Source organism: Zea mays, chromosome 8 (genome assembly GCF_902167145.1).
Source record: "Zea mays cultivar B73 chromosome 8, Zm-B73-REFERENCE-NAM-5.0, whole genome shotgun sequence".
NCBI lineage: Eukaryota > Viridiplantae > Streptophyta > Magnoliopsida > Poales > Poaceae > Zea > Zea mays.
In genome coordinates, this window is record NC_050103.1 from 167,056,164 (window position 1) to 167,127,705 (window position 71,542).

General features: G+C 51.8%; 1 protein-coding gene and 1 long non-coding RNA gene across 5 annotated transcripts; one reads left to right on the forward strand and one right to left on the reverse strand.

Annotated features, from left to right (window-relative positions):
• Positions 1 to 6,462: 6,462 nt before the first annotated feature.
• On the forward strand, positions 6,463 to 13,595 carry LOC103636339 (GYF domain-containing protein). Of its 4 annotated transcripts, none has more exons than XM_008658691.3 (9): positions 6,463 to 6,835; positions 6,975 to 7,043; positions 7,305 to 7,375; positions 7,477 to 8,337; positions 8,429 to 8,522; positions 8,614 to 9,465; positions 9,572 to 11,729; positions 12,142 to 12,281; positions 12,845 to 13,595. In XM_008658691.3, exons 1-9 carry the CDS (start codon positions 6,793 to 6,795, stop codon positions 13,162 to 13,164), a joined length of 4,608 nt encoding a protein of 1,535 aa, XP_008656913.1. In that variant the 5' UTR covers positions 6,463 to 6,792; the 3' UTR covers positions 13,165 to 13,595. The 4 variants fall into 4 exon arrangements, 2 of the variants coding, with proteins under 2 accessions (XP_008656913.1, XP_008656914.1); XR_002264080.3 differs by having other exon boundaries at positions 6,506 to 6,835; positions 12,128 to 12,281; XR_004852201.1 differs by having other exon boundaries at positions 6,522 to 6,835; positions 9,575 to 11,729; positions 12,128 to 12,281.
• Positions 13,596 to 38,709: 25,114 nt separating this feature from the next.
• Positions 38,710 to 58,525, reverse strand: LOC109941414 (uncharacterized). Its single transcript, XR_002263966.1, has 5 exons — positions 58,455 to 58,525; positions 58,158 to 58,208; positions 56,813 to 56,816; positions 40,840 to 40,843; positions 38,710 to 38,720 (listed from the first exon to the last, which is right to left on the reverse strand). It is a non-coding gene; the product is annotated as an uncharacterized lncRNA (long non-coding RNA).
• Between the last annotated feature and the right edge of the window lie 13,017 nt (positions 58,526 to 71,542).

Here is a 71,542-nt window from a genome sequence, read left to right on the forward strand (position 1 = left end):
CGGATCAGGCTCAGTGGGCACGTGTGAAGAGACACTTTCGGAAGTGCGCTGATAAGGTCATCAAGGATGCCATGTACAATGCTCGCATCGCGGCCGTCAACTACTACTACAAGAAGATAAAGGGGCAGAAAATGAGCAAAGCATTAGGGGCCAATGAGATCTACCTCACAGAGGAGCAGTACTTGGAGAGCGTTGTGGATTGGCTGGCGAAGGACATGGAAGCCTGGAGGTGGTTGGCTAAGAGATGGGCGTCGCCTGAGTGGATTGCAGAGTCCAACAAGCACCGTGCCAACCGTGGCACTGAAGGACCGGGGCATAGGTACGGCGCCGATGGACACCTTGGTACCGCACGCCGCATGGTAAGTGTATAAATCAAACTTGTATGTTACATCTATTACAATTCTATGGTTTAACTCTTCTTTTTCATGCAGGAAGCTGAAAGTGGAGTTGCTCCAAGTTTTATGGAGGTTTACGTCCGTGGTCACCGTGGGCCTGATCCAGCGAACCCTGATGAGCTATGCAGCGAGGCGGCAAGGGAGAAAATGGTAAACAAGTTTGTATTTACGAATTAAATTGCATGATTTGTGTCTAACTCCAACTCTAACTTTCTTTGCAGAATGCATATGGGGAGGAAATGACTCAACGCCATGGGCCTGATTTCGACTGGATGCATTCAGACTTAGATGCCTCGGCGTTGTACCACAGTGGTGGGGGTAGAAAGCATGGCAGGTGAGGTGGTTGTCTTTGATTCGACAATTTCATTAACAAGAATGTGTCCACTTAATGGCTCAACTATGTGTATCATGCAGGTTTGCCTTTGGCACCGGCGTTGTGGAGTACAACAGGACCATAGGTCAAGGGAAGGCATCGTCTTCGGCAGGGAGTTCTCGCTCCAAGTCTGCTCGAGAGGCTCAGCTGGAGGAGGAGACTCGGGCAGCACAGGAGCAGGCTCGACTCGCACAGGAGCAGGCTCGAGCAGCGCAGGAGCAGGTCGGACAGCTGACGCAGTATATGACTTCTTATTTTCAGGTAATTCGTCTATCTCATCACGTGTCATTGAATTCAATGTATAGTGTTGCGATTCTAACGTTTCATCCATTTGCAGGAAATGACTACTCGACTCGGCCCTGATATGAACTTGCCCGCTTTTCGCCCTCCCCAGGTAACACTATCTGAACACTTCAATTCCATAGCAACTCTTTTTTTATTATCAAAAATGGATCGCAGGCACAAGGATGGGGACAATGGCCAGGACAAGCTCCAGCGTCGCAGCCACAGTGGACCGGTGTTGGGTGGACGCAGGCACCTCCAGGCACTTGGACGCCTCCACCACCCCAAGGATCGCAGCCATTTCAAGCGTGGATGGCACCGCCACCGACGGGGTGGGTGCCACCACCTCAGGGGTGGCCAGCACAACAGTACCCGTGGATGCATGCACAGCCTCCTTATCACCATGGATCACAGGTGACGTTCCATGTTTAGTTTTATGCAAATAGTGACCAAACATAGCCAGTATAGGTATAGGGATAGCAAAACACAGCCTTATTTGAATGATTGATGAATTGCAGGGTTCAGCGTCACATGCTCAGGAGGGTGCTGTCAACGTCCACGACTTCCTCGTCCATGGTTCTAGAGAGAGTGGCCACCTTCCTGGTGGTGGAGGAGGGAGTGGCCAAAACTCTCATAGCCCGCAGGAGTGATTAGTGAGTAGTGAGTTTGTTTGAAACTATGGACTTATGGTATTGAAACTATGTATGGACTATGGACTATGGACTATTTGTATATGTGAATGTGTTTTGTGATATGTATATGTCAATGTGTTTTGTGATATGTATATGTGAATGTGTTTTGTGAATTATGTATTTTGATTGTGAATCTGTATATATGTGAATTGTGATATTGTGTATTTTGCTGTGAATTATTAATAGGTGCAGAAAAATCTGTTTTGGGGGGGGAACCATCAATTTTCGTCGGCCTCGGTGGTGGCCGACGAAAATATCCTGGGAACATATTTTCGTCGGCCATCAGCGGGCCGACGAAAATAGCCTGGGCGTATTTTCGTCGGCTTTCCCAAGGCCGACGAAAATAGTCAGTCCGACCAATTATTTTCGTCGGTCTCGGGAAAGCCGACGAAAATAGGTATTTTTCGTCGGTACCGACGAAAATAGGTGCCTGTTTTCGTCGAACTTATTTTCGGCGGCTATTTTCGTCGGTCTGCCGACGAAAATAGTCTATTTTCGTCGGTTTAGGCTTATTTTCGTGGGCTTTTGGCCCACGAAAATTTAGGTGTTTCCTGTAGTGGCACCGGTAAGATCCCCACTCAAGTCCTCACAGACAGACCGGCGCCAGCCTCCGCGCGGAGGCGTCGTGCCGGAGTGAGGACAAGACAATCCAAGGACACGAACGCCACCCGCGCGACGTACGACATCTTGGACGATCCCCCGGTGCGCATGGCGCAACAGTCGCCTGCGCGGTGGACGGACGGCCACGCCCGAACCAAGCGGCAGGAGGCAGCGCCGGAGGCCGCGCCAGAGCCAGCTGAGCCAGCGAGCCAGGCACGCTGCAGCTGACAACGCTTGCGGCCGACCGGTCCCGCGTTGTCGAAGTTCGCCCCCACCGCAAGGCCGGTGAGCGCCCTCTCCCCTGAATGCTGAAGGAAGAGGCGGCTTGTCGGCCCATGCGGGAGGTAGAACCCCGGCTCAGCTCGCCCTCCGCCATAGCGAGGATGATAAACATCCTTGAAGCTGAGGGTGGGGCAGAGGCCGCAGCCCGGCTTGCTTCTCCCCACCACGAGGCCTACGGTCATCATCCTGAGTGACCGCCGGCGGGGGACTGCAACCGGGCTGCGTGATGAAAATCCTTGAAGCCGAGCGATGTCTGGAGAGCGCCAACCCCCGCGGGGTCGCGCTCCTCCAACAACAGCAAGAAGAAGGCAACACGGGTGCTCCCCATCCGGGGGCTCGGAAGGTGGAAGGGCGCAATGCATGAGGGGAGTGTGGAGGCATGTCCATTGCCCGGGGGATCGATCCCTTTTTAAAGGCGGCTCTCCCCACTCGCATTCCAAGCGTCACAGGCAAAGTCTCCACCGACGAGCTCCAGGGTTCCCACCCTCCGACGCGGGGGCTGGGTCCCACATGTCATGCGAGCGGACTGGAAACAGAAGAAGCCAAACCGCTGCACGCGAAGCAGGTAACCGCCCTGCGGTTGTAAGCGTTCCCCCATCCTCGCCGAAACCAGCGGGCGAAAGGGCGGACCGCCATGCAGGAGGCGTGCAACCGCACCATGGTTGTGCACCCTTTCGGCTTCATCGCATCCGGTGGGTCAGCGTGAAGGCCCAGGCCCGCATGTCATGCAACTGGCGCAACGGTTACTGCGTGCAAGGAAACCGCACCGCCACTCGCGCTAATGCCGCGTCTTCTCGACTGCGGAACCAGTGCCGTGACTCGAGGTAGCCCTGCGCGTGACCCAACAGTGCCAATGGAGTGCAACGATCACGGGTCAGCCAGCCGCGGGGAAAGGCGCGACGGTCGACATGGCCAAAAGTGGACCGATAGTAATTGCAGTAGCTGACGGGCGGAAGCAGCGGTCAAATCGCCTGCAGGCTCGCGTCCCCTCCTGAAGCGGCAGGAGAGCCCTCTCCCACGGCATGAAGACGACGCGCCCGTGTTCCGTTCCTCGAACGACTCGCGCACGCGCAACGGCCGCCCCGCGAATCGCCCGTCCCGTCGCATTAACTCCTCGGCAGGGCAAGCAACACCTTTGGCAGGCGAAGCGGGCGTCGTTTCACCTCTGCCATGATGACCGCGTCAGAAAAGATGCGCCACGCTATTTAAATTCATATCCTTTTCCTCTTCCTCTTTCTCTCTCTTGCTACAGGGACCGGGAAAGGGGATATTTCGAAAAGGATCCTTCTCAGCGAAGGAAACGGCCCCCCGAGCCCTCCTACTGATCAGGGGTTCGAAGGCTGGCCCCTTGGAAGGGTTCGACAGCCGCCCCAGAGCGCTCGGGCTCCGAGCCCATTACTGATCAGGGGTTCGAAGGCTGGCCCCTCGAAAGGGTTCGACAGCCGCCCCAGAGCACTCGAGCTCCGCGCCCTTTACTGATCCGGGGTTCGAAGGCTGGCCCCTCGGAAGGGTTCGACAGCCGCCCCAGAGCACGCAGAGTGAGGGATGACTCTGGGTACGCCCGTTATATGGCCGAGGCTCGGGCTACGCTCCCGAGGTACCCTAGGACATTTCTGAGACCAGCAGGAGCGATTTTGTAACGAAATCCCACCGGAGGGAGGCATCGATCCCTCGGACCCTATCAAATGGGTCTGGGTCCGGCAAATCACCTGCAGGTACTTTTAGAGCGCGCCTCTAGGCCACTAGCCGAACCTTATCGAACGGGGCATAGGCGTCCACTCGGATCACCCGTTAGCAACTCACTGGAAACACCATGTTCGGTGCCCTCCAAGGGCAACATGGCGCTTTCCCCCCTTCCTCCTTGCGGAAAGGCGACGAAGGGGCGTATAATGAAAGTCGAGACAGTCCTTGATCGTCCTCTCGCTCCGTGCAGAGGCTTGGGGGCTGCTCTCGCAACCCGGCTACGGCCAAACTGTTGACAGCGTCAACAAACCAGCCTAAAAACTCGGAACCTGACCATGCACCCGGGCTACGGCTAGGCCGCATGAGGGAACAACAAGGCCGACCGAAGCATCACGAAAAGCATTAAGACCTCAGAGGAGTCAAACCACTCCTCCGAGGCCTCGGGGGCTACACCCGGCGGGTGCGGTCGCGCGCACCCACCGGAACAAAGTATAACCGAGAAAGGCCGATCCTCTCGCAAAAAAGTGCGACAAAGCCTCCAAGTGAGTACCAACACTCCCTTCGAGGCTCGGGGGCTACCGTCAGGTACCGTAATTAGGGGTACCCCCAACACTCCTAAACACGGCTGGTAACCACCCTCAGCACAAACTGCAAAGACTGATGGGCACGGTTCAGGTCAAGACCTCGTCTACCAAGGGACGCAATCTCGCCTCGCCCGAGCCTGGCCTTGGGCGGGAACAGTAGTCCCGGACGAATTCACGCCTCGCCCGAGGGCCTCCTCAGGCGGTGGGCGCACCCTCGGCTCGCCCGAAGCCCAGCTCGGGCAGGCTTCGTCGAGAAGCAACCTTGGCCAAATCGCCTTACCAACCGACCGTATCGCAGGCGCATTCAATACGAAGATCGCCTAACACCTTATCCTGACACGCGCGTCTCAGTCGGCAAGGTCGAAGTGACCGCAGTCACTTTGCCCTTTCACTGACCGACCTGACAGGAAAACAGCGTCGCTCGCCCCGCTCCGACTGCTGTGCCAACCACCCGGGCAAGGCTGACAACAGCCAAGTTCAGCTTCGGGCGCAACAGGAAGCTCCGCCTCGCCCGACCTTAGGCCTCGACCTCGGGAGGAGGTCTTCGCCTCGCCCGACCCCAAGACTCGGCCTCAGCCTCGGCCTCAGGAGGAATCACATCCTCGCCCGACCCCGGACTCGGCCTCAGGAGAAGTCTTCGCCTCGCCCGACCTTGGGCTCGGACCGACCGCGCCACAGGGGATACATCATTACCCTACACCTAGCTAGCTCAGGCTACGAGGGAACAAGACCGGCGTCCCATCTGGCTCACCCCGGTAACAGGTAATGATGGTTCCCTGCGTGCGTCCATGACGCCGGTGGTTCTCAGCCCCCTACGGAAGCAAGGAGACGTCAGTAGGATCCCAGCCGCACTGCCAGCTGTGCTTCTACAGGGCTTAGGCACTTCTCCGACGACCACGTTATCGCGTACGCAGGGCTCAAGCATTTCTCCGACAGCCACGTTGGCATGTACACAGGGCTCAGGCACTTCTCTGCCAGACACGTTAGCGCATAACTACACCCCCACTGTACATCTGGACCCTCTCCTTGCATCTATAAAAGGGAGGTCCAGGGTCTTCCTGCGGGAGGGTCGCGCGGGGGACGAGCAAACAAACATGCTCTCTCTCTCGCGACACTTGTAACCCCTACTACGAGCATCCCTCGGTGCGAGATAACACGAGCCGCGTTTCCCTCTTGTGTTCCATCTTGCGCCAACCCATCTGGGCAGGGGCACGCAGCGATAAAATTCACTGGTCGGCTCGGTTGAGGGTCCCCGGGGTCCGAAACGCCGACAACAGCAGTACACTTATTTGTTTATTTGAGGTGAAAAAATAAGGATGACATGTATTGTAATTTCTATTTACATATCCATGGGTAACGAGTTTTTTGCCAACAATAATCTCAAATAAGCTACTCTTGAGAAGATTATGAGATTATTATAATCTAAGCTTTAGATTATATAATCTGAACCCATAATCTAGGTGTTTGTTTACCTGCTGGATTATTTGTGCTGGATTATATAATTTAGAGAGATGATAATCCGAAACAAACATACTATTTTGCTACAAACAAAGAAAAAAAACGATAGAAACAAACAAATCGCGCGATAAGCTACTGTATGATTTATCTTTTGCTTGGCGCTCGTCATCTCGCCCCGCTCCACGCCCCCATCGAAACACAGCCAAAAAGCCACCCCGTGCAAAACACATAGAGCTCCCAGTCCCAACCCGGTCACCCTCCCTCTCCTGCTCCTCGCATCGCCGGTGTCCTCGACGGCTCGCGCCGTCGCGCTCTCGCAAAACCCTAGCTCTGCTTCCCTCCGTCGTCTCGCCCGTTCGATTGAATCGCGCCGCAGAAGCTGTTGCCTCTCATCTCTCTCCCCGCCCTCCTCCGGAAACCCTAGCCCACTCCGCGAGGCCGCGATGGCGGAGAGGAAGCTGGATCGACCCTCGGCGCTCGGCAAAGGTGAGACGCCCGACCTAGGCGCCCTGGCCCGCGGGAGATCCGATCTGCCTCCGACGCCTCCGCCCTATTGGCCTTGGGGTAGATCTGTGATTGATTGGTGGGTGTCCCCGATTTGACGTCTGGTTGTTGCGTCGCACAGGTGGGCTGTCGCTTGGGATCGAGGAGGACAGGGTTGCCGCCGCCATGGGGTTCGTCGACCACTCGAAAGGTGTGGATTTCTTCACCCGAAATCACTTGACTTTTATTCCTTCCTGGTTCATCTTGAACTGCCTGCTTAGCAGTTGATGAATTTCTATAACGGACGCCATTGCCTACGGTTCGGTCGGGTATCCCAGTTCGCGCTGCGTGGGTGCATGTGTTCCTGTGCGGTTGCTCTCCTCGTTCTCTGTCTGCGTGCGTAGGAGCGCGAGCTTGTGCGTCAGTAGTGGATCGGCCATGTTTTGCTGAGCGTTGACCCTGTGCTATGCAGATCAGCACCACCTGGATAACAGCATTCCCCTCTCTCCTCAGTGGCTCTACGCCAAACCTGCTGATGGAAAGGTTTGTGTTCACTGCACTTCCCTCAGTGATTGCTTCATACCATAATGTTGATTGACTGCTGGTAGAATTGATCTTTAACGATGCTGGATGCTCATATGCAGATCTCGCTGCCTCATGGGTCCTCCCTTGAACTTGCTGAAAAGGAAGTGAGGATGTTGGAAGGAACTGTTGACAGGAAAGAACGAAGGAGAAATGCATTTGATGCTGACAGTGGTCTTCGTTGGCTTGAAGAGGAGAGGGAGACAAGCCTGCTTGGGAGAAGGGAGCGCAAGAAGGATGTGGACCGGGATGTGGATAATCGCAAGATTGATCGCCGATCTGACAATGTTTCTGCAAGGGATATCACTGATCCGCGTGCAGCTCCTGCATCTGAAAGGTGGCATGATGGTTCCACCCGTGGCCTGGGGAACGAGGGTCGCCGGGATGGAAAATGGTCATCAAGATGGGGACCCGATGACAAGGAGAAGGACTCTAGGTCAGACAAGAAGGTTGATGCAGAGAAGGATGAAACCCATGCTGATAAACTGACATTCACAGGAAGGCTGCTGTCTGAGTCTGATTCCCGTGATAAATGGAGGCCTCGTCACCGGCAGGAAAGTCATTCTGTCGGAACAGCTACGCACCGTGCTGCTCCAGGCTTTGGATCCGAGAAAGGACGTGTTAAGGACTCAACAAATGTTGGTTTTGCCGCTGGAAGAGGAAGGGGAAACCCGAACTCAGTTGCATCCTTCAACCGGCCATCATCTGCAGGATCAATCGGTGCTCCAGCTGTGCATGGGAAATTTGCAAAAACTGCTGTTAGTTTCTGCTACCCAAGAGGGAAGCTTCTTGATATATACAGGCAGAAAAATATGATGTCGTCGTTTGATGATGTCCACATGAAACTGGACGAAATTCCTTCTGTGACACTCTCTACTGCTGCAAAACCTCTAGCATTTGTTGCACCAGATACTGTTGAAGAGGTAATACTTAGGTTATATTCTTCCTACTAGCTTTAACCTCTAATCTCTCTCTTTTTTTTCTGTTTATCTACCTTCTTGATTACTTGTTCAGGCTCTCCTGGAAGATATTAGAAAGGGTAAAGTCATTAGCAGTGAAGGAATCAATGGGATTGGAAACAAAAAGGAGAGGGCAAAAGAGCTCGAAGGTATATCTACACTGGGTGTTAGTTGTGCTGTTACTGTTTATCCATGGCTTCCTATTCATTAGGTAGAGTCTAAATGTTATAATTGTTTCAGAACCTGCTTCTGGCATTGATGATGACATGGGCAAAGCCAGTTTTGCAATTGCTGGGTTGGGTCAAGAAGGGTCGTCAGGTTTAATCTCAGTGAATGATGCCTCCTATGTTGAAGGGACACTTCCTAGTGGTGTCAGTACATCTCTGCTGAAGATAAGTCTGGAGGAAAATGCCATCAGCAATCAACATGGGATTACTGACACCCAGGAAGGTTTGAAAACTGCTGAAATCAAGGAAAATGCTGATCATGCTCTTGGCACTAAGTTACCTGATGATTCGAACACCCTGTTTGAGGTACCATCCTTTGAGCATCTTCAAGAACCCACTAGGCCATACCAAAGCAACAACATGGATATAAAAGTGGGTGGCCATGCTAATTATCCAGAAGAGTTGACATTATATTATCTGGATCCCCAAGGAGGTGTGCAGGGTCCATTTCTGGGTGCTGACATAATCTCTTGGTATGAAGATGGATACTTCGGTTTGGAGTTACCAGTACGTCTGTCTCAGTTTCCAGATGATGTTCCTTTCCGTCCACTTGTCGAAGTCATGCCCCACCTTGCGCAAAAGACGCAATCGCGTATACCTCTGCCTTGTGATGGAAATTCTGAGTCTCTGGAATCATCTCAAAGTAAATTTGAATCCAGTGTCCCTTCTACTTCCTCTGGGAGGACTGACCAATTTTCTATTTGGGATTCTGAAAGCAATGCTGTTGATCCTAAAAGAGGTGATCATGAAGCATCAATACCTTCTCGTAGTGGTTGGCTGTCTTCACCGGAAACAGGAAAGGATATATCAAATACTAGTAATCGCCAGCAACACATTCCTGAATCAGTGAATCAGGATGCTGAAGGTTAGTTTTTTAAATTTTAAACTCATCTGCTCTATTTATGTCTTTGCTGAGGTAATGTTTATTTGTTTTCATGTTTAATGTACACTTTTTTTCATGTTTATGACAGAAGTGTTGTACACTGGTAGGCCTAACAGCAGCATGGGTCAATCCCTACGAGACCTTGAGAATGACCGTGCAGATTTCCAATCGACACCACATGACCCTCATTCTGTGGCTGGAGAAGCTAATTTGCTGCAACATAATGTCCCAAGGGACAGTGATCTGAGTCCTCTTGGCTTACTTTGGTCTGAGCTGGAAGGACGTCCAAAACAACCTCTCTCATCTAATGTACTTAGTGTAAATGAACGTAGAAATCCCAAGCCTACAACACCCAAGGACATTCCACCTGTAAACATGAGACAAGGGCCACTTAGCAGAATGAATGAAGTTTCTAGTGTGCGCGATGAGTGGCCTGCAAACTTTGGTCGGCTGGACAACATGAATGATGCAAACATTTCTGGCAGAATCCATCAGGTTGAAGCGGAGCATCATTTGAATTTTGATGGGCACCTGCTGCTTCAACAGATCCGACGGGAGCAACAGCAACAGCGGCAGGAGCAATTGATGGCCCATAATAATTTAGAGTTTTCTGGTGCATTTCCCGGGCAGGTGTTTGATCCTTTGAACCAACACCGACAGCCTATGAATCAACAGATTCCTGATGTGGAGCATCTTTTGAGAATCCAGTTTGAACTTGAGCAACAGCAGCAACGCCAACTCCAACAAGAGCAGCACCAACGGCAGCTACAGCAGCAACGGCAAGCCCAGCTTTTGCAACGGCAGCAGCAGCAGCAGCAGCAACAGCAACAACAAATGATCCTTGAGCAATTGTTGCAGCAACAGCTGCAGGGTTCAAATTTTGGCCCAACAAGTATGGTTGATCAAGTCTTACTTCGTGAACATGTATTAAATGAACTGCACCAGCAGCCTCACCATTTGCAAAGGCAGCATGATGCAGCTATTGAACAGCTCATTCAAGCAAAATTTGGTCATGGGCTTCATAGGGAGCACCATAATGATATGTTGGATGTTCTCTCGCGTTCAAATCAGAGACAGATGCTTCCTTTAGAGCAGCAACTTCTTTTAGGCCTTCAACACGAGCAGCAACTTAAGTCTCAACAATTGGCAAATGCTCTGCGGCAACATTCAGGCCAGGAAGAAGAAAGGCACTTAAGTGGGGTCTGGCCAATGGATGCTGCTGCCCAGTTTATCCGCTCAGGAACCAGTCCAAATCAGATACACAGTCGTTTCGATCTCCTTGAGAACCTTCAGAGATCGTCATCGTTTGATCATCATGAACATCTAGACCGCAGCTTATCCTTACACGAACAGTTGCATATGGGAGGTCAAGGTATTCGCTCCCTAGAGCGGACTGGTTCTTTGCCTGGTGGTGGTCCTGGACCAAACCCAGATGTCATAAATGCCCTAACACGTCATCATGGACTTAGTCAGTTGGAAACACATGGTGATGTATACCCTTTAGTTCAAATGCCTATGCTTCCTTCAGGTGTTCATCCCCAGCAACTTAGGCATCAGGATCAGCTTCCTGGTTCTCACATAGGAAGGCTTGAAAGGCACTGGTCGGATGCCAATGGACAGTTACAAAACAGTCTAATGGAATCTTCACACATCAACCAGTTGCAGATTGAAGCGGAGAAGGAGAGGAGGAATGTGGAAATGAACCTTTCTGTTGACAATCCACATGCATGGGGAGCCCTTATGAATAAAGATAGGAATACAGAGCAAGATTTGACTGATATGATTCATAAAAAACTTGTCCTTCAATCACAGCAGTCCCGGGGTTTTCCTGATGTTTCTGTTCCGGCATCATTTCGACGTAAAGATCACTTTGTGCAACCTGTTGTGGAGAGCCCTCTGAGATCAGTGGACATGTCGTTTGAGGAGTCTCTTTCTGAAAGGTCACTTTATGCAAAATCAGGGCAGTTGGCACAAGAAGGATCATCTAATCTTGGTACTTTACCCAACAGTATTGAGAACACTGGAAAATTTAACCTTAGATCAGGATCTGGATCAATGCTTGAGCAGAAGCATTTTCTTGGAATTGACGATGTTCAAAGTGACTTTCTAGAGACCACAGGTGGTAGAACATCAGCTAATCAACTGGTTGGGAGTGTCAATGAATTAACAAGGGGTAAAAGGCAGGGTTCTAGTGCGAGTTTGGCTGGGGATGATCCTAATTTGGCTGATGAAGGTGTTAGTAAATGGTATTCTTCTAAACTTGTAGATGTGTTGCTCCATTATTTGCTATCTTTCTCAAGGAAATTCACTGATCTCCCCATCCCACCAAATTACCGTTATAATATTTTTTTTGCATGTTACTCAGTTTATTCTGATTATCTCACAATAGGACACTGTATAATTCTAACATGTCTTTGATCCTTAGAGACCTTCTGTTGCTCATAATCATATCTTAATGCGAAGTCTCGTTTCTGGACAAGAGTGTGACTACATTATATTTGTTTTTAAGGCATATACATCTATATGGTTCTAACTCGCTTTTCTATAGTGTTCATCGTGTTGTTTTACATGCATAAACTATTTTTCTTGAATGCCCACTTAGGTGAGCGCAAAGTTAGCTTCATATTGTATTTATAATATATAGATGTCCATGTGCAGGTCTGATTCTGGCATGTCCAAAGGAAGCTCTCACTCCTTACTAAAGCGCTCTACAAACCAACATACTACTACATCTCAGTCTGTTCCCACAGATCTGTCAGCAATCAGGCTGAAGAAAGCAGGACTTGCGTCCTCTGATGGTATGTTTTTGCAAACTGTGGTTAATGTTACTTTGAAGTTTTATGTAAAAGTCAGCTGAATTTGCTTCACTTAAAACAAAGCTGTCAATTGCTAAAGTAATACTGTCTAGATCACAAACCTGAAGTGTGAGTGGCTTATAGGTATGTCCTGTGGTAGTTTGAACGAGCACAATGTTAGTGCGCAACTTGTTGCACAATAACAGGCAACCTGAAGTATTTTTTTTGTTACTCCCTCTGCCTCTGGATAAATCAATTTCTAGAGTTGTGTGCAGTCAGACTTTGTTAAGTTTGACCATATTTATAGAAAATAGCGTTAAGATTTAAGACATCAATTTAGTATCATTAGACTAGGTACAGTATAAACAATATTTTAGAATGTGTTCTTTTGGTGTCATATTTGTAATTTTTTCTATAAATTTGGCCAAACATTGAAGAAGTTCGACTTATGGCAACTGTATGAACTGATTTATTCAGAAACGGAGGGAGTACCTTGCTATTTTATCTACGAAATGCTATGTCTGCTTTACACCAATATGTTTAATTTCGATGATCTTACTGTACAGAGAATAAGATGGAAGCAGGATTTGCCTCAGTAGCCCAGGGTATGGAAGGCTGCGTTCCTAGCAACAAAGAGACGGGGGCGTATGGCATGCCATCAGCCACCAACAATCCAGATGCCTCTGGTCAGTCCTTCAGCGAAGCGTTGAAGAGCTCGAGGAAGCCTCCGTTGCAGTACGATGCCTCCGAATCTGCAGACTGTGGCCCAGGTGGTAAGGGCGCGAAAAAGAAAACGAAGAAAGGAAAGCAGATTGACCCTTCTCTTCTTGGGTTCAAGGTCCACAGTAACCGGATCATGATGGGCGAGATTGTTCGAGATGATTAGAGTGTACATACGCGGTAGGAGGTGGCCTTAGAAGAATCAAGATTGGCTCCAAGCCAAACCCTAACCTCTGTACATGCCCAGCCCTGGTGCCCGCTCACCTCGGCAGAAATTTTGTGACTGCATCTTCTCTTAGCCTCTTGCTAGCTGTAGTATTGCCCGATTTCTCAGATTTAGAAAAAGGAGCCTTTCTTATCGGTGCCCCACAGAAGTGTCATAGTTTTGTTGATCTGTGAAGATATCGTAGCACTGGAGCATGGAACGTTTGGTGTGCTGTTGTTTCGCTCTGTTTTAATAGGGGTAAGGGTCTCACATGTAGGAGAGGCCTCCTGCTGCTTTGGTTGGCATTGGACATTGTTCAACTATCAGATGTAGAATGTCATCGCGATGTACAAACGTAATAAACAAACTTAGGACGATCAGTATCAACTATATACAGGCAAAGAGAAAAAAAACAGTATCAACTCTTGTTCTTCAGAGAATGGGTGTGCAGTGGTCTCGACGAGGCGCAAAACCTGTGTTGCCAATAAACCAGGGCACAGCATGTACTTCAGCCCCGTGGTCCAAGTTTCATTCGTACTAGATACGAGCCCGTGCGTTGCCACGGAAGTTAAGAATTGATATAAAACATAGATATGGAATAACAAACATAGTTATGACATGCAAAATTCGTGTGACAAAATATCATCATAATACTAATACTATATTACTATATTGACGATATAAATATGCAATATTATTATAAATACATAGTTTATTAGAAACAGAAAAAATGACATCGTCAACCAATACTAATCGCAAAAAGAAAAAACTAATACAATTCATTAGAAATAGAAAAAAATGAATTATACCATTGAGCGGACCAATCGCAAAGCGCTACAATAACCTGCATTTGACAAAAGATCACACTATTAGCCAAGGAAGTTTGTAGGAAAAAAAAGAGAAGGCTCCCAGAAATATGGTAGAGAAAGTAACATATGCATATATATAGATTCTGAGTAATATAGCTTCAGAGCATGAGCATATGTAACATAGATGGCAGATTGACTGTAAAGCTCATCTAGGGAGACATCTGGCTTCCCAGATCTTGTGGTATCCTCAGCTAAACCATATTGAATCATTATAAAAGAAAATATGAGTTTCATTGTCATGGAACTTAAACTATAGAAGACATACATTCTATTAGAGTTATGAGGCACACCAAGACAGTTCTGAGGTTGTATATTGCCCGACGGAAATCAAATTGCAGTTGTATTGTAGCACGAAACTACAATAGAAATGAGTGTCAGTGGTTCATCAAAGAGAATAATTTTTACTAAGCAACACCATAAAAATAATTCATAGGCACAATGAGATAGTGTATCTACCTATCGGGGACCATAATTAGGGGTACCCTCAAGGCTCCTAAATCTCAGCTGGTAACCCCCATCAGCACAAAGCTGCAAAGGCCTGATGAGTGCGACTAAGTCAAGGATCGGTCCATTCGAGGGACTCGATCACGCCTCGCCCGAGCCCAGCCTCGGGCAAGGACAACCGACCCCGGAGGATCTACGTCTCACCCGAGGCCCCCTCCAGCAACGGACATACTTTCGGCTCGCCCGAGGCCCGGCCTTCACCAAGAAGCAACCTTGGCCAAATCGCCACGCTAACCGACCAAATCGTAGGGGCATTTAATGCAAAGGTGGCCTGACACCTTTATCCTGACGCGCGCCCTCCAGTCGACAGAGCCAAAGTGACCGTAGTCACTTCGCCGCTCCACTGACCGGTCTGACAAGAGGACAGCGCCGCCTGCGCCGCTCTGACTGCTGTGCCACTCGACCGAGTGAGGCTGACAAGCAGCCAGGCCCGGCCTCAGGCGCCATAGGAAACTCCGCTTCGCCCGACCCCAGGGCTCGGACTCGGGCTCAGCCCCTGAAGACGACGAACTCCGCTTCGCCCGACCCCAGTGCTCGGACTCGGGCTCAGCCCCTGACGACGACGAACTCCGCTCCGCCCGACCCCAGGGCTCGGACTCGAGCTCAGCCCCTGAAGACGACGAACTCCGCTCCGCCCGACCCTAGGGCTCGGACTCGGGCTCAGCCCCTGAAGACGACGAACTCCGCTCCGCCCGACCCCAGGGCTCGGACTCGGGCTCAACCCCTGAAGACGACGAACTCCGCTCCGCCCGACCCCAGGGCTCGGACTCGGGCTCAGCCCCGGAAGACGACGAACTCCGCTTCGCCCGACCCCAGGGCTCGGACTCAGCCCTGGCCTCAGCCGACGGTCTCTGCCTCGCCCGACCCAGGGGCTCGGACTCGACCTCGGCCTCGGAAGACAGACTCGACCTCGATCTCGGAGGAGCCTCCACATCGCCCAACCCAGGGCACGGACCGACCACGTCAACAGGAGGCGCCATCATTATCCTACCCCAAGCTGACTCAGGCTACGGGGAACAAGACCGGCGTCCCATCTGGCTCGCTCCGCCAGAAAAGTAATGATGGCGCCCCGCACGCTCCATGACAACGGCAGCTCTCAGCCCCCTTACGGAAGCAAGAGGACGTCAGCAAGGACTCGAAAACCCCGACAGTTGTCCTTCCGCCAGGCTCCAGCGCTCCTCCGACGGCCACGACATCACACGAACCGGGTGCCAAAACCTCTCCGGCTGCCACGATGGCATGTACTTAGGGCGCTAGCTCTCCTCCGCTAGACACGTTAGCACACTGCTACACCCCCCATTGTACACCTGGATCCTCTCCTTGCGCTTATAAAAGGAAGGACCAGGGCCCTCTTGAAGAGGGTTGTCCGCGCGGGGAAAGGACGGGACAGGCGCTCGCGTGAGGCCGCTCGCTCCCTCCCACGTGGACGCTTGTAACCCCCTACTGCAAGCGCACCCGACCTGGGCGCGGGACAAACACGAAGACCGCGAGATTTCCACCTCTCACGCCCGTCTCCCTCCGGCTGCCTTCCCCCCTTCGCGCTCCGTCTCGCGCCGACCCATCTGGGCTGGGGCACGCGACGACAGTTTACTCGTCGTCCAGAGACCCCCCGGTCTCGAAACGCCGACAGTTGGCACGCCAGGTAGGGGCCTGCTGCGTGTTGACGAACAGCTTCCCGTCAAGCTCCAGATGGGCAGTCTCCAGCAACCTTTCCAGCCCGGGACGGTGCTCCGTTTCGGGAGCCTTGAATTCATGTCCCTCGACGGCAGCTACGACATGATACTTCTTCCCCCGCCGTGCGACAACGACAATGGCGGCCGACAGCCCGCCCACCGGCGGCGGAATCGACGACGTCTTCCCCGCGTGGTGGAAGAACAACATTCGAGCCACCCCGTCCCCTCCCCCGTCGACGGAGGAGGAGGCGGGGCAACCAAGGCCAAGCAGGAGGCGGCACCTCGTCGGCTGTCGAGCGAGTCGACGGCGCCGGCGCCCCAACAGGGGGCACGTCGAGCATCGACCTCGCGTCTGAGACGAAGACGAGCGCCGTCTCCCCGCAACGCGCCAATCCCAAGCAAACGGACGACGCCAGCACGCTCACGAAGGACTTGCTGGGCGTCACCCTCGTACCTGAGACGACGGTGCAGTCAGTCCCTGACGTGACTTCGTCACCGCCCGTCGACCAAGAGGTACCAATCGATTCCCATCTCACACCTTTTGGATTCAGCCTCGATCCGCCAAGCGACTTCGCTTTGGTGGACGCTCTCGTAGAGGCGAGTCCAAACCCTCTGGGGTATCGTATGCGGTCACCCTGGGACCGGCTGACAGACGTCTCGACCTACGGGCCCTCGGGGTCCGAGGAAGATGATGAGCCCGACTTCTGTTGGGATTTCTCCGGACTTGGTAACCCCAGTGCCATGCGGGACTTCATGACCGCATGCGACTACTGCCTTTCCGACTGTTCTGAAGGTAGCCGCAGCCTCGGCGACGAGGACTGCGGCCCAAGTCGTGAATGTTTCCACGTCGATCTAGGGGGTCCCTCCGAAGGCAACCATCTTGGTATGCCGGAGAACAGTGATCTCCCTAGGCCTGTGCCTCGCGTTGACATCCTACGGGAGCTAGATGTGGTCCCCATTCCGGCGGGGGGTCATGACCCACAGCTCGAGCAAATCCGCGGGGTGCAGGCCAGGCTCGACGAGGGAGCAGGAACACTTGAGCCGATCCGCCGGGACGTCGGGCAGGAATGGGCGGGCCAACCTCCGGCCGGGGAAGTGCGTCATCTACCCCAGGGCTTCCAGCACCGCATCGCCGACGATGTCAGGATGAGGCCACCACCCGCTTCCAGTGGAGTCGGCCAGAACCTGGCTGCAGCGGCAATGCTTCTCCGCGCGATGCCGGAGCCATCAACCACCAATGGGCGGCAAATCCAGGGAGAGCTCAAGAATCTCCTGGAGGACGCCGCGGTCCGACGGGCCGAAAGCTCCGCCTCCCGAAGGCAGGGGTACCCCTCGGAACATCGCGCCGCGACTTCCCGATTCACGCGGGAAGCCTCGGTCCACACCGGGCGCACGCGCAACACAGCGCCTGCGGCCCCGGGTCGCCTCGGCAATGAGCACCATCACCACAACCGTCGGGCCCACCTCGATGAGAGGGTGCGCCGAGGCTACCACCCCAGGCGTGGGGGACGCTACGACAGCGGGGAGGTGAAAGGGAAATGTGCCCTTGGGCCATTTCTAAGTATTTTGGTGATTGAGTGCCAACACAAGTGCTTAAATGTGAATCTATGCCCATGGATGAACAAAGTGCAAATCAAGAGTAAAGGTATGTTTCTAAGCCTTAGTACATTGGTTTTGTGTACTAATATACTTGTCTAAGTGTTAGAAACAGAAAGAAGAAGAAAAGAAAAGAGGTGAAAAAGGCTTGGCTGTGTACAGCCAAAACTCAGCTCTGTCTGGCACACCGGACTGTCCGGTGGTGCACCGGACAGTGTCCGGTGCGCCAGGCTGACTCGGCGTGAAGTGGCCGCTCTCGGGAATTTGCCGACGGCGTACGGCTAAAATTCACCGGACTGTCCGGTGTGCACCGGACTGTCCGGTGAGCCAACGGTCGGCCGGGCCAACGGTCGGCCGCGCGATCTGCGCGGGACACGTGGCCGAGCCAACGGTCGGAAGGGGGCACCGGACTGTCCGGTGTGCACCGGACATGTCCGGTGCGCCAACGGCTCCCGCATCTGCAACGGTCGGCTTCACCATTTAAGGAAGGAAATCGGGCACCGGACAGTGTCCGGTGTGCACCGGACTGTCCGGTGCGCCCGACGACAGAAGGCAAGGATGGCCTTCCAGATTTGTTCTCAACGGCTCCTAGCTGCCTTGGGGCTATAAAAGGGACCCCTAGGCGCATGGAGGAGTACACCAAGCATTCCTACAACATTCCTAAGCACCAAGACATCGATCTCGCGCATTCGTTTCATTGTGATAGCATATAGAGCTCTTGTGGAGTTGTGAACTCTTTGAGTTGTGTTGCGAGCTCTTATTGCGACTTGTGTGCGTGTTGTTGCTCTGATCTTTTGAAGTCTTGTGTGCGTTGCTCATTCCCCCTTGCTCTGTGTTTCTTTGTGAACTTCAATTGTAAGGGCGAGAGGCTCCAAGTTGTGGAGATTCCTCGCAAACGGGATTGAGAAAAAGCAAGCAAAACACTGTGGTATTCAAGTGGGTCTTTGGACCGCTTGAGAGGGGTTGATTGCAACCCTCGTCCGTTGGGACGCCACAACGTGGAGTAGGCAAGCGTTGGTCTTGGCCGAACCACGGGATAAACCACTGTGTCATCTCTGTGATTGATCTCTTGTGGTATTGTGTTTTGTTGAGACTCCTTTCTAGCCACTTGGCAATCATTGTGCTAACACTTAACAAGTTTTTGTGGCTATAAGTTTAAGTTTTTACAGGATCACCTATTCACCCCCCCTCTAGGTGCTCTCAATTGGTATCAGAGCCGTTCTCTTCAAGAAAGGGACTAACCGCCCGAAGAGATGGATCCTAAGGGGAAGGGAATCGTGATCAACGATAAGGAGAAGGAGTCCTTCGTCAACGAGCCCAAAGATGACAAGCCTACCGACACCGGCTCGGGCCATAGACGGAAGGAAGGGAAGAAGAAGAAGACAAGGCGCATCAAGGAGATCATCTACTACGACGACAGCGACGAATCTTCCTCTTCCCAAAAGGACAACGACGACTATTGTCGGGGACCATAATTAGGGGTACCCTCAAGACGCCTAATTCTCAGCTGGTAACCCTCATCAGCATAAAGCTGCAAAGGCCTGATGGGTACGATTAAGTCAGGGATCAGTCCACATGAGTGACTCGATCACGCTTCACCCGAGCCTAGCCTCGGCCAAGGGCAGCCGACCTCGAGAGACTTCCGTCTCGCCCGAGGCCCCCCTTTTTACGGCGGACACATCACCGGCTCGCCCGAGGCCTTGGCTTCGCTCAGAAGCGACCCTGACTAAATCGCCACACCGACTGACCGAGTTGCAGGAGCATTTAACGCAAAGAGTGAGTCAGACAGACAGTCAGGCCTTGCCAAAGGCGCCACGGCGAACTCCGCTCCGCCCGACCCCAGGGCTCGGCCTCGGGCTAAGACCCGGAAGACGGCGAACTCCGCTCCGCCCGACCCCAGGGCTCGGACTCGGGCTAAGACCCGGAAGACGGCGAACTCCGCTCCGCCCGACCCCAGGGCTCGGACTCGGGCTAAGACCCGGAAGACAGCGAACTCCGCTCCACCCGACCCCAGGGCTCGGACTCGGGCTAAGACCCGGAAGACGGCGAACTCCGCTCCGCCCGACCCCAGGGCTCGGACTCGGGCTAAGACCCGGAAGACGACGAAACTCCGCCTCGCCCGACCCCAGGGCTCGGACTCCGCCCTGGCCTCGGCCAAACGACCTCCGCCTCGCCCGACCCCATGGCTCGGACTCGGCCTCGGCAACAGAAGACAGACTCAACCTCGGCTTCGGAGGAGCCCCCACGTCACCCCGCCTAGGGCACAGACCCGCCACGTCAACAGGAAGCGTCATCATCGTCCTACCCCGAATCGACTCGGGTCACGGAGAACAAGACCGGCGTCCCATCCGGCCAGCTCCGCCGGATGGGCAATGATGGCGCTCCACAAACTCTGTGACGACGGCGGCCCCCAGCTCTCTTACGGAAGCAGGGCGACGTCAGCAAGGACTCGACCGCTCCAACAGCTGTCCCTCCGCCAGGCTCCGTCGCACCTCCGACAGCCACGACATCACGCCAGCAAGGTGCCAAGACCTCTCCGGCTGCCACATTGGCATGTACCTAGGGCGCTAGCTCTCTCTCCGCTAGACACGTAGCACTCTGCTACACCCCCCATTGTACACCTGGATCCTCTCCTTACGACTATAAAAGGGAGGACCAGGGCCTTCTTAGAGAAGGTTGGCCGCGCGGGACCGAGGACGGGACAGGCGCTCTCTTGGGGCCGCTCGCTTCCCTCACCCGCGTGGACGCTTGTAACCCCCCTACTGCAAGCGCACCCGACCTAGGCGCGGGACGAACACGAAGGCCGCGGGACTTCCACCTCTCTCACGCTCGACTCCGGCCACCTCGCCTCTCCCCCCTTCGCGCTCGCCCACGCGCTCGACCCATCTGGGCTGGGGCACGCAGCACACTCACTCGTCGGCTTTGGGACCCCCCTGTCTCGAAACGCCGACAGTTGGCGCGCCGGGTAGGGGCCTGCTGCGTGCTGACGAACAGCTCCCCGTCAAGCTCCAGATGGGCAATCTCCAGCAACCTCTCCGGCCCGGGGCGGTGCTTCGTTTCGGGACTCTTGAGTTCATGTCCTTCGACGGCAGCTACGACATGATACTTCTTCCACCGCCGCGCGACAACGACAATGGCGGCCGACAACCCGCTCGCCGGCGACGGAATCGACGACACCTTCCCCGCGTGGTGGAAGAACAACATTCGAGCTTGCTCCGTTCTCTCCCCCGCCAACGGAGGAGGAGGCGGGGCCATCAAGGCCAAGCGGGAGGCCGCGCTTCGTTGGCCGTCGAGCGAATCGACGCTCCCGACGCCCCGACGGAAGGCACGCCGGACGTCGACCTCGCGTTCAAGACGAAGGCAAGCGCCGTCCCCCCGCGACACGCTGACCCCGAGCAAGAAGACGACGCCGGCGCGCTCGCGGAAAGCCTGCAGGACGTCGCCCTCGTACCTGAGATGACGGTGCAACCAGTCCCCGATGTGACTACGTCGCTCCTCGTCGACCAAAAGGTACCGACTAACTCCCATCTTACGTCATTTCGACTCGGCCTCCACCCGCCAAACGACCTCGCTTTGGCGGGCGCTCTCATTGAGGCGAGTGCAACCCCACTGGGGTTTCGTATACGGTCGCCTTGGGACCGGCTGACGGATGTCTCGACCTACGGGCCCTCTAGGTCCGAGGAAGATGACGACCCCAGCGTCTGTTGGGATTTCTCCGGACTTGGCAACCCCAGTGCCATGCGGGACTTCATGACCGCATGTGACTACTGCCTATCCGACTGTTCCGACGGAAGCCGCAGCCTTGGCGACGAGAGCTGCGGCCCAAGCCGCGAATGTTTCCACATCGAGCTAGGGGATCCCTCCGAAGGCAACCGTCTCGGCATGCCGGAGGACGGTGATCTTCCTAGGCCGGTGCCTCGCGCCGACATCCCACGGGAGCTAGCTGTGGTCCCCGCTCCGGCAGGGGGTTACGACCCACAACTCGAGCAAGTCCGCGAGGCACAGGCCAGGCTCAACGAGGGAACATGAGCGCTTGAGCCGATCCGTCGGGACGTCAGGCAGGTATGGGCGGACCAACCCCTGGCCGGAGAAATACGTCACCTGCCCCAAGGTCTCCAGCACCGCGTCGCCAACGATGTCAGGGTCAGGCCGCCGCCCGCATCCAGCGGGGTTGGTCAGAACCTGGCATCCGCAGCGATGCTCCTCCGCGCGATGCCGGAGCCATCAACCACCGAGGGTCGGCGAATCCAGGGAGAGCTCAAGAGTCTCCTGGAAGGCGCTGCGGCCCGACGGGCCGAGAGCACTGCCTCCCGAAGGCAAGGATATCCCTCGGAACCTCATGCCGCGACTTCCCGATTCATGCGGGAAGCCTCGGTCTACACCGGGCGCACGCGCAACACCGCGCCTGCGGCCCCGGGCCACCTCGGCAACGAGCACCATCGACGCGACCGTCGGGCCCACCTCGACGAAAGGGTGCGCCGAGGCTACCACCCCAGGCGTGGGGGGCGCTACGACAGCGGGGAGGATCGGAGTCCCTCGCCCGAACCACCCGGTCCGCAGGCCTTCAGTCGGGCCATCCGACGGGCGCCATTCCCGACCCGGTTCCGACCCCCGACTACTATCACGAAGCACTCGGGGGAAACGAGACCGGAACTGTGGCTCGCGGACTACCGCCTTGCCTGCCAACTGGGTGGGACGGACGACGACAACCTCATCGTCCGTAACCTCCCCCTGTTCCTCTCCGACACTGCTCGCGCCTGGTTGGAGCACCTGCCTCCGGGGCAGATCTCCAACTGGGACAACTTGGTCCAAGCCTTCGCTGGGAATTTCCAGGGCACATACGTGCGCCCCGGGAATTCCTGGGACCTTCGAAGCTGCCGGCAACAGCCGGGGGAGTCGCTCCGGGACTACATCCGGCGATTCTCGAAGCAGCGCACCGAGCTGCCCAACATCACCGACTCGGATGTCATCGGCGCGTTCCTCGCCGGCACCACTTGCCGCGACCTGGTGAGCAAGCTGGGTCGCAAGACCCCCACCAGGGCGAGCGAGTTGATGGACATCGCCACCAAGTTCGCCTCTGGCCAGGAGGCGGTCGAGGCTATCTTCCGAAAGGACAAGCAGCCCCAGGGCCGCCCATCGGAAGAGGCTCCCGAGGCGTCTACTCCGCGCGGCGCCAAGAAGAAAGGCAAGAAGAAGTCACAATCGAAACGCGACGCCGCTGACGCGGACCTTGTCGCCGCCGCCGAGTACAAGAACCCTCGGAAGCCCCCTGGAGGTGCAAACCTCTTCGACAAGATGCTCAAGGAGCCGTGCCCCTACCATCAGGGGCCTGTCAAGCACACCCTCGAGGAGTGCGTTATGCTTCGGTGTCACTTCCACAGGGCCGGGCCACCCGCCGAGGGTGGCAGGGCCCGCGACGACGACAAGAACGAAGATCACCAAGCAGGAGAGTTCCCCGAGGTCCGCGACTGCTTCATGATCTATGGAGGGCATGCGGCGAATGCCTCGGCTCGGCATCGCAAGCAAGAGCGCCGAGAGGTCTGCTCGGTGAAGGTGGCGGCGCCAGTCTACCTAGACTGGTCCGACAAGCCCATCACCTTCGACCAGGCCGACCACCCCGACCATGTGCCAAGCCCGGGGAAATACCCGCTCGTCATCGACCCCGTTGTCGGCAATGTCAGGCTCACCAAGGTCCTGATGGATGGGGGCAGCTGCCTCAACATCATCTACGCCGAGACCCTCAAGCTCCTGCGCATCGATCTGTCCTCCGTCCGAGCAGGCGCTGCGCCCTTCCACGGGATCATCCCTGGGAAGCGCGTCCAGCCCCTCGGGCGACTCGACCTCCCCGTCTGCTTCGGGACGCCCTCCAACTTCCGAAGGGAGACCCTGACGTTCGAGGTGGTCGGGTTCCGAGGAACCTACCACGCCGTACTAGGGAGGCCATGTTACGCGAAGTTCATGGCCGTCCCCAACTACACCTACCTGAAGCTCAAGATGCCGGGCCCCAACGGGGTCATCACCGTCGGCCCCACGTACAAACACGCGTTCGAATGCGACGTGGAGTGCGTGGAGTACGCCGAGGCCCTCGCCGAGTCCGAGGCCCTCATCGTCGACCTGGAGAACCTCTCCAAGGAGGTGCCAGACGTGAAGCGCCATGCCGGCAACTTCGAGCCAGCAGAGACGGTTAAGGCCGTCCCTCTTGACCCCAGTGGCGACACCACCAAGCAGGTCCGGATCAGTTCCGGGCTCGACCCCAAATAGGAAGCAGTGCTCGTCGACTTTCTCCGCGCAAACGCCGACGTCTTTGCGTGGAGTCCCTCGGACATGCCCGGCATACCGAGGGATGTCGCCGAGCACTCGCTGGATATTCGGGCCGGAGCCCGACCCGTCAGGCAGTCTCTGCGCCGATTCGACGAGGAGAAGCGCAGAGTGATTGGCAAAGAGATCCACAAGCTAATGGCAGCAGGGTTCATCAAAGAGGTATTCCATCCCGAATGGCTCGCCAACCCTGTGCTTGTGAGGAAGAAAGGGGGGAAATGGCGGATGTGTGTAGACTACACTGGTCTCAACAAAGCATGTCCGAAGGTTCCCTACCCTCTGCCCCGCATCGATCAAATCGTGGATTCCACCGCTGGGTGCGAAACCCTGTCCTTCCTCGATGCCTACTCAGGGTATCACCAGATCCAGATGAAAGAGTCCGACCAGCTCGCGACTTCTTTCATCACGCCGTTCGGCATGTACTGCTATGTCACCATGCCGTTCGGTTTGAGGAATGCGGGCGCGACGTACCAGCGGTGCATGAACCATGTGTTCGGCGAACACATCGGTCGCACAGTCGAGGCCTACGTCGATGACATCGTAGTCAAGACAAGGAAGGCTTCCTACCTCCTCTTCGACCTTGAAGTGACATTCCGATGTCTCAAGGCGAAAGGAGTCAAGCTCAACCCTGAGAAGTGTGTCTTCGGGGTGCCCCGAAGCATGCTCCTAGGGTTCATCGTCTCCGAGCGAGGCATTGAAGCCAACCCGGAGAAGATCGCGGCCATCACCAGCATGGGGCCCATCAAGGACTTAAAAGGTGTACAGAGGGTCATGGGATGCCTCGCGGCCCTGAGCCGCTTCATCTCACGCCTCGGCGAAAGAGGTCTGCCTCTGTACCGCCTCTTAAGGAAGGCCGAGTGTTTCGCTTGGACCCCTGAGGCCGAGGAAGCCCTCGGCAACCTGAAGGGGCTCCTTACGAAGGCGCCTGTCTTGGTGCCCCCGGCGGTTGGAGAAGCCCTCTTGGTCTACGTCGCCGCGACCACTCAGATGGTTAGCGCCGCGATTGTGGTCGAGAGGCAAGAGGAAGGGCATGCATTGCTGAGAGCACCTAGAGGGGGGGGGGGTGAATAGGTGATCCTGTAAAACTTCAAAACTTAAGCCACAAAAACTTATTAAGTGTTAGCACAATTATGGCCAAGTGGCTAGAGAGGAGTCAAAACACAATAACCACAAGAAATCAATCACAGAGATGACACGGTGGTTATCCCGTGGTTCGGCCAAGTACAAAACTTGCCTACTCCACGTTGTGGCGTCCCAACGGACGAGAGTTGCACTCAACTCCTCTCAAGTGATCCAATGATCAACTTGAATACCACGGTGTTCTTGCTTTTCTTTTCTCAATCCCGTTTGCGAGGAATCTCCACAACTTGGAGCCTCTCGCCCTTACAAAAAGATGTTCACAGAGAATCACGGAGCAAGGGAGGGATTAGCAACTCACACACGACAAAAGATCACAGCAAATACGCACACACAAGACCCAGACTTGAGCTCAAGAGACTAGCACACTAGAACGGAGCTCAAATCACTAGAATGTCGAACAAGTGCGCAAGATTGATGTGTGAGTGATCAAGAGTGCTCAAGGAATGATTGGTGTTCTCCTCCATGCGCCTAGGGGTCCCTTTTATAGCCCCAAGGCAGCTAGGAGCCATTGAGAACAAATCTGGAAGGCCATCCTTGCCTTATGTCGTCGGGCGCACCGGACAGTCCGGTGCACACCGGACACTGTCCGGTGCCCGATTTCTTTCCTTAACAGGCGCAGCCGACCGTTGCCAACCGTTGCAGATCTGGCGCACCGGACAGTCCGGTGCACACCGGACAGTCCGGTGCCTCCTTCCGACCGTTGGCCAGGCCACGTGTCCCGCGCAGATCGCGCGGCCGACCGTTGGCTCAGCCGACCGTTGGCTCACCGGACAGTCCGGTGAATTATAGCCGTACGCCGTCGGCAAATTCCCGAGAGCGGCTTCTTCGCCCGAGGCAGCCTGGCGCACCGGACACTGTCCGGTGCACCACCGGACAGTCCGGTGCCCCAGACCGAAGCAGTCTTTTGGCTGCACACAGCCAACTCTTCTTCTTTCTTCTTCTTTCTGTTTCTATCACTTAGACAAGTATATTAGTACATAACACCAATGTACTAAGGCTTAGAAACATACCTTTACTTGTGATTTGCACCTTGTTCATCCATGGGCATAGATTCACAATTAAGCACTTGTGTTTGCACTCAATCACCAAAATACTTAGAAATGGCCCAAGGGCACATTTCCCTTTCAATCTCCCCCTTTTTGGTGATTTATGCCAACACAACACAAAGCAACTAGAACAAGTGCAAAATCACTTCAAATAAACCTCAAATTTATTTTGATTCATTTTTGGCATATATGGATCATCCTTTGCCACCACTTGGTTTGTTTTTGTAAATCGAACTCAAATCTCTATCTCTAAGTCAAACACACATGTTGAAGCATAAAGAGAGTCATTCCAAAAGAGATTGATCAAGGATTTCAAAAACTCCCCCTTTTTCCCATAATTACTACTTCTCCCCACAAGAAGCCAACTTTTCATAAAAGAGACAATAAGAGTTTTGACAAAACAAAAGCTCTACCCTACTATTTTCAAATCTCTCAAGTGGTAGCTGATCCATTTATTGCTTTGGCCTTTATTTTCTCCCCCTTTGGCATCAAGCACCAAAACGGGATCAATCTTGGCCCTTTAACCCCATTGCCTCACCAAAATCTTCAATTAAGAGTACAAAGGCAATAAGATCATAGAGATGAACTTGGAATAAGTTACCCTCTCATCGGAGTGCAGTGGAAGTCTTGCATGGTCCAAGTCCACCTTTCCCTTTCAATTCTCCTTCGAGACTAAATCAAGCAAACTCAAACAAATGGTTAGTCTCAAAGGGTCAAGTTGTAGCACATCTCCCCCTAAATGTGTGCATCACTTGCAAAAGGACTTGTGAGGTCCGGGGAGTGCTTGTACAACTTGAGCACCATCAATAAGCAACAAAATGCATAAGGAACATGATCAATGGCATAAACACATGTATGCTATAAGTCAATCCAAGTTCCGCGAATCTAAGACATTTAGCTCACTACGCAGCCTGCAAAAGGTCTTCTCATCTAGAGGCTTGGTAAAGATATCGGCTAGCTGATTCTCGGTGCTAACATGAAACACTTCGATATCTCCCTTTTGCTGGTGGTCTCTCAAAAAGTGATGCCGGATGTCTATGTGCTTTGTGCGGCTGTGTTCAACAGGATTTTCCGCCATGCGGATAGCACTCTCATTATCACATAGGAGTGGGACTTTGCTCAGATTGTAGCCAAAGTCCCGGAGGGTTTGCCTCATCCAAAGTAGTTGCGCGCAACACTGTCCTGCGGCAACATACTCGGCCTCAGCGGTGGATAGGGCAACGGAAGTTTGTTTCTTAGAATTCCATGACACCAGGGACCTTCCTAAGAATTGGCACGTCCCCGATGTACTCTTCCTATCGACCTTACATCCAGCATAGTCGGAGTCTGAGTATCCAACTAAGTCAAAGGTAGACCCCTTTGGATACCAGAGCCCGAAGCAAGGCGTAGCAACTAAATATCTAAGAATTCGCTTTACCGCCACTAAGTGACATTCCTTAGGATCGGATTGAAATCTAGCACACATGCATACGCTAAGCATAATATCCGGTCTACTAGCACATAAGTAAAGTAATGACCCTATCATTGACCGGTATGCTTTTTGATCAACGGACTTACCTCCTTTGTTGAGGTCGGTGTGTCCGTCGGTTCCCATCGGTGTCTTTGCGGGCTTGGCGTCCTTCATCCCAAACCGCTTGAGCAAGTCTTGCGTGTACTTCGTTTGAGAGATGAAGGTGCCGTCCTTGAGTTGCTTCACTTGGAACCCAAGGAAGTAGTTCAACTCGCCCATCATCGACATCTCGAATTTGTGCGTCATCACCCTGCTAAACTCTTCACAAGACTTTTGATTAGTAGAACCAAATATTATGTCATCGACATAAATTTGGCACACAAACAAATCACCATCACATGTCTTTGTAAAAAGAGTTGGATCGGCTTTCCCAACCTTGAAAGCATTAGCAATTAAAAAGTCTCTAAGGCATTCATACCATGCTGTTGGGGCTTGCTTAAGTCCATAGAGCGCCTTAGAGAGCTTACACACGTGGTCGGGGTACCGTTCATCCTCGAAGCCAGGGGGTTGCTCTACGTACACCTCCTCCTTGATTGGCCCGTTGAGGAAAGCGCTCTTCACATCCATTTGGTACAACCTGAAAGAATGGTGAGTGGCATATGCTAGCAAGATACGAATTGATTCTAGCCTAGCCACAGGAGCAAAAGTCTCCTCGAAATCCAAACCTGCGACTTGGGCATAACCTTTTGCCACAAGTCGAGCCTTGTTTCTCGTCACCACCCCGTGCTCGTCCTGTTTGTTGCGGAACACCCACTTGGTTCCCACAACATTTTGCTTGGGACGAGGCACCAGTGTCCAAACTTCATTGCGCTTGAAATTATTGAGCTCCTCTTGCATGGCCAACACCCAGTCCGGATCTAGCAAGGCCTCTTCTACCCTGAAAGGCTCAATAGTAGAGACAAAGGAGTAATGCTCACAAAAATTAACTAATCGAGACCGAGTAGTTACTCCCTTGCTAATGTCACCCAGAATTTGGTCGACGGGATGATCCCTTTGAATCATCGCTCGAACTTGGGTTGGAGGTGCCGGTTGCACTTCTTCCTCCATCACATGATCAACTTGTGCTCCCCCTTGATCACACGCCTCCTGTTGATGAACCTGTTCATCGTCTTGAGTTGGGGGGATCACCGTTGTTGAGGAAGAAGGTTGATCTCGTTCATCTTGTTCCTGTGGCCGCACTTCTCCAATCGCCATGGTTCGTATATCGGCCGTCGGAACATCTTCTTCATCTACATCATCACAATCAACAACTTGCTCTCTTGGAGAGCCATTAGTCTCATCAAATACAACGTCGCTAGAAACTTCAACCAAACCCGATGATTTGTTGAAGACTCTATACGCCTTTGTATTTGAGTCATAACCTAACAAAAACCCTTCTACAGCTTTGGGAGCAAATTTTGAATTTCTACCCTTCTTCACTAGAATGTAGCACTTGCTCCCAAATACACGAAAGTACGATACATTGGGTTTGTTACCGGTTAGAAGCTCATATGACGTCTTCTTGAGGAGGCGGTGAAGGTAGACCCTGTTGATGGCGTGGCAAGCCGTGTTCACGGCTTCTAACCAAAATCGCTCGGGGGTCTTGAACTCTCCAAGCATAGTCCTCGCCATATCAATTAGCGTCCTGTTCTTCCTCTCTACCACACCATTTTGCTGTGGTGTGTAGGGAGCGGAGAACTCATGCTTGATCCCTTCCTCCTCAAGGAACTCCTCCACTTGAAGGTTCTTGAACTCGGACCCGTTGTCGCTTCTTATCTTCTTCACCTTGAGCTCAAACTCATTTTGAGCTCTCCTGAGGAAGCGCTTGAGGGTCCCTTGGGTTTCAGACTTATCCTGCAAAAAGAACACCCAAGTGAAGCGGGAAAAGTCATCAACAATAACTAGACCATACTTACTTCCTCCTATACTTAGATAGGCGACGGGTCCGAAGAGGTCCATATGCAGCAGCTCCAGTGGTCTTGAAGTTGTCATCACATTCTTGCTGTGATGTGCTCCTCCCACTTGTTTACCTGCTTGACAAGCTGCACAAGGTCTATCGTTTTCGAATTGAACGTTAGTCAAACCTATCACGTGTTCTCCCTTTAGAAGTTTGTGAAGGTTCTTCATCCCCACATGTGCTAAGCGGCGATGCCACAGCCAGCCCATGCTAGTCTTAGCTATTAAGCATGCATCTAGACCGGCTTCTTCTTTTGCAAAATCAACTAAGTACAGTTTGCCGTCTAATACACCCTTAAAAGCTAGTGAACCATCACTTCTTCTAAAGACAGACACATCTACATTAGTAAATAGACAGTTATATCCCATATTGCATAATTGACTAACAGATAGTAAATTATATCCTAGAGACTCTACTAAAAACACATTAGAAATTGAGTGCTCATTTGATATTGCAATTTTACCTAACCCTTTTACCTTGCCTTGATTCCCATCACCGAAAATAATTGAATCTTGGGAATCCTTATTCTTGACGTAGGAGGTGAACATCTTCTTCTCCCCCGTCATATGGTTTGTGCATCCGCTGTCAATAATCCAGCTTGAACCCCCGGATGCATAAACCTGCAAGGCAAATTTAGGCTTGGGACTTAGGTACCCAACTCATGTTGGGTCCTACAAGGTTAGCACAAATATTCTTAGGGACCCAAATGCAAGTTTTGTCTCCCTTGCATCTTGCCCCTAACTTCCTAGCAATTACCTTTCTATCCTTTCTACAAATTGCAAAGGAAGCATTCAAAGCATGATATATTGTAGAAGGCTCATTAACTTTCCTAGGAATATTAACAACATTTCTCCTAGGCATATTATGAACAACATCCCTTCTACCAACATTCCTATCATGCACATATGAAGAACTAGAAGCATGAGAAAAATCATCGTACTCATTATAACTCTTATAAGCATTTCTAGTTTGTCTCCTATCATGATACAAAAAGGCATGGTTCTTTTTAGCACTAGTAGCCATAGGGGCCTTCCCTTTCTCCTTAGTGGGAATGGGAGCCTTATGGCTTGTTAAGTTCTTGGCTTCCCTCTTGAAGCCAAGCCCATCCTTAATTGAGGGGTGTCTACCAACCGTGTAGGCATCCCTAGCAAATTTTAGTTTATCAAAATTACTCTTGCTAGTCTTAAGTTGAGCATTAAGACTAGCTAATTCATCATTCAATTTTGAAATAGAAACTAAGTGTTCGCTACAAGCATTAATATCAATATCCTTACACCTAGTGCAAATTTCAACATATTCAACACAAGAGTTGGATTTATTTGCTTCTACTAGTTTAGCATTTAAATCATCGTTTATGCTCTTTAAGTTAGAAATAGAATCATGGCATGTTGACACTTCACAAGCAAGCATTTCATTCCTCTTAATTTCTAATGCAAGGGATTTTTGAGCCTCTACAAACTTATCATGTTCTTCATACAACAAATCCTCTTGCTTTTCTAAAAGTATATTCTTTTCATTCAAGGCATCAATTAATTCATTAATTTTGTCTATCTTAGATCTATCTAAGCCCTTGAACAAACATGAATAATCTACTTCATCCTCATCACTAGATTCGTCCTCACTTGAAGAAGCATAGGTAGAGTTGCGAGTACATACCTTCTTCTCCTTTGCCATAAGGCATGTGTGACGCTCGTTGGGGAAGAGGGTTGATTTGTTGAAGGCGGTGGCGGCGAGTCCTTCATTGTCGGAGTCGGAAGAGGAGCAATCCGAGTCCCATTCCTTGCCTAGATGCGCCTCGCCCTTTGCCTTCTTGTAATGCTTCTTCTTTTCCCTCTTGTTTCCCTCTTCCTGGTCACTATCATTATCGGGGCAGTTAGCGATAAAATGACCAATCTTACCGCACTTGAAGCATGAGCGCTTTCCCTTCGTCTTGGTCTTGCTTGGCTGCCCCTTGTGACCCTTTAGCACCGTCTTGAAGCGTTTGATGATGAGAGCCATCTCTTCATCATTAAGTCCGACCGCCTCAATTTGTGCCACCTTGCTAGGTAGTGCCTCCTTACTTCTTGATGCTTTGAGAGCAAAAGGTTGTGGTTCGTTGATCGGTCCATTCAAGGCGTCGTCCACGTATCTTGCCTCCTTGATCATCATTCGCCCGCTGACGAATTTTCCTAAGACTTCTTCGGGCGACATTTTGGTGTACCTAGGATTCTCACGAATATTATTCACCAAATGAGGATCAAGAACGGTAAAGGACCTTAGCATTAGTCGGACGACGTCGTGGTCCGTCCATCGCGTGCTTCCGTAGCTCCTTATTTTGTTGATAAGGGTCTTGAGCCGGTTGTATGTTTGAGTTGGCTCCTCGCCCCTTATCATCGCGAACCGTCCAAGCTCGCCCTCTACCAACTCCATTTTGGTGAGCAAGGTAGCGTCATTTCCCTCATGAGAGATCTTGAGGGTATCCCAGATTTGCTTGGCGTTATCCAAGCCACTCACTTTGTTATATTCATCCCTGCACAATGAAGCTAGAAGAACAGTAGTAGCTTGTGCATTCTTATGGATTTGCTCATTAATGAATATAGGACTATCCGAACTATTAAAGTGCATTCCACTATCTACAATCTCCCATATACTAGGATGGAGAGAAAATAGGTGACTACGCATTTTGTGGCTCCAAAATCCGTAGTCCTCCCCATCAAAGTGTGGGGGCTTGCCGAGTGGAATGGAAAGCAAATGTGAATTTGAGCTTTGTGGAATACGAGAGTAGTCAAAGGAAAAGTTAGAATTAACCGGTTTCCTTTGCTCATAGTCGTTGTGGTCATCGTCCTTTTGGGAAGAAGTAGATTCATCACTGTCGTCGTAGTAGACGATTTCCTTGATGCGCCTCGTCTTCTTCTTCTTCCCTTCCTTTCGTCTATGACCCGAGCCGGAGTCGGTAGGCTTGTCATCTTTGAGCTCATTGACGAAGGACTCCTTCTCCTTATCGTTGATCACGATTCCCTTCCCCTTGGGATCCATCTCTTCGGGCGGCTAGTCCCTTTTTTGAAGAGAACGGCTCCGATACCAATTGAGAGCACCTAGAGGGGGGGGTGAATAGGTGATCCTGTAAAACTTCAAAACTTAAGCCACAAAAACTTATTAAGTGTTAGCACAATTATGGCCAAGTGGCTAGAGAGGAGTCAAAACACAATAACCACAAGAAATCAATCACAGAGATGACACGGTGGTTATCCCGTGGTTCGGCCAAGTACAAAACTTGCCTACTCCACGTTGTGGCGTCCCAACGGACGAGAGTTGCACTCAACTCCTCTCAAGTGATCCAATGATCAACTTGAATACCACGGTGTTCTTGCTTTTCTTTTCTCAATCCCGTTTGCGAGGAATCTCCACAACTTGGAGCCTCTCGCCCTTACAAAAAGATGTTCACAGAGAATCACGGAGCAAGGGAGGGATTAGCAACTCACACACGACAAAAGATCACAGCAAATACGCACACACAAGACCCAGACTTGAGCTCAAGAGACTAGCACACTAGAACGGAGCTCAAATCACTAGAATGTCGAACAAGTGCGCAAGATTGATGTGTGAGTGATCAAGAGTGCTCAAGGAATGATTGGTGTTCTCCTCCATGCGCCTAGGGGTCCCTTTTATAGCCCCAAGGCAGCTAGGAGCCGTTGAGAACAAATCTGGAAGGCCATCCTTGCCTTCTGTCGTCGGGCGCACCGGACAGTCCGGTGCACACCGGACACTGTCCGGTGCCCGATTTCTTTCCTTAACAGGCGCAGCCGACCGTTGCCAATCGTTGCAGATCTGGCGCACCGGACAGTCCGGTGCACACCGGACAGTCCGGTGCCTCCTTCCGACCGTTGGCCAGGCCACGTGTCCCGCGCAGATCGCGCGGCCGACTGTTGGCTCAGCCGACCGTTGGCTCACCGGACAGTCCGGTGCACACCGGACAGTCCGGTGAATTATAGCCGTACGCCGTCGGCAAATTCCCGAGAGCGGCTTCTTCGCCCGAGGCAGCCTGGCGCACCGGACACTGTCCGGTGCACCACCGGACAGTCCGGTGCCCCAGACCGAAGCAGTCTTTTGGCTGCACACAGCCAACTCTTCTTCTTTCTTCTTCTTTCTGTTTCTATCACTTAGACAAGTATATTAGTACATAACACCAATGTACTAAGGCTTAGAAACATACCTTTACTTGTGATTTGCACCTTGTTCATCCATGGGCATAGATTCACAATTAAGCACTTGTGTTTGCACTCAATCACCAAAATACTTAGAAATGGCCCAAGGGCACATTTCCCTTTCAATTGCCCGTTCAGAGGCCGGTCTACTTCGTAAGCGAAGTGCTGTCCGAGACCAAGATCCGCTACCCACAAGTTCAAAAGCTGCTATATGCTGTGATCCTGATAAGGCGGAAGCTGCGACACTACTTCGAGTCTCATCCGGTAACTGTGGTGTCATCCTTCCCCCTGGGGGAGATCATCCAGTGCCGAGAGGCCTCGGGCAGGATCGCAAAGTGGGCGGTGGAAATCATGGGCGAAACGATCTCGTTCGCCCCTCGGAAGGCCATCAAGTCCCAGGTGTTGGCGAACTTCGTGGTCGAATGGGTTGACACCCAGTTGCCGACGGCTCCGATCCAACCGGAGCTCTGGACCATGTTTTTCGACGGGTCGCTGATGAAGACAGGAGCCGGCGCGGGCCTGCTCTTCATCTCGCCCCTTGAAAAGCACCTGCGCTACGTGCTGCGCCTCCATTCCCGGCGTCCAACAATGTGGCCGAGTACGAAGCTCTGGTCAACGGGTTGCGGATCGCCATCGAGCTAGGGGTCAGACGCCTCGACGCCCGTGGTGATTCGCAGCTCGTCATCGACCAAGTCATGAAGAACTCCCACTGCCGCGACCCGAAGATGGAGGCCTACTGCGACGAGGTTCGGCGCCTGGAAGACAAGTTCTTCGGGCTCGAGCTCAACCACATCGCTCGACGCTACAACGAAACCGCAGACGAGCTGGCTAAAATAGCCTCGGGGCGAACGAAGGTCCCCCTGGACGTCTTCTCCCGGGATCTGCATCGACCCTCTATCAAGATCGACGACGTGCCCGAGCCCGAGGCACCCTCGGCTCAAGCCGAGGCGCCCTCAGCTCGGCCCGAGGCACCCTCGGCTCAGCCCGAGGTACCCTCGGCCCCCGAGGGCGAGGCACTGGACGTCGAGGAAGAGCAGAGCGGGGCCACGCCTGATCGAGATTGGCAGGCCCCGTACCTGCAATATCTCCGTCGAGGAGAGCTACCCCCCGACCAAGTCGAGGCTCGGTGGGTAGCGCGACGCGCCAAGTCGTTCGTCTTGCTGGGCGATGAAGAGGAGCTCTACCATCGCAGCCCCTCGGGCATCCTCCAGCGATGCATCTCCATCGCCGAAGGTCGGGAACTACTGCAAGAAATACACTCGGGGGCTTGTGGCCACCACGCGGGGCCCCGAGCCCTTGTCGGGAATGCTTTCCGGCAAGGCTTCTACTGACCAACGGCGGTGGCTGACGCCACTAGAATTGTCCGCACCTGCGAAGGGTGCCAATTCTATGTGAAGCAGACCCACCTGCCCGCTCAGGCTCTGCAGATGATACCCATCACCTGGCCCTTCGCCGTATGGGGTCTGGACCTCGTCGGTCCCTTGCAGAAGGCGCCCGGGGGCTACACGCACCTGCTGGTCGCCATCGACAAATTCTCCAAGTGGATCGAGGTCCGACCTCTGAACAGCATCAGGTCCGAGCAGGCGGTGGCGTTCTTCACCAACATCATCCATCGCTTCGGGGTCCCGAACTCCATCATCACCGACAACGGCACCCAGTTCACCGGCAAAAAATTCTTGGATTTTTGCGAGGATCACCATATCCGGGTGGACTGGGCCGCCGTGGCTCATCCCATGTCGAATGGGCAAGTAGAACGTGCCAACGGCATGATTCTACAAGGGCTCAAGCCTCGGATCTACAACGACCTCAACAAGTTCGGCAAGCGGTGGATGAAGGAACTCCCCTCGGTGGTCTGGAGCCTAAGGACGACGCCGAGTCGCGCCACGGGTTTCACGCCGTTTTTCCTGGTCTATGGGGCTGAAGCTATCTTGCCCACTGACCTGGAATACGGCTCCCCGAGGACGAGGGCCTACACCGATCAAAGCAACCAAGCTAGCCGAGAAGAATCGCTGGACCAGCTGGAGGAGGCTCGGGACAGGGCCTTACTACACTCGGCGCGGTACCAGCAGTCCCTGCGACGCTACCACGCCCGAGGGGTCTGGTCCCGAGACCTCCAGGTGGGCGATCTGGTGCTTCGGCTGCGGCAAGACGCCCGAGGGAGGCACAAGCTCACGCCCCCCTGGGAAGGGCCATTCGTCATCGCCAGCTTGGAAGCCCAGGCCCACGCGTCAAGCAACCGGCGCGCCAGTTGCTGCATGCAAGCAACCGCACCGCCACTTGCGCCACCGTCGCGCCTCTTCGGTTGCGGAGCCTATGCCGCGACTCGAGGCGACCCAGCAGCGCTAGCCTAGCACGTTGGTCAAAGCGACCGAAAGTGGGCCAGCAGTAATGGCGGTGGCAGGCGGGCGGGCGCAGCAGTCACGTCGTCAGCCAGGCTCACGTCTCATCCTGGGGCAGCAAGAGAGCCTCCTTCCACGGCGTGAAGACGGTGCGCCCGTGACCCGTTCCTCGAGCGAATCGCGCACGCGCAACGGCCGCCTCGCCAACCACTCGCCCCGTCGCATTAACTCCGCGGCGGGACACGCGGCGCCTCTTGCGGGAGAAGCGCGCGACGCTTCACCTTCGCCGTAATAACCGCGTCAAAAAGAGGTACGCCACGTCGTTCGATTTCGTTTCCTTTTCCTTTTTCCTCTTTCTCTATCTCTTGCAACAGGGACCGGGAAAGGGGGATACCCCGAAAAGGATCCTTTTCCGCGAAGGAACCGGGCTCCGAGCCCCCCTACTGATCAGGGGTTCGAAGACTGGCCCTCCGAAGGGTTCAACAGTCGCCTCAGATCGCGTGGGCCCGACACCCACTACTGGTCAGGGGTTCGAAGGCCAGCCCCCCGAAGGGCTCCATGGCCGCCTCAGGCTACTCGGGCTCCGCGCCCATTACTGATCAGGGGTTCGAAGGCTGGCCCCCGAAGGGTTCACAGTCGCCTCAGACACCGAGCGAGGGATGACCAGGGGTACGTTCGATACATAACCGAGGCTCGGGCTGCGCTCCCGAGGTACCCTAGGACATTTCCGAGACCAGCGGGAACGATCTTGTAACGGAATCCCATCGGAGGGAGGCATCGAGCCCTCGGACCCCGTCGCCAGGGGACCGGGTCCGGCAAATCACCCGCAGGTACTTTTGGGCGTGCCTCTGGGCCCCTAGCCGACCCCCAACGAACGGGGCACGGACGCCCACTCGGATTACCCGCTTGCAGCTCACCGGAGACACCATGTTCGGTGCCCATCGAGGGTAACATGGCGCACTCCCCCCCTCCTCCTTGCGGAAAGGCGACATAGGGGCGTATGTAAAAAGTCGAGTCTGTCCCTGATCGTCCTCTCGCCCTGTGCAGAGGCTCGGGGGCTGCTCTCGCAAAAACCGGCTCCGGCCAAACCGTTGACAGCGTCAACATACCAGCCCGAGAGCTTGGGCCCCGACCGTGCACCCGGGCTACGGCCAGTTCGCATGAGGGAACGACCAGACCAGCCGAAGCATTACGCAAGGTATTAAGACCTCGAAGGAGTGTAACCACTCCTCCGAGGCCTCGGGGGCTACACCCGGCGGGTGCGCTCGCGCGCACCCACCGGAACAAAATGCAACCGAGAAAGGCTGGTCCCCTTGCAAAAAAGTGCGACGAAAGCCTCCAAGCGAGTGCTAACACTCCCTTCGAGGCTCGGGGGCTACTGTCGGGGACCATAATTAGGGGTACCCTCAAGACGCCTAATTCTCAGCTGGTAACCCTCATCAGCATAAAGCTGCAAAGGCCTGATGGGTACGATTAAGTCAGGGATCAGTCCACACGAGTGACTCGATCACGCTTCACCCGAGCCTAGCCTCGGCCAAGGGCAGCCGACCTCGAGAGACTTCCGTCTCGCCCGAGGCCCCCCTTTTTACGGCAGACACATCACCGGCTCGCCCGAGGCCTTGGCTTCGCTCAGAAGCGACCCTGACTAAATCGCCACACCGACTGACCGAGTTGCAGGAGCATTTAACGCAAAGAGTGAGTCAGACAGACAGTCAGGCCTTGCCAAAGGCGCCACGGCGAACTCCGCTCCGCCCGACCCCAGGGCTCGGCCTCGGGCTAAGACCCGGAAGACGGCGAACTCCGCTCCGCCCGACCCCAGGGCTCGGACTCGGGCTAAGACCCGGAAGACGGCGAACTCCGCTCCGCCCGACCCCAGGGCTCGGACTCGGGCTAAGACCCGGAAGACGGCGAACTCCGCTCCGCCCGACCCCAGGGCTCGGACTCGGGCTAAGACCCGGAAGACGACGAAACTCCGCCTCGCCCGACCCCAGGGCTCGGACTCCGCCCTGGCCTCGGCCAAACGACCTCCGCCTCGCCCGACCCCATGGCTCGGACTCGGCCTCGGCAACAGAAGACAGACTCAACCTCAGCTTCGGAGGAGCCCCCACGTCACCCCGCCTAGGGCACAGACCCGCCACGTCAACAGGAAGCGTCATCATCGTCCTACCCCGAATCGACTCGGGTCACGGAGAACAAGACCGGCGTCCCATCCGGCCAGCTCCGCCGGATGGGCAATGATGGCGCTCCACAAACTCTGTGACGACGGCGGCCCCCAGCTCTCTTACGGAAGCAGGGCGACGTCAGCAAGGACTCGACCGCTCCAACAGCTGTCCCTCCGCCAGGCTCCGTCGCACCTCCGACAGCCACGACATCACGCCAGCAAGGTGCCAAGACCTCTCCGGCTGCCACATTGGCATGTACCTAGGGCGCTAGCTCTCTCTCCGCTAGACACGTAGCACTCTGCTACACCCCCCATTGTACACCTGGATCCTCTCCTTACGACTATAAAAGGGAGGACCAGGGCCTTCTTAGAGAAGGTTGGCCGCGCGGGACCGAGGACGGGACAGGCGCTCTCTTGGGGCCGCTCGCTTCCCTCACCCGCGTGGACGCTTGTAACCCCCCTACTGCAAGCGCACCCGACCTAGGCGCGGGACGAACACGAAGGCCGCGGGACTTCCACCTCTCTCACGCTCGACTCCGGCCACCTCGCCTCTCCCCCCTTCGCGCTCGCCCACGCGCTCGACCCATCTGGGCTGGGGCACGCAGCACACTCACTCGTCGGCTTTGGGACCCCCCCTGTCTCGAAACGCCGACAACTATGACAAACAAAAGACGGTTAACTCAAACTTTTCTTTTGATTATTCGCGCATTCCGCATAGCTCAAATGCTCATTTGCTCCCCATTCCACTTGGCAAGCCTCCTCACTTTGATGGAGAGGACTACGGATTTTGGAGTCACAAAATGCGTACTCACCTATTTTCTCTCCATCCAAGCATTTGGGAGATTGTGGAAAGTGGAATGAAATTTGATAGCTCGGATAGCCCTTCGTTTATTAATGAACAGATCCATAAAAATGCACAAGCTACTACTGTGTTGCTAGCCTCTTTGTGCAGGGACGAGTATCACAAGGTGAGCGGCTTGGACAATGCCAAGCAGATTTGGGACACCCTCAAGATCTCTCATGAGGGGAATGATGTCACCTTACTCACCAAGATGGAGTTGGTGGAGGGCGAGCTCGGACGATTCGCGATGATAAGGGGCGAGGAGCCGACACAAACATACAACCGGCTCAAGATCCTTATCAACAAAATAAGGAGCTACGGAAGCACGCGATGGACGGATCACGACGTCGTCCGCCTAATGCTAAGGTCATTTACCGTTCTTGATCCTCACTTGGTGAACAATATTCGTGAAAATCCTAGGTACATCAAGATGTCGCCCGAAGAAATTCTTGGAAAATTTGTAAGCGGGCGAATGATGATCAAGGAGGCAAGGTACGTGGACGACGCGTTGAATGGCCCAATCCATGAGCCTCAACCCATTGCTCTCAAGGCAACAAGGAGCAAGGAGGCGCTACCCAGCAAGGTGGCGCAAATTGAGGCGGCCGGTCTTAATGATGAAGAGATGGCCCTCATCATCAAAAGATTCAAGACGGCGTAAAGGGTCGAAAGGGACAGCCAAGCAAGACTAAGACCAAGGGAAAGCGATCATGCTTCAAATGCGGTAAGCTTGGTCATTTTATTGCTAACTGTCCCGACAATGATAGTGACCAGGAACACGGGAGCAAGAGGGAAAAGAAGAAGCATTACAGGAAGGCCAAGGGCGAGGCACATATCGGAAAGGAGTGGGATTCGGATTGCTCCTCCTCCGACTCCGACAATGAAGGACTCGCCGCCACTGCCTTCAACAAGTCATCCCTCTTCCCCAACGAACGTCACACATGCCTTATGGCAAGGGAGAAGAAGGTATGTAATCAAAACAATGTCACTTATGATTCTTCTAGTGATGATGAGTCTAGTGATGATGAAATAGATTACTCTAGTTTGTTCAAGGGATTGGATAGAACTAAAGTAGATAAAATTAATGAATTGATTGATGCCTTGAATGAAAAAGATAGACTCTTAGAAAAACAAGAGGATCTTTTGTATGAAGAGCATGACAAATTTGTAGAGGCACAAAAATCTTATGCTTTAGAAGTTAAAAGAAATGAAGTGCTTTCTAGTGAACTATCTTCGTGTCATGAAACCATTGCTACTTTAAAGAGTGTTAATGATGACTTAAATGCTAAACTAGAAGTAGCTAGTAAATCTAATTCTTGTGTAGAACATGTTGAGATTTGCACTAGGTGTAAAGATTTCGATGTTGATGCTTGTAGTGATCATTTAGTTTCAATTTCCAAATTAACTGAGGAATTGGCTAGTCTTAATGCCCAACTTAGGACTAGCAAGAATGAATTTGATAAACTAAAATTTGCAAGGGATGCCTACACGATCGGTAGACACCCCTCAATTAAGGATGGACTTGGCTTCAAGAGGGAAGCCAAGAACTTAACAAGCCATAAGGCTCCCATTCCCGCTAAGGAGAAAGGGAAGGCCCCTATGGCTACTAGTGCTAAAAAGAACCATGCCTTTTTGTATCATGATAGGAGACAAACTAGAAATGCTTATAGGAGTTATAATGCTTACGATGATTTTTCTCATGCTATGTTTGCTTCTAGTTCTTAATATGTGCATGATAAAAATGTTGGTAGAAGGAATGTTGTTCATAATATGCCTAGGAGAAATGTTGCTAATATTCCTAGGAAAGTTAATGAGCCTTCTACAATATATCATGCTTTGAATGCTTCCTTTGCAATTTGTAGAAAGGATAGAAAGGTAATTGCTAGAAAGTTAGGGGCAAAATGCAAGGTTGATAAAACTTGCATTTGGGTCCCTAAGGAAATTGTGACTAACCTTGTAGGACCCAACAAGAGTTGGGTACCTAAGTCCCAAGCCTAAATTTGCCTTGCAGGTTTATGCATCCGGGGGTTCAAGCTGGATTATTGATAGCGGATGCACAAACCATATGACGGGGGAGAAGAAGATGTTCACCTCCTACGTCAAGAATAAGGATTCCCAAGATTCAATTATATTCGGTGATGGGAATCAAGGCAAGGTAAAAGGGTTAGGTAAAATTGCAATTTCTAATGAGCACTCTATCTCTAATGTGTTTTTAGTAGAGTCTCTTGGATATAATTTGCTATCTGTTAGTCAATTATGCAACATGGGGTATAACTGTCTATTTACAAATGTAGATGTGTCTGTCTTTAGAAGAAGTGATGGTTCACTAGCTTTTAAGGGTGTATTAGACGACAAACTTTATTTAGTTGATTTTGCAAAAGAAGAGGCCGGTCTAGATGCATGCTTAATAGCTAAGACTAGCATGGGCTGGCTGTGGCATCGCCGCTTAGCACATGTGGGGATGAAGAACCTTCACAAGCTTCTAAAAGGAGAACACGTGATAGGTTTGACTAACGTGCAATTCGAAAAAGATAGACCTTGTGCAGCTTGTCAAGCAGGTAAACAAGTGGGAGGAGCGCATCACAGCAAGAATGTGATGACCACTTCAAGACCCCTGGAGCTGTTGCATATGGACCTCTTTGGACCCGTCGCCTATCTGAGCATAGGAGGGAGTAAGTATGGTCTAGTTATTGTTGATGACTTTTCCCGCTTCACTTGGGTGTTCTTTTTGCAGGATAAGTCTGAAACCCAAGGGACCCTCAAGCGCTTCCTCAGGAGAGCTCAAAATGAGTTTGAGCTCAAGGTGAAGAAGATAAGGAGCGACAACGGGTCCGAGTTCAAGAACCTTCAAGTGGAGGAGTTCCTTGAGGAGGAAGGGATCAAGCACGAGTTCTCCGCTCCCTACACACCACAGCAAAATGGTGTGGTAGAGAGGAAGAACAGGACGCTAATCGATATGGCGAGGACTATGCTTGGAGAGTTCAAGACCCCCGAGCGATTTTGGTCGGAAGCCGTGAACACGGCTTGCCACGCCATCAACAGGGTCTACCTTCACCGCCTCCTCAAGAAGACGTCATATGAGCTACTAACCGGTAACAAACCCAATGTATCGTACTTTCGTGTATTTGGGAGTAAATGCTACATCTTAGTGAAGAAGGGTAGAAACTCTAAATTTGCTCCCAAAGCTGTAGAAGGGTTTTTGTTAGGTTATGATTCAAATACAAAGGCGTATAGGGTCTTCAACAAATCATCGGGATTGGTTGAAGTCTCAAGCGACGTTGTATTTGATGAGACTAATGGCTCTCCAAGAGAGCAAGTTGTTGATCTTGATGATGTAGATGAAGAAGACGTTCCAACGGCCGCTATGCGCACCATGGCGATTGGTGAAGTGCGACCACAGGAACAATTGGAGCAAGATCAACCTTCTTCCTCAACCATGGTGTATCCCCCAACTCAAGACGATGAACAGGTTCATCAAAAGGAGGCGTGTGATCAAGGGGGAGCACAAGATAATCATGTGTTGGAGGAAGAAGCGCAACCGACACCTCCAACCCAAGTTCGAGCGATGATTCAAAGGGATCATCCCGTCGACCAAATTCTGGGTGACATTAGCAAGGGAGTAACTACTCGATCTCGATTAGTTAATTTTTGTGAGCATTACTCCTTTGTCTCTTCTATTGAACCTTTCAGGGTAGAGGAGGCCTTGCTAGATCCGGACTGGGTGTTGGCCATGCAGGAGGAGCTCAACAACTTCAAGCGCAATGAAGTTTGGACACTGGTGCCTCGTCCGAAGCAAAATGTTGTGGGAACCAAGTGGGTGTTCCGCAACAAACAGGACGAGCACGGGGTGGTGACGAGGAACAAGGCTCGACTTGTGGCAAAAGGTTATGCCCAAGTCGCAGGTTTGGACTTTGAGGAGACGTTTGCTCCTGTGGCGAGGCTAGAATCAATTCGGATCTTGCTAGCATATGCCGCTCACCATTCTTTCAGGTTGTACCAAATGGACGTGAAGAGCGCTTTCCTCAATGGGCCGATTAAGGAGGAGGTGTACGTGGAGCAACCCCCTGGCTTCGAGGATGAACGGTACCCCGACCACGTGTGTAAGCTCTCTAAGGCGCTCTATGGACTTAAGCATGCCCCAAGAGCATGGTATGAATGCCTTAGAGACTTTCTAATTGTTAATGCTTTCAAGGTTGGGAAAGCCGATCCAACTCTTTTTACTAAGACATGTGATGGTGATTTGTTTGTGTGCCAAATTTATGTCGATGACATAATATTTGGTTCTACTAACCAAAAGTCTTGTGAAGAGTTTAGCAGGGTGATGACGCAGAAATTCGAGATGTCGATGATGGGCGAGTTGAACTACTTCCTTGGGTTCCAAGTGAAGCAACTCAAGGACGGCACCTTCATCTCCCAAACGAAGTACACACAAGATCTGCTAAACCGGTTTGGGATGAAGGACGCCAAGCCCGCAAAGACTCCGATGGGAACCGACGGACACACCGACCTCAACAAAGGAGGTAAGTCCGTTGATCAAAAAGCATACCGGTCCATGATAGGTTCTTTGCTTTATTTATGTGCTAGTAGACCGGATATTATGCTTAGCGTATGCATGTGTGCTAGATTTCAATCCGATCCTAAGGAGTGTCACTTAGTGGCGGTGAAGCGAATTCTGAGATATTTAGTCGCTACGCCTTGCTTCGGGCTCTGGTATCCAAAGGGGTCTACCTTTGACTTGGTTGGATACTCAGATTCCGACTATGCTGGATGTAAGGTCGATAGGAAGAGTACATCGGGGACGTGCCAATTCTTAGGAAGGTCCCTGGTGTCGTGGAACTCTAAGAAACAAACCTCCGTTGCCCTATCCACCGCTGAGGCCGAGTATGTTGCCGCAGGACAGTGTTGCGCGCAACTACTTTGGATGAGGCAAACCCTCCAGGACTTTGGCTACAATCTGAGCAAAGTCCCACTCCTATGTGACAATGAGAGTGCTATCCGCATGGCGGAAAATCCTGTTGAACACAGCCGCACAAAGCACATTGACATCCGGCATCACTTTTTGAGAGATCACCAGCAAAAGGGGGATATCGAAGTGTTTTATGTTAGCACCGAGAACCAGCTAGCTGATATCTTTACCAAGCCTCTAGATGAGAAGACCTTTTGCAGGCTGCGTAGTGAGCTAAATGTCTTAGATTCGCGGAACCTGGATTGATTTATAGCATACATGTGTTTATGCCTTTGATCATGTTCCTTTTTTGCATTTTGTTGTTTAGTATGGTGCTCAAGTTGTACAAACACTCCCTGGACCTCACAAGTCCGTTGCAAAGTGATGCACAGTTTAAGGGGGAGATGTGTTACAACTTGACCCTTTGAGACTAACCATATGCTTGAGTTTGATTGTTTTAGTCTCAAAGAAGGTTTGAAAGGGAAAGGTGGACTTGAACCGTGAAAGACTTCCACTGCACTCCGATGAGAGGGTAACTTATTCCAAGTTCATCTTTAAACTCTTATTGCCTATTTGCTCTTAATTGAAGATTTTGGTGAGGCAATGGGGTTAAAGGGCCAAGATTGATCCCGTTTTGGTGCTTGATGCCAAAGGGGGAGAAAATAAAGGCCAAAGCAATAAATGGATCAGCTACCACTTGAGAAACTTTGAAAACAGTAGGATAGTAAATGGATCAGCTACCACTTGAGAAACTTTGAAAACAGTAGGATAGAGCTTTTGGTTTGTCAAAACTCTTGCATTGTCTCTTTTGTCAAAAGTTGGCCTCTTGTGGGGAGAAGTGTTGATTATGGGAAAAGGGGGAGTTTTTGGAATCTTGAATCAATTTTCTTTGGAAAACCTCTCTTTATGTCTCTACAAGTGGATTTGACTTAGAGATAGGATTTTGAGGTTGATTTGCAAAAACAAACCAAGTGGTGGCAAAGGATGATCCATATATGCCAAATTGAATCAAAATAAATTTGAGTTTTTATTTGAAGTGATATTGCACTTGTTCTAGTTGCTTTATGTTGTGTTGGCATAAATCACCAAAAAGGGGGAGATTGAAAGGGAAATGTGCCCTTGGGCCATTTCTAAGTATTTTGGTGATTGAGTGCCAACACAAGTGCTTAAATGTGAATCTATGCCCATGGATGAACAAAGTGCAAATCAAGAGTAAAGGTATGTTTCTAAGCCTTAGTACATTGGTTTTGTGTACTAATATACTTGTCTAAGTGTTAGAAACAGAAAGAAGAAGAAAAGAAAAGAGGTGAAAAAGGCTTGGCTGTGTACAGCCAAAACTCAGCTCTGTCTGGTACACCGGACTGTCCGGTGCGCCAGGCTGACTCGGCGTGAAGTGGCCGCTCTCGGGAATTTGCCGACGGCGTACGGCTAAAATTCACCGGACTGTCCGGTGTGCACCGGACTGTCCGGTGAGCCAACGGTCGGCCGGGCCAACGGTCGGCCGCGCGATCTGTGCGGGACACGTGGCCGAGCCAACGGTCGGAAGGGGGCACCGGACTATCCGGTGTGCACCGGACATGTCCGGTGCGCCAACGGCTCCCGCATCTGCAACGGTCGGCTTCGCCATTTAAGGAAGGAAATCGGGCACCGGACAGTGTCCGGTGTGCACCGGACTGTCCGGTGCGCCCGACGACAGAAGGCAAGGATGGCCTTCCAGATTTGTTCTCAACGGCTCCTAGCTGCCTTGGGGCTATAAAAGGGACCCCTAGGCGCATGGAGGAGTACACCAAGCATTCCTACAACATTCCTAAGCACCAAGACATCGATCTCGCACATTCGTTTCATTGTGATAGCATATAGAGCTCTTGTGGAGTTGTGAACTCTTTGAGTTGTGTTGCGAGCTCTTGTTGCGACTTGTGTGCGTGTTGTTGCTCTGATCTTTTGAAGTCTTGTGTGCATTGCTCATTCCCCCTTGCTCTGTGTTTCTTTGTGAACTTCAATTGTAAGGGCGAGAGGCTCCAAGTTGTGGAGATTCCTCGCAAACGGGATTGAGAAAAAGCAAGTAAAACACCGTGGTATTCAAGTGGGTCTTTGGACCGCTTGAGAGGGGTTGATTGCAACCCTCGTCCGTTGGGACGCCACAACGTGGAGTAGGCAAGCGTTGGTCTTGGCCGAACCACGGGATAAACCACTGTGTCATCTCTGTGATTGATCTCTTGTGGTATTGTGTTTTGTTGAGACTCCTTTCTAGCCACTTGACAATCATTGTGCTAACACTTAACAAGTTTTTGTGGCTATAAGTTTAAGTTTTTACAGGATCACCTATTCACCCCCCCTCTAGGTGCTCTCAGGAGGATCGGAGTCCATCGCCCGAACCACCTGGTCCGCAGGCTTTCAGCCGCGCCATACGACGGGCGCCGTTCCCGACCCGGTTCTGAACCCCGACTACTATCACAAAGTACTCGGGGGAGACGAGACCGGAACTGTGGCTCGCGGACTACCGGCTGGCGTGCCAGCTGGGTGGAACGGACGATGACAACCTCATCATCCGCAACCTCCCCCTGTTCCTCTCCGACACCGCTCGCGCCTGGTTGGAGCACCTGCCTCCGGGGCAGATCTCCAACTGGGACGACCTGGTCCAAGCCTTCACCGGCAATTTCCAGGGCACGTACATGCGCCCTGGAAACTCCTGGGACCTCCGAAGCTGCCGACAGCAGCCGGGAGAGTCTCTCCGGGACTACATCCGGCGATTCTCGAAGCAGCGCACCGAGCTGCCCAACATCACCGATTCAGATGTCATCGGCGCGTTCCTCGCCGGCACCACCTGCCGCGACCTGGTGAGCAAGCTGGGTCGCAAGACCCCCACCAGGGCGAGCGAGCTGATGGACATCGCCACCAAGTTCACCTCTGGCCAGGAGGCGGTTGAGGCTATCTTCTGGAAGGACAAGCAGCCCCAGGGCCGCCCACCGGAAGATGCCCTCGAGGCGTCAACTCAGCGCGGCGCCAAGAAGAAGGGCAAGAAGAAGTCGCAAGCGAAACGCGACGCCGCCGACGCGGACCTTGTCGCCGCCGCCGAGTACAAGAACCCTCGGAAACCCCCCCGGAGGTGCCAATCTCTTCGACAAGATGCTCAAGGAGCCGTGCCCCTATCATCAGGGGCCCGTCAAGCACACCCTTGAGGAGTGCGCCATGCTTCGGCGCCACTTTCACAAGGCCGGGCCGCCTGCGGAGGGTGACAGGGCTCGCGACGATGATAAGAAGGAAGATCACCAGGCAGGAGAGTTCCCCGAGGTCCGCGACTGCTTCATGATTTATGGTGGGAAAGCGGCGAACGCCTCGGCTCGGCACCGCAAGCAAGAGCGTCGGGAGGTCTGTTCGGTAAAGGTGGCGGCGCCAGTCTACCTAGACTGGTCCGACAAGCCCATCACCTTCGACCAAGCCGACCACCCCAACCGCGTGTCGAGCCCGGGGAAATACCCGCTCGTTGTCGACCCCGTCATCGGCGACGTCAGGCTCACCAAGGTCCTCATGGACGGAGGCAGCAGCCTCAACATCATCTACGCCGAGACCCTCGAGCTCCTGCGTGTTGATCTGTCCTCGGTCCGGGCAGGCGCTGCGCCTTTCCACGGGATCATTCCCGGGAAGCGCGTTCAGCCCCTCGGACAACTCGATCTTCCCGTCTGCTTTGGGACACCCTCCAACTTCCGAAGGGAGACCCTCACGTTCGAGGTGGTCGGGTTCCGAGGAACCTACCACGCAGTACTGGGGAGGCCATGCTAAGCGAAGTTCATGGTCGTCCCCAACTACACCTACCTCAAGCTCAAGATGCCGGGCCCCAACGGGGTCATCACCGTCGGCCCCACGTACCGACACGCGCTCGAATGCGACGTGGAGTGCGTGGAGTACGCCGAGGCCCTCGCCAAATCCAAGGCCCTCATCGCCGACCTGGAGAGCCTCTCGAAGGAGGTGCCAGACGTGAAGCGCCACGCCGGCAACTTCGAGCCAGCGGAGACGGTTAAATCCGTCCCCCTCGACCCCAGCAGCGACGCCTCCAAGCAGATCCGGATCGGCTCCGAGCTCGATCCCAAATAAAAAGCAGTGCTCGTCGACTTTCTCCATGCAAACGCCGACGTTTTCGCGTGGAGTCCCTCGTACATGCCCGACATACCGAGGGATGTCGCCGAGCACTCGCTGGATATCCGAGCTGGAGCCTGACCCGTGAAGCAACCTCTGCGCCGATTCGACGAAGAAAAGCGCAGAGCCATAGGCGAGGAGATCCACAAGCTAATGGAGGCAGGGTTCATCAAAGAGGTATTCCATCCCGAATGGCTTGCCAACCCCGTGCTTGTGAGAAAGAAAGGAGGGAAATGGCGGATGTGTGTAGACTACACTGGTCTAAACAAAGCATGTCCGAAGGTTCCATACCCTCTGCCTCACATCGACCAAATCGTGGACTCCAGTGCTGGGTGCGAAACCCTGTCTTTCCTCGATGCCTACTCAGGGTATCACCAAATCAGGATGAAAGAGGCCTACCAGCTCGCGACTTCTTTCATCACACCCTTCGGCATGTACTGCTATGTCACCATGCCGTTCGGCTTGAGGAATGTGGGTGCGACGTACCAACGGTGCATGAACCATGTGTTTGGCGAACACATTGGCCGGACGGTCGAGGCCTACGTCGATGACATCGTAGTCAAGACGAGGAAAGCCTCCGACCTCCTTTCCGACCTTGAAGTGACATTCCGATGTCTCAAGGCGAAAGGCGTGAAGCTCAATCCCGAAAAGTGTGTCTTCGGGGTTCCCCGAGGCATGCTCTTGGGGTTCATCGTCTCCGAGCGGGGCATCGAGGCCAACCCGGAGAAGATCGCGGCCATCACCAGCATGGGGCTCATCAAGGACTTGAAAGGCGTACAGAGAGTCATGGGATGCCTTGCGGCTCTGAGCCGTTTCATCTCGCGCCTCGACGAAAGAGGCCTACCTCTGTACCGCCTCTTAAGGAAGGCCGAGTGCTACACTTGGACCCCTAAGGCCGAGGAAGCCCTCGGGAACCTGAAGGCGCTCCTTACAAACGCGCCCATCTTGGTGCCCCCCGCTGCCGGAGAAGCCCCCTTGATCTACGTCGCCGCGACCACTCAGGTGGTTAGCGCCGCGATTGTGGTTGAGAGACGAGAAGAGGGGCATGCATTGCCCGTCCAGAGGCCAGTCTACTTCATCAGTGAGGTACTGTCCGAGGCCAAGATCCGCTACCCCCAAATTCAGAAGCTGCTATATGCGGTGATCCTGACGCGGCGGAAGCTGCGACACTACTTCGAGTCTCATCCGGTAACTGTGGTGTCATCCTTCCCCCTGGGGGAGATCATCCAGTGCCGAGAGGCCTCGGGTAGAATTGCAAAGTGGGCGGTGGAAATCATGGGCGAAGCGATCTCGTTTGCCCCTCGGAAGGCCATCAAGTCCTAGGTCTTGGCAGACTTCGTGGCTGAATGGGTCGACACCCAGCTCCCAACAGTTCCGATCCAACCGGAACTCTGGACCATGTTCTTCGACGGGTCGCTGATGAAGACAGGAGCAGGCGCAGGCTTGCTCTTCGTCTCGCCCCTCGGAAAGCACCTACGCTACGTGCTACGCCTCCATTTCCCGGCGTCCAACAATGTGGCTGAGTACGAGGCTCTGGTCAACGGGTTGCGCATCGCCATCGAGCTAGGGGTCCGACGCCTCGACGCTCGCGGTGACTCGCAACTCGTCATCGACCAAGTCATGAAGAACTCCCACTGCCGCGACCCGAAGATGGAAGCCTACTGCGATGAGGTTCGGCGCCTGGAAGACAAGTTCTACGGGCTCGAGCTCAACCACATCGCCCGACGCTACAACGAGACTGCGGACGAGCTGGCTAAAATAGCCTCGGGGCGAACAACTGTTCCCCCGGACGTCTTCTCCCGAGACCTGCATCAACCCTCCGTCAAGGCCGACGACATGCCCGAGCCCGAGAAGGCCTCGGCCGAGCCTGAGGCACCCTCGGCTCAGTCCGAGGTACCCTCGGCTCGGCCCGAGGCACCCTCGGCCCAACCTGAGGCACCCTCGGCTCAGTCCGAGGTACCCTCGGCTTGGCCCGAGGCACCCTCGGCCCAGCCCGAGGTACCCTCGGTTCGGCCCGAGGCACCCTCAGCCCCCGAGGGTGAGGCACTGCGCATCGAGGAGGAGCGAAGCGGGGTCACGCCTAATCGAAACTGGCAGACCCCGTACCTGCAATATCTCCACCGAGGAGAGCTACCCCTCGACCGAGCCGAAGCTCGGCGGTTGGCGCGGCGCGCCAAGTCGTTTGTCTTGCTGGGAGACGGGAAAAAACTCTACCACCGCAGCCCCTCAGGCATCCTCCAGCGATGCATTTCCATCGCCGAAGGCCAGGAGCTCCTACAAGAGATACACTCGGGGGCTTGCGGCCATCACGCAGCACCTCGAGCCCTTGTTGGAAACGCCTTCCGACAAGGTTTCTACTGACCGACGGTGGTGGCCGACGCCACTAGAATTGTCCGCACCTGCGAAGGGTGTTAGCTCTACGCAAGGCAGACCCACCTGCCCGCTCAGGCCCTGCAGACGATACCCATCACCTGGCCTTTTGCTGTGTGGGGTCTGGACCTCGTCGGCCCCTTGTAGAAGGCACCCGGGGGCTACACGCACCCCTGGGAAGGGCTGTTCGTCATCGCCAAAGTTCTGAAGCCCGGAACGTACAAGCTGGCCAACAGTCAAGGCAAGGTCTACAACAATGCTTGGAACATCCAACAGCTACGTCGCTTCTACCCTTAAGATGCTTTCAAGTTGTTCGTATACCTCGTTCCCACGCAAAGTTTAGTCATCAAGGAAGGGTCAGCCTTGCCTCGACAAAGCCCGACCCTCCCTCGGGGGCTAAAAGGGGGGAACCCCCTCTGCGTCGAAATTTTCCTCGAAAAAAGATCCTTTCTGCCAGAATGTCTTTCGTGCTTTTTGGCTACTTCGAAAGTGGATCCTGAAAACGACGGAGTACACATAAGCACTAAGCAGCCAAGGCTGACCGAGCCAAGGGACTCCTACGCCTCCGGGATACGGATACCTCACTCGTCACCTTCTGCGATAAGTAACTCGCGTTCGGATAAGTGATTCCACGGACCGAACAAGTCTTCACGCTCGAAAGCTCCTCTGCCGAAGTGATTCTTCGGGCCTTCTCGACTGCGTCGGTGACAGAACCCTATGGACGGGTAAGAGTGCGCGTAAGCGGCAAGGCCGACCGAGCCGAGGGATTCCTACGCCTCCGGGATACGGATACCTCACTCATCGCCTTCCGTGAAAAGCAACTCTCGCTCGCACAGACAATTCTGTTACCGACAAATAAGTCCAGATACTCAAAACAAGAGGAAAAGAAGCGCAACTTTACAACACGACGATGGTGTGTTTGGGCCTCGGCGGCCGCAGAAAACACACACTACAAGATAATCCGATCCTGCAGGCTCGGATCTTGACAGTTGAAGGGAGCAGCAGCACCCTCGGCGTCAGCTACACCTTCGGCGAGGTCTGACCTAGCCTCGGACGGCGACGCGGTCCGAGGATCTCAACTCTGAAGGACGACATCATCACCGCGCCCAGGCCACCGCCGCCAGGGTCTTCTCCAGGAATCCGGCTCGAGCAGACGGCTCGGCCGGTCACCCCGAGGCCTCGGCCAGCTGTCCCCCGAAGACATCAGCCCGGCCTGAGGCCTCGGCAACTCAATTCCGGCGTCGGTCCCGCCAGTGGACGACCCGGCCAGGCTCTGGCCGACCAAGTCTTCTTTTCGAGCCAACTCTGCCTCTGTCCGTGCTGACACCGCTACCCTTGGCTTCGGCTCATCAAAGAGCGGCCGAGGGGTTCCTTTGACTAAGCAAGAGAAGCCTCGGACAGCAAGGCCGACCGAGCCGAGGGACTCCTACGTCTCCGGGATACGGATACCTCACTCGTCACCTTTGCACGGGGCGACTCACGCTTGGTGAAGCGGTTCAGATAACCAACAGGCGAGTCTTAGTGCTCGAAAATTAAGAAAAAACACGGCTCCGCGCCAAAAATACATACATGTTCAGGCCCCGACAGCCACAATGAACAAAACACCGGCATTCAAGATGCCATTACAAACAGAACCCCGGTTCCACCTCCGCAGGTACGAACAACCCCACACGATTGGGGGGCCTGCGGAGCAACAGAAGGCCGACGGATGGCTCACTGTCGCCCGCTCCAGCAGCAGCGACAACGACCCCCGCTACGGGTGGCCGAACTGCAGCAGCGATGGCCTCAGGGCGAACGCCGCTGCAACCTTGCCCTCGCCCACACCGACGCTCGAGGGGCGAGGACAAGTACAAAGAGCCGGAGGCCCGAAGCACGGATGGTGGCGGTGATCCCGTCGGCGACGGGGACTTCTCGAGCCGCCCCCACCTCGGCACCGACGACAGGAGCCGTCAGCCCTCCAGCAGATCCCCACTCAGATCCTCCCGGACGAGTGGAGCACCGACCTCCGCGCGGAGGCGCCGTACCGGTGCAAAGGCAGGACCGCCCCAGAACACGAACGCCGCCCTAGCAGCGCGCGACGTCTTGGGCGGTCCTCCCGTGCGCGCGGCGCGACAACCGCCCTTGCGGCAGGAGGGGGCACCGAGAGCCAAGCCGGCGAGCCCAACGCGCTGAAGCTGACGACGCCTGCCGTCGACCAGCCCCGCGTTGTCGAAGTCCGCCCCTCTCGCAGGGCCAGTGAGCGCCCTCTCCCTTGAATGCTGAAGGAGAGGCTGACCCACGAACCCGCGCGGGAGGTAGAGCTCCGGCTCAGCCCGGCCTCCGCCCCAGCGAGGATGATGAACATCCTTGAAGCTGAGGGCAGGACCAAGATCGCAGCCCGGCTTGCTTCTCCCCACCCAGGGGCTGGTGGTCACCGTCTTGGGTGACCACCGGCGAGGGGATGCAGCCGGGCTGACTGATGAAAATCCTTGAAGCCGAACGATGGCTGAAAGGTACCAACTTTCGCGAAGTTGCGTTCCTCCAACGACAAGGCGGAAGGATTGTGGGTGTCCCCCATCCGGGGGCTCGGAAGGTGGAAAGACACGATGCATAAGGGAGCGCGAAGACATGGTCGCCTTTCAAGGGGGTCACCCTCCTTTTAAAGGCGACTCTCCCTACTTGCGTCCCCAGCCGTCATAGGCTGAGTCTTCTCCAACACGCTCCAAGGTCCTCCCCCTACGGCGCGGGGGCTGGGTCCCACGCGTCATGCAAACTGGCCCAGGGCAGAAGAAGCCAAACCGCCGCTCGCGGTGCATGCAACCGCCCAGCGGTTACAAGCGTTCCTCCACTTTCGCCCAGACCAGCAGGTGAAAGAGCGGACAACCGTGCAGGCATCATGCAACCGCGCCAAGTGGGCGCGCCCCTCCGGCTTCCAACGCGCCCAGCATGGAGGCCCGGGCCCACGCGTCATGCAACCGGCGCGTCGGTTGCTACGTGCAAGCAACTGCACCGCCACTCGCACCACTACCACGCCTCCTCGACTGCGGAACCAGTACTACGACTTGAGGCAACCCTGCGTACGACCCAGCAGTGCCAGCCAGGCTCAACGGTCAATACAGCCAAAAATGGGCCGGCAGTAATGGCGGTGGCAGGCGGGCAGGAGCAGCGGTCACGTCGTCAGCCAAGCTCACGTCACCTCATGGGACAACGAGAGAACCCTCTCCCACGGCGTGAAGACGGCGCGCCCGTGTTCTGTTCCTCGAACGGCTCGCGCACGCGCAACGGCCGCTCCGCGAACCACTCGCCCCGTCGCATTAACTCCGCGGCGGGACAGGCGGCGCCTCTGGCAGGGGAAGCAAGCGACGCTTCGCCTTCGCCATAATGACCGCGTCAAAAAAAAGGTACGCCACGTCATTCGATTTCGTATCCTTTTCCTTTTCCTCTTTCTCTCTCTTACAACAGGGACCGGGAAAGGGGGATACCCCGAAAAGGATCCTTCTCCATGAAGGAAACAGGCTCCGAGCCTCCCTACTGATCAGAGGTTCAAAGGCTGGCCCCTCGGAGGGGTTTAACAGCCGCCTCAGAGCGCGTGGGCTCCGCACCCACTACTGGTCAGAGGTTCGACGGCCGGCCCCTCGGAAGGGTTCAACGGCCGCCTTAGGCCACTCGAGCTCCGCGCCCACTACTGATTAGGGGTTCGTAGGCTGGCCCTCGAAGGGTTCACAGTCGCCTCAGACGCAGAGCGAGGGATGACCCTGGGTACGTTCGATACATAACCAAGGCTCGGGCTATGCTCCCGAGGTACCCTAGGACATTTCGAGACCAGCGGGAACGATCTTGTAACGGAATCCCATCAGAGGGAGGCATCGAGCCCTCGGACCCCGTCAAAAGGGGACCGGGTCCGGTAGATCACCCGCAGGTACCTTTGAGTGCGCCTCTGGGCCTCTAGCCGACCCCTAACAAATGGGGCACGGGCGTCCACTCGGATTACCCGCCAACAGCTCACCGGAGACACCATGTTCGGCGCCCTCCGAGGGCAACATGGCGCTTCCCCCCTCCTCGCGGAAAGGCGATGCGGGGGCGTATGTAAAAAAGTCGAGTCTGTCCTTGACCGTCTTCTCGCCCTGTGCAGAGGCTCGGGGGCTGCTCTCGCAAACCCGGCTCCGGCCAAATCGTTGACAGCGTCAACATACCAGCCCGAGAACTTGGGACCCGACCGTGCACCCGGGCTACAGCCAGCTCGCATGAGGGAACGACCAGACCAGCCGAAGCATTGCGCGAGGCATTAAGACCTCGGAGGAGTCAAACCACTCCTCCGAGGCCTCGGAGGCTACACCCAGCGGGTGCGCTCGCGCGCACCCACTGGAACAAAACGCAACCGAGAAAGGCTGGTCCCCTTGCAAAAAAGTGCGACAAAAGCCTCCAAGCGAGTATTAACACTCCCTTCGAGGCTCGGGGGCTACTGTCGGGGACCATAATTAGGGGTACCCTCAAGGCTCCTAAATCTCAGCTGGTAACCCCCATCAGCACAAAGCTGCAAAGGCCTGATGGGTGCGACTAAGTCAAGGATCGGTCCATTCGAGGGACTCGATCACGCCTCGCCCGAGCCCAGCCTCGGGCAAGGGCAGCCGACCCCGGAGGATCTACGTCTCGCCCGAGGCCCCCTCCAGCAACGGACATACTTTCGGCTCGCCCGAGGCCCGACCTTCACCAAGAAGCAACCTTGGCCAAATCGCCACGCCAACCGACCAAATCGCAGGGGCATTTAATGCAAAGGTGGCCTGACACCTTTATCCTGACGCGCGCCCTCCAGTCGACAGAGCCGAAGTGACCGTAGTCACTTCGCCGCTCCACTGACCGGTCTGACAAGAGGACAGCGCCGCCTGTGCCGCTCCGACTGCTGTGCCACTCGACCGAGTGAGGCTGACAAGCAGCCAGGCCCGACCTTAGGCGCCATAGGAAACTCCGCTTCGCCCGACCCCAGGGCTCGGACTCGGGCTCAGCCCCTGAAGACGACGAACTCCGCTTCGCTCGACCCCAGGGCTCGGACTCGGGCTCAGCCCCTAACGACGACGAACTCCGCTCCGCCCGACCCCAGGGCTCGGACTCGGGCTCAACCCCTGAAGACGACAAACTCCGCTCCACCCGACCCCAGAGCTCGGACTCGGGCTCAGCCCCTGAAGACGACGAACTCCGCTCCGCCCGACCCCAGGGCTCGGACTCGGGCTCAGCCCCTAAAGACGACAAACTCCGCTCTGCCCGACCCTAGGGCTCGGACTCGAGCTCAGCCCCGGAAGACGACGAACTCCGCTTCGCCCGACCCTAGGGCTCGGACTCAGCCTTGGCCTCAGCCGACGGTCTCCACCTCGCCCGACCCAGGGGCTCGGACTCGACCTCGGCCTCGGAAGACAGACTCGACCTCGACCTCGGAGGAGCCTCCACATCGCCCAACCCAGGGCACAGACCGACCACGTCAACAGGAGGCGCCATCATTACCCTACCCCAAGCTGACTCAGGCTACGGGGAACAAGACCGGCGTCCCATCTGGCTCGCTCCGCCAGACAAGTAATGATGGCGCCCCGCACGCTCCATGACGACGGTGGCTCTCAGCCCCCTTACGGAAGCAAGAGGACGTCAGCAAGGACTCGACAGCCCCGACAGCTGTCCTTCCGCTAGGCTCCAGTGCTCCTCCGACGGCCACGACATCACACGAACCGGGTGCCAAAACCTCTCCGGCTGCCACGATGGCATGTACTTAGGGCGCTAGCTCTCCTCCGCTAGACACGTTAGCACACTGCTACACCCCCATTGTACACCTGAATCCTCTCCTTGCGCCTATAAAAGGAAGGACCAGGGCCCTCTTGAAGAGGGTTGGCCGTGCGGGGAAAGGACGGGACAGGCGCTCGCGTGAGGCCGCTCGCTCCCTCCCGCGTGGACGCTTGTAACCCCCTACTGCAAGCGCACCCGACCTGGGCGCGGGACAAACACGAAGGCCACGAGATTTCCACCTCTCACGCCCGTCTCCCTTTGGCTGCCTTCCCCCCTTCGCGCTCCATCTCGCGCCGACCCATCTGGGCTGGGGCACACGGCGACAGTTTACTCGTCGGTCCAGGGACCCCCCGGTCTCGAAACGCCGACACTACCTTACTGACAGCTGGTTTTATGATGGTCGGTTTATCACGGGCAAGAATACACTCACCTCCTGCATTGCAAATTCATACTCAATGAGCAGCTAGCATAGGTAGGTGGAACTCAAGCAAATAATTAACCAAACTTCAGGGAAAAGGGCTAAGAAAATACAATTGATGAGAGGTACTTGTAGCCCAAGACCCCATTTATTGAGAGCCTACAATCAAAAAGGAAGGCAATTAAGAAAGCAGCAACACTGGCTATCAAAAATTCAAGATTACAAGTTTCAAGTTGAAATGATATCGGAACATCTCATTTCATGGATTTGGTCAAATATTTCTTTAGATTAGTTTATAAAGAATTCAGAACAAAAGACCACATTCGGTAACAAAAGACCACATAAATTGCTTGAGATTAGTTTCTTTTCTCCTCTTGTGCCTTTGTTTTGCTTTGAATGTCTGCGCTTTGAGGCGAGCAAAGGGATGGGTAGTAGCAGTGGCTACGATGAGGTGTAGGCATGTCGAAAGCCGCTAGGGGACATGCTCGCACAGATCATCATTGCAGTATCCAGTTGCACTTAGCAGTAAAGCTACATAGGGAAGCTGCAACAGTTTATTCGTGCATGTCAATTGTTTGTTGATTTGCTTCTCTAACAAGTGCAACATTTCAAAGACTATACTAAGTGCATGTTATTGCTTTTATTCAATGCCCAACAATAATCAAATAGATGTGCTTCCAGGCTCTTCAGTCCTCACCATCTCATTCCCATTATGCATATCAGTAAAATCCAATCTTACACTCATATATGGGACGATTGGCACAAATCAACATGTTGTGGATATTGTTTTTCTGTCATCATACATACACAAATCTAGATTACTTATTTACATAATAAATCCTATGAAGTTTGGTATGTCAGTCTTGAATTGACAAAAAAATGGTGGGAATAGTTATACGACCAATGAATTTGTAAAGACCTTACTCATCTGAAAGTAGTTGGGAGTTACATTCGCTTAAGTAGAGCTTATATAACCCTGCATAATCCATTAGGATTTTGTTAAAAGATGGAACGAGAACTTGTTGTTTCAAAACTTTGAAGTCAGTAGGTGCCTCAAATGTTTGCACCACAAAGGTTTGTAGCATAAGAACATTGCTTTTGATGAGTTATATGCCAAACTATGAAGCCACTGTCAACAAATAACGACTATTTTTCTTAGTGGAGCACAAATAGCTTCCTGTTAAGCTATCTGATATGGGTCTGAAAGTAACTGATGATCACTTACCAACTGCTACTTTAGTAAGCCCAGGAAGATCAATAAGAGTAAGATTCACAACTACTGAACTGCAAGAATGTAAAATTATCAAACACAATAAAAAATAAGGGACATGGAACTATATCAAATAAACCACATAGCCTGATTCAAACATGTTATAGCTGCCCAACCTACAACTACAATAGAGTCGACAAGCTAAAGGAAACCCATAAATCCTTTGCAACAAACAACAATCTCATTGAAGCGAACAATTGAGATGTGATAATGCGACAGTAACAATGAACTCTGCAAGAGTTTGCATCTTACCATGGGGAGAAAATATGCTTAAATGGATAGGGACATATGATATTTGCTTTGAATGGTTGGTTTCTCTGTCAGTTTCATCAGCTATATCATGCGACAGTAACAATGAACCCTGCAAGAGTTTGCATCTTACCATGGGGAGAAAATATGCTTAAATGGATAGGGACATGTGATATTTGCTTTGAATGGTCGATTTCTGTGTCAGTTTCATCAGCTATATCCTTCCCCACGGCAGCTACAAAAATACAACTGCCATTACATACCAAGTATCATTTGGTTAAGTTGAGTTTACACAATTTAAAAATTGGACAAGTCTGGTTTAGCATTGATGACCATTTGCCACAAAACAATTGTGTATGTATTAGTTCATGTTGAAGGAAAATACAGCAAGCAGAAGCTACTACGATAGCATAATTAATATAATAATATCAAAAAAGGATGTTTCAATGAGCATCACGGACTTCAACTATGGAGCAGTCCTCAACCATAAGTGACAATATAGTTTGATATAATCCTATCTCATCAGTCATGAATCATGCAGTTCCAAAAGGGAAAAAGGCAGATAGATTACCAAAATATGTAAATCTCATTATTGAAAGGAAATTATTGAATGACACACTAATAGAACCTGTTCATAATAAAAAGAACCTCGTGGTGTATGCAGCCTGCTAGATGTTCTCCTGATGGACGCAACAGGTGATCTCCCGGATGAGCACTCGAAGGCGACGAGCAGCAGGTTGGGATCGACGTGCATCGCAGAGAGTAGCGTGGGTGGCTCATTGGGGCCGTCCGGTAGCGATGTGTCAGTGACGTCGCATAACTGGCTGACGAGCTGCATCTCCAAGAACTTATGGCGGCGGGGTTGGAGCTGATGGTCATGTGCTCCTGTATGTGCCGTGCCAACGTCTCAATAGAGATGTCCTCCTCTCCGACCCAACCAGTGCCACTAGCGCTGGCGGCGACGTTACTGTTGGGGCGACCATGGCGATCTAGACCCGCATCGGCGGTAGGTTTGGTGGGTTTTTTTGGGGGAGAGAAGAGACGACGACGCGTGCAGGACAGCGACACGTCGAAGACGACGAGCGGGAGGTGCTTCTTGATGATGCTGACGTTGAAGTAGATGACACCAGAGGATGGGATGTCGGCCTTGATGTTTTGGATGGGGAACCACATGAACGTGGACGAGATGTCGTAGAAGACATGCTCGCTGTTATGCATAAGCCGAGGCGATGGCCGACACGAGCACCAACCGCATGGCCTAGGTAAGGCTGACATGAGTAGCAGCTGCACGACACCCCAGCGAGACACCATCCGCATCGCCGTCGCGTCCGCCTTCAACGCCACATTCGTGACGCCACCGCTGCCTGAGACCAAACTGAACCTCAGATGTTAGATCCGAACAGGGAGAACGACACATGAGGAGGTCAGCGCTGTACTTGAGGTGGCTCGTGTTGCCGATGAAGGTGCTATGCGCAACGTCTCTTGTGGTTGTGCCGACGGCGGTGAGGGAGCTGGCCATGTCACGAGGAAGATGAGCGCAAGCTAGAGATCGATTGCGACGCCAGTAGACCATCTCCGCGCTGCCACGAAGGCGAGAAGGGAGGGGAGGCGTTGGGGGCGCTGGCGTAGCGGCGACGTAGGGAGGAAGAGGGCAGGGTCGGAAAGTCGCCTAGAGGGGGGGGGGTGAATAGGGCGAATCTGAAATTTATAAACTTAAGCACAACTACAAGTCGGGTTAGCGTTAGAAATATAAACAAGTCCGAGAGAGAGGGCGGAAAACAAATCGTGAGCAAATAAAGAGCGAGACACGATGATTTGTTTTATCGAGGTTCGGTTCTTGCAAACCTACTCCCCGTTGAGGTGGTCACGAAGACCGGGTCTCTTTAACCCTTTCCCTCTCTCAAACGGTCACCTAGACCGAGTGAGCTTCTCTTCTCAATCAAACGGAACACAATGTTCCCGCAAGGACCACCACACGATTGGTGTCTCTTGCCTTGGTTACAATTGAGTTTGATCACAAGAAGAATGAGAAAGAAAAGAAGCAATCCAAGCGCAAGAGCTCAAATGAACACAACAAATCTCTCTCTCTAATCACTAAAGCTTTGTGTGGAGTTGGGAGATGATTTGATCTCTTTGGTGTGTCTTGTATTGAATGCTATAACTCTTGTAAGGTGTAGAAGTGTAGAAACTTGGATGCCATTGAATGTGGGGTGGTTGCGGTATTTATAGCCCCAACCACAAAAAATGGCCGTTGGAAGTGTGCTGTCGCATGGCGCACCGGACAGTCCGGTGCACCACCGGACATTGTCCGGTGCACCACCGGACATTGTCCGGTGCGCCAGCCCCGTCAGCAAGCCGTTGGGGTTCGACCGTTGGAGCTCTGACTTGTGGGGCCTCTAAGCTGTTCGGTGGTGCACCGGACAGGTCCTGTAGACTGTCCGGTGCGCCTCCCACGCGTGCTCTGCCTCTGGCGCGCACTGTAGCGCATTTAATGCGGTTGCAGTCGACCGTTGCGCGTGAAGTAGTCGTTGCTCCACTGGCACACCGGACAGTCCGGTGAATTATAGCGGAGCGCCCGCTGATTTTCCCGAAGGTAGCGAGTTCAGCGTCGAGTGCCCTGGTGCACCGGACACTATCCGGTGGTGCACCGGACACTGTCCGGTGGCACACCGGACAGTCCGGTGCGCCAGACCAGGGTTCCTTTGAGTTGTCTTTTGCTCTGTTTACTTGAACCCATCTTTGGTCTTTTTATTGGCTTGTTGTGAACCTTTGGCACCTGTAAGACTTATATACTAGAGCAAACTAGTTAGTCCAATTATTTGTGTTGGGCAATTCAACCACCAAAATCAATTAGGAAATAGGTGTAAGCCTAATTCCCTTTCAATCTCCCCCTTTTTGGTGATTGATGCCAACACAAACCAAAGCAAGTATAGAAGTGCATAATTGAACTAGTTTGCAAAATGTAAGTGCAAGGGTTACTAAGAATTGAACCAATAAATATTTTCATAGGATATGCATGGATTGTTTCTTTATATTCTCAACATTTTCGACCATGCTTGCACCACATGTTTTTGTTTTTGCAAATACTTTTGTAAATTCTTTCCAAAGTTATTTTGCAAATAGTCAAAGGTAATTGAGTAAGATTTTGAGAAGCATTTTCAAGATTTGAAATTTTCTCCCCCTGTTTCAAATGCTTTTCCTTTGACTAAACAAAACTCCCCCTATATAAGATCCTCCTCTTAGTGTTCAAGAGGGTTTTAAGATATCAATTTTGAAAATACTATTTTCTCCCCTTTTGAACATAATAAGATACCAATTTGAAAACATCATTTTTAAAATTAGGTGGTGGTGCGGTCCTTTTGCTTTGGGCTAATACTTTCTCCCCCTTTGGCATGAATCGCCAAAAACGGATAGTTGAGTGAAATATAAGCCCTTTTAAACTACTTTCTCCCCTTTGGCAACCAAAATATGAGTGAAGATTATACCAAAGTTGGAGAGTTGTTCGGAGCGACGGTGAAGGATGAGTTATGGAGTGGAGTGGAAGCCTTTGTCTTTGCCGAAGACTCCAATTCCCTTTCAATACACCTATGACTTGGTTTGAAATATGCTTTAAAACACATTAGTCATATTACATGAAAGAGATATGATCAAAGGTATAATAATGAGCTATGTGTGCAAAACATCAAAAGAAATTCCTAGAATCAAGAATATTTAGCTCATGCCTAAGTTTGTTAAAGGTTTGTTCATCTAGTGGCTTGGTAAAGATATCGACCAATTGTTCTTTAGTGTTGATATAAGCAATCTCGATATCCCCCTTTTGTTGGTGATCCCTAAGAAAATGATACCGAATGGCTATGTGTTTAGTGCGGCTATGCTCAACGGGACTATCCGCCATGCGGATTGCACTCTCATTATCACATAGAAGAGGAACTTTGGTTAATTTGTAACCATAGTCCCTAAGGGTTTGCCTCATCCAAAGTAATTGTGCGCAACAATGGCCTGCGGCAATATACTCGGCTTCGGCGGTAGAAAGAGCGACGGAAATTTGCTTCTTTGAAGCCCAAGACACCAAGGATCTTCCCAAGAACTGGCAAGTCCCCGATGTGCTCTTTCTATTAATTTTACACCCCGCCCAATCGGCATCCGAATAACCAATTAAATCGAATGTGGATCCCCGAGGGTACCAAAGCCCAAACTTAGGAGTATAAACTAAATATCTCAAGATTCGTTTTACGGACGTAAGGTGAGCTTCCTTAGGGTCGGCTTGGAATCTTGCACACATGCATACGGAAAGCATAATGTCCGGTCGAGATGCACATAAATAGAGCAAAGAGCCTATCATCGACCGGTATACCTTTTGATCGACGGATTTACCTCCCGTGTCGAGGTCGAGATGCCCATTGGTTCCCATGGGTGTCTTGATGGGCTTGCCATCCTTCATCCCAAACTTGTTTAGATTATCTTGAATATACTTTGTTTGGCTAATGAAGGTGCCCTCTTGGAGTTGCTTCACTTGAAATCCTAAGAAGTACTTCGACTCCCCCATCATCGACATCTCGAATTTTTGTGTCATGATCCTACTAAATTCCTCACATGTAGATTCGTTAGTAGACCCAAATATAATATCATCAACATGTATACAAGACACCAGACCGGTTTTGGGCGGAGGCAATTAACACATGTAGAATTCTCAAATTAAAGGATTTCTCGAGGAGGAGGGCATCAAGCATGAGTTCTCTTCTCCCTGCACACCTCAACAAAATGGTGTAGTAGAGAGGAAAAATAGAACTCGACCATGCTTGATGAATACAAGACACCAGACCGGTTTTGGGCGGAGGCAATTAACACCGCCTGCTACTCCATCAACCGATTATATCTTCACTGAATCCTCAAGAAGACATCGTATGAACTCTTCACTGGTAAAAAACCCAATGTTTCATATTTTAGAGTCTTTGGGAGCAAATGCTTTATTCTTATTAAAAGATGTAGAAGTTCTAAATTTGCTCCTAAAGCAGTAGAAGGCTTTTTATTAGGTTATGACTCAAACACAAGGGCATATAGAGTCTTCAAAAAATCCACTGGATTAGTTGAAGTTTCTTGTGACATTGTGTTTGATGAGATTAATGGTTCCCAAGTGGAGCAAGTTGATCTTGATGAATTAGATGATGAAGAGGCTCCATGCATCACGCTAAGAAACATGTCCATTGGTGACGTGTGTCCAAAAGAATCCGAGGAGCCCACACAAGCACAAGATCAACCGTCATCTTCCATGCAAGCATCTCCACCAACTCAAGATGAGGATAAGGCTCAGGAAGAAGAGGATAAAGATCAAGATGATGAGCCACCTCAGGAGGAAGACATTGATCAAGGGGGAGATGAGGATGATCAAGACAAGGAAGATGATCAAGAGATTCGGGATCAAAGACCGCCACACCCAAGAGTCCACCAAGCAATTCAAAGAGATCACCTCGTCAACTCCATTCTTGGTGACATTCATAAGGGGGTAACCACTAGATCTCGAGTTGCACATTTTTGTGAACGTTACTCTTTTGTGTCTTCTATTGAGCCATACCGGATAGAGGCTGCTTTAAGAGTTCCAGATTGGGTGGTGGCTATGCAAGAGAAGCTCAACAACTTCATGAGGAATGAGGTATGGCATTTAGTTCCACATCCTAATCAAAATGTTGTAGGTACCAAATGGGTATTTCGCAACAAGCAAGATGAGCATGGTGTGGTGACAAGGAACAAAGCCCGACTTATGGCAAAGGGATATTCACAAGTCGAAGGTTTGGATTTCGATGAAACCTATGCACCCGTAGCTAGGCTTGAGCAATTCGTATATTACTTGCCTATGCTACTTACCATGGCTTTAAGCTTTATCAAATGGACGTGAAAAGTGCCTTCCTCAATGGTCCTATCAAGGAAGAGGTCTATGTTGAGCAACCTCCCGACTTTGAAGATAGTGAGTACCCTAACCATGTCTATAAGCTCTCAAAGGCACTTTATGGGCTCAAGCAAGCCCCAAGAGCATGGTATGAATGCCTACGAGGTTTTCTTATCACTAATGGCTTCAAAGTCGGAAAGGTCGATCCTACTCTCTTCACCAAAACTATTGCTAAAGACTTGTTTATATGCCAAATTTATGTTGACGATATTATATTTGGGTATACTAACAAGTCCTCTTGTGAAGAGTTTAGTAGGATAATGATACAGATATTCGAGATGTCAATGATGGGGGAGTTGAAGTATTTCTTTGGATTTCAAATCAAGCAACTTCAAGAGGGCACCTTCATCAGCCAAACCAAGTACATTCAAGATATACTTAAGAAATTTGGAATGAAGAATGGCAAACCCATCAAGACACCCATGGAAACCAATGGGCATCTCGACCTCGACACGAGAGGTAAGTCCTGTAGGATTACGGGGAGGCTACACTAGCGCAAAACAAAATTTTCAACCCCATAATACCAAGAACTACTGCGGTTATAGGTCATGGAATTACCACTAGACGCGCAGAGCAGCGGAAGACGTCTCGATGTAGACGAACGCGTCGAGCAGTGCCGTGCAGTCGCCGGCGTCCTTCACGTCCTCGCACGGTTCGTCCAAGTGCTCCAGATGCAGCACCTCCGAGGTATCCACACGTACAGGGAGGAAGCGCCGCGTACCGAACTGCTAGGTTCGCGACGGCGGCTTGGCGAGGGCGAGAGGTGGGCGACGGCTGTTAGTTCGCTGGTGGCGAATTAGGTTATCCTTAACCGCGCCCCCGCCTCTCATTATATAGGCGTTATGGTGGGCTTCTGACGCCGAGGCCCATCATTAACCCTAAAGCCCAGTCTAATTTCGGATCTAATCCGAATTAGGCTTCCTTCCCCTTAAGTGTGTGACCCTATAGGTTCACGTACAAATAGACATAGCCCGAGTACTCTTACTTGGCCCAATAATTGACAGCGGCCTCTAGCAAGACATGTCAACTCCTATGTGTACGTAAAGATCATATCAGACGAACCATTGCGACATTACGTACATGTTGTTCCCTTTGTCTCACGATATTTGGTCTGGCTCTAAGCTGACCTCTCTTTCTCGATACTGTGAATTGGAATCCTTTCAATGGTTAACTCTTAACCCTAGCACGGCCATGCATTTCTTGATCCAATCACTCGAGGGGCCCAGAGATATCTCTCTCACAAAGAGAGGGACAAATTCCATCTTGACTGACCATGCCTCATAGCATGCTTCCTGACAAACCCAAAACTACCTTTATAACTACCCAGTTACGGGATAGCGTTTGATAGTCCCTAAGTAAGTCAATTCACATCTTGAGAACATGCGACAATCTCAGGTCTAAGGATACAGTATTCATGTTGCAAGAAGAGAACTATATTACAATATCTCACGTTGGGTCGGTCCAGCCTCATGTCATACATGCGCCCACATTATTAGTTTAACATCTCCATGTTCATGACTTGTGAAATGTAGTCATCAACTAATACATGTGCTAGTCATCGACTCTGACTAGGGACATCATTTAGAATAACCATATAAGTAAAGAATCTCATAAACAATTCACATAATTGCTAATCAATACAAGGTGCCTTCCATGGATATTCAATTAAGCAATATATATATCATGGATACAAAGAAATATGCTCATCTCTATGATTATCTCTAGGGCATATTTCTAACAAGTCCGTGGATCAAAAAGTATACCGGTCGATGATAGGATCTTTACTCTATTTATGTGCTTCACAACTGGATATTATGCTTTCTATATGCATGTGTGCAAGGTTCCAGGCAAATCCTAAGGAAGTTCACCTTAGGGCCATGAAAAGAATCATGAGGTATTTAGTTTACACTCCTAAGTTTGGGCTTTGGTACCCCAAGGGATCTACCTTTGATCTAATTGGGTATTCCGATGCTGATTATGCTGGATGTAAAATTGATAGAAAGAGCACATCAGGGACTTCTCAATTTCTGGGAACATCCATGGTGTCATGGGCTTCAAAGAAACAAAACTCCGTAGCTCTTTCCACCGCCGAAGCCGAGTACATTGTCGCAGGTCATTGTTGTGCACAGTTACTTTGGATGAGGCAAATCCTTAGGGACTATGGCTACAAATTAAGTGAAGTCCCTCTCCTATGTGATAATGAGAGTGCAATCCGCATGGCGGATAATCCCGTCGAACACAGCCGCGCTAAACACATAGACATCCGGTATCACTTTCTGAGAGATCACCAACAAAAGGGGGATATCAAAATTGCTTATCTGAGCACCCACAACCAATTAGCCGATATCTTTACCAAGACACTAGATGAGAAAACTTTTAGCAAACTTAGGAATGAGCTAAATATACTTGATTCTCGGAATTTTGATTGAAACATTGCACACATAGCTAATTTATATACCTTTGATCATGTCTCTTTCATTTTGTACAAATGCATATTTCTTATTCTTCTCGTGCCAAGACTAAGACTAATGTGTTTTCAAGTATATTTCTAAGATTAGTCTTAGATTGAAAGGGAAATGGAGTATTCGGTAAAGAAAACACTTCCACTCCAACTCTGACTGTATCACTTACACTTTGTCGTTACTCGTGTAACTCTCAATTGGTATGACCCTTCACTCATATTTGTTTTACCATTTGGGAGAAAAAACAAAAGGACTCTCAAGTTCTTCGTTTTTGGCAATTAATGACAAAGGGGGAGAGAGTATTAAGCCCAAAGCAAAAGGACCGCACCACCCATTTTAAAATCTTCACAAATGTTTATTTCAATTGGTATTTAAGTTAGCCTCAAAATGAAATTTCAAGTGGTATCTAATTTTCAATTGGTATCTTTGAGTCAATTTTCAACTAGTATCTCATTAGTATGAAAAATATTAAATTGGCTTTTGGTATCCATTCAAAAAGGGAAAATCATTTCAAAAACCACCTTGAAAGCTAAGGGGAGAACTCATTTAGGGGGAACTTTTATTTAGTCAAAGGAAAAGCATTTGAAATAGGGGGGAGGAATTTCAAATCTTAAAAAATGCTTCTTGCAATCGTATTCCTATACCTTTGACTATTCGCAAAATATTTTGAAAAGATTTTTCCAAAATATTTGCAAAAACAAATAAGTGGTGCAAATATGGTTCAAAATGTTAAATAAGAGAAAAGCAATCCATTCATATGCATAAAGCCTTTCATTGGTTTAATTCTAAGTAACCTATGCACAACTATCTCAATTGCAAACTAGTTACATTTCTACACTTCATATTTGCTTTGGTTAGTGTTGGCATCAATCACCAAAAAGGGGGAGATTGAAAGGGAAATGGACTTAACCATTTCCTATAATCGATTTTGGTGGTTAATGTCCAACACAAACCATGTGGACTAACTAGTTTGTCTAGATATCGTTTATCTCAGGTGCATAAGGTTCAACACAAACCATGAAAGAAATCCATTTAGGGACACAATAAAAAATGGAGCAAAGAACCTGATTGTGTTGAATTTCGGTGCACCGGACACTGTCCGGTGTGCACCAGGCCCGAGCTGAATCAAACCAGCCACTCTCGAGAATTCCAGGGGCAGCCTCCGCTATAATTCACTGGACTATCTGGTGTGCCACCGGACTATCCGGTGAGCCAGCGGTGCAACGGCTCCCTACGCGCCAACGGTCGTCAGACACGATGAACAGTGATGAACAGTGCCGCGTCAGAAATCAAAAGTCACTGGACTGTCCGGTGCAGAAAAAAGACAAGCGGCTCCAACGGTCAACCGCTCCAAACCCTAACGGACGTGCTGACTAATATTGGATTAGTGAAAACCAAGTTCGAGAGAGAAGTGCTAGTGGAGTAAACTTATTCACTTAATTGCTCTTCACAAAGTGAGTATTAAACTTAGAGCAATTTTGTAAGTGAAGTGAATAGAGGTAGAAAGAATCGCACAAGAATGAAGACTAGTGACACAGTGATTTTATCCCGTGGTTCGGCCAAGTAGAATATTTGCCTACTTCCATGTTGTGGCGTCCCAACGGACGAGGGTTGCACTCAACCCCTTTCAAGTGATCCAAAGATCAACTTGAATACCACAGTTCTTGTGGCGGAACTGCCCGAATTATTCCAACTTAAGTGCCTGAGCCCTGCCTTAGAGGCTAGACCACACTTAAATGGGAATAACCCGTCAATCCCTCGGATCTAGTCCGACACGGCCACTGACAGGATCAAGTACCACAGTCTCACTCGAAGGTGAGTCACAGAGCAAATACAATAAAGCATAAAACCATGCATTAAAGAGTATTAAATTATTACATCATCATCGGAGTTTTGCAAAAGTAGTCATCATTGTTCGAAGTGTAGCGGAATAAAACTAACGGTAAATAAACAGAGAGATGGGGAAGCCTGTCCCATCACTCCTCATGCTCCTTCTCAACCGAGGCGGGGTCCCACTCGACAGTCCAACCCGGTGGCAAGATGGACGGCCAAGTCACTCCAGCAACCATGTCCTCCAGAGAACCTGTAAAATTATGCCACAAGCAAGGCTGAGTATACTAATACTCAGCTAGACTTACCCGGTGTGAGGAGTCTACTCCTCTACCTCTAGACATGCAGCTGTTTGGCTGTGGGGTTTGGTTGCCAAAAGCACTAGCTGAGTTTCTAAGTCAAGTTTTAACTTTGCCAATTTAAGTGTGACTCTCTTAAGGCTAAATGTGTACTATCTACTCATACATAGTAGCAAACATTATTAGCAATCAACATCTTATATCAACTCATCATATTTCCACTTGTTACTCAATGCAGTACAATGGATCAAGCAGTCTCATTAGCTGCGAGAAGCAGACGATTCGAATCGAGTTTTTATCCTTGCAAGGTAAACCTAAACACACGACGTGGCGAGGTACTCCGTCCCCACACACATCAACCGTCCCCATCGATTCCCCGTCAGCAGATCAGGGCTCACCGCCTTGGCGTACAATGCCTCACTGACCCCGACTGCCGTCGTGCAGTGACCGCACTTGTACCCACCATAACCGGAATGGGAGACCACGTCTCAGGTCGCGTGAGGGGCAAAGTCTACTGCCAGGTTCAATCAGGTACTAGGCTTACCGATTTACCATATTTCTCGGTATGTGTTTAGTACGTTCAAACGCTTGACACAGGTATCCGCACGTTAATCCTTATTCCATTTTCCCTTCTCGTAGACAACCAATCCCCATGGATTGTTGTCTACCACTAGTATCATAATAGTATGAAGGTGGGTACAACCAAATCCTGATCTCGCGCGAGTGCTAGAAAAATCACTCGTCTTCTACCGAGATCCTAATTAAATAAAGCAACTACTCGACCTATCATACTAGTGTTCATCTCAAAAGGATTCCTGAGATCATGCAACTAGGGTTTCAAACAACTCCTACACCTAAGTGCACATTCAGTCCTACAATCATTTAGTATAGTAAAATAGCATAAATAACAGGTTATGCATAAAACCGGGGCTTGCCTTCCAATGCAGTGGCAGGCAGGTCCTCTGGTGCAGGCTCTGGTGCTGGATCTGGGGCTACCTCCTGAGCAGCTCCTTGCTCCGGCATGAGGACGTACTCTCCGTCAGCAAGGTTACAGTCTATCGAATGCAATGAACATGTATGTTATGATTATGCAAGATTAATAACATTATGCAAAAAGAAAACTAAGTTAAGGAATAACTTAGGGTTTCTGGGTCATGCTGGGCTACTAGTGGGTTATGCTTATCACTTTTAGGTTTAGGTTTTTGTTGAGGATAAACATAGAGAATATGTATTGCTTTTGTATACCTCAGTGCACAAGATATAAAGAGTTTTTAGGATGACACTAATTTCCTGTTATTCACTTTTCCTTTTCTTTATCTTCTACTTATGGCTTCTAGGGTAGGTTTGAACTATGACAGTGGGTTACTATTTTCCAAAAATTCCATAAAAATTACAGTGGGTTTCCATTTGCTATTCTAGCCTGTTTTAAGAATTTGAGGCTCTACATGTGAAGGTTTTGCTTTAGACAAAAATAACAAGAGTTGTGTAAAATGAGCCACTTACACTACATCTCCTAATTACGGGTGGGTTCTGTCCTAAAGGTTATTTTTGCTAGCATCTAATAGCAATAATAAGCTTCTGTGCTAAAAATCACAGAGAGCTAAGGGATGGTTATTTAGTTATGATTTTCTAAAGTTAAATGTCAAAAAGGCACTTTCTACTACATTGTTATTTGAAAAATGTCAAACAGCAGATTTCATATTTTTCCTAAGTTCTTATTAACAAAACATTAGTTATCCCAAGGGTTGGGGTGTTCTCACCTTAGGCTTATTTTTGTAGGGTTTTTCTAAGTTATCCTTGTTTTATTCAATTAAAAGGTACCCTACTTATTTTATACTAAACCAGGGTATGATAGATTTTTCCAGTGAACTATATTGAATAAGTACCTTAACAAAAATAGGGGTGCCCTCTGGTTCATTATTTAAATCACATTTTCCATTTTTCTTAACCTTAAACATATTGTAAAATAAGGGGCAAAAACTAACTTAATGGGGTGGACAGAGAGGTTTAACATTTTTAAACAGGTCAGTAGATAGATATAAACTTCTCCAAATTTTTCTAACCCTAGTCAAATAGTACAACTATTTTTCTTTCTATTATTGAGCTTTTGGCTAAAACTATCATTAAATCAGAACTTTAAAGTTTTCTATAGTACATAGGGGTTTTATATTTTTCTTAAGTAGGTTACATTATATAGAGTCTGACAAAATTGGTTTGACCAAATTTGGATGAACTAAATAGAAGTTATGGATTTTCAAAGTTTCTTTTCAAATTTAAAATCAGGTTTAATAAGGTTTTCTGAAAAAGCAGTTTACACCGAGGTCCCTGGGTTAAAACTAAATCAATCTTCACAGTTCTACCCTTGCGCTACTATTCTCCTGGGTCGCTGACAGTTCAAAAAGCCCCCTGACTTTCTCTCCCTCTCACCCGCGGTCCTTCCCCCAAAGTAAACAGTACCCGCGGGAAAGAAAAGGGCGGCGTGGCTTACCGGCGGCGAGATAGGTCCGGCGAAGGGCAGGGTTGGCTCGGGGAGGCTCTGGCGGTCACAGCGAGGTG

Bases quoted from the DNA above. Each gene is read 5' to 3' on its own strand.
- LOC103636339 (XM_008658691.3), top strand. From the start codon at position 6,793: ATGGCGGAGAGGAAGCTGGATCGACCCTCGGCGCTCGGCAAAG. The intron at 7,044-7,304 runs GTGTGGATTTCT...TGTGCTATGCAG, and splicing joins GTTCGTCGACCACTCGAAAG to ATCAGCACCACCTGGATAAC. The intron at 11,730-12,141 runs GTATTCTTCTAA...GTCCATGTGCAG, and splicing joins GATGAAGGTGTTAGTAAATG to GTCTGATTCTGGCATGTCCA.